Here is a 72,089-nt window from a genome sequence, read left to right on the forward strand (position 1 = left end):
CGAGAGAGGCTGCGGTGGAGTGACCTCGCCGGAGTTGAGCTCGTGGCGGCGGCCTGGGCTCGGCCAATGACGGGTTCGGCGCTACGTTGCAAGGCAGGACGATCTGGGGGTGGCTACGGTTGCGCGAAGACATGCTGAGCACGGTGGTGTGCTCGGTTGCGGCCCTAGGTAACGGTGGCCACGGTGGTGACATGGCTGGGCGGCGGTGAGCTTCGGGCACGGCAGCGCTAGCGCTAGGGAACGTGCGAGGCAACGGGGAGAAGGGCGAATGGAAGAGCAGCTCACTGAGGACTCGCAGAGAAGCCCAGCGGGGTCGGGGAAGAGTCGGAGGCGGTGAATCGAAGGGCGGCAATCGTCGGGGCAGAGGACGGCGATGGCGTCGATGACGGTGCTCCAGGGCGTCCGGCGTCATGCGGCTCGGCGAAGAGGACCGGGGTGTCATGGCGGAGCTCGGGGGCGCGTCGGAGAGGCTCGGAGGTGGCTCTGGCCGCGGCAACTGCAGGCGGCGGCAATGGTGGCGTTCGACCGTGCGCGTGAGAGAGAGATAGAGGAGGGGATGAGGGCGAGGGAGAGTGCGAGAGAGGTCCGGGGATACGTGGCGTCGCGAGGGAGGGCCAGAGCGACGAGGAGGCAACCAAGCAGGGTGGAGGTGGCGCGCGCGCGGCAAGCACACGCCCGGCGTCCTCCTGGCGGCAGCTGGAAGAAGACAAGGGAAGGATGTGGGCTAGGCCAACAGTGCTGGGCCACAGCTGGGCCGCCAGGTTTGCTTTCTCTCTCTCTGCTTTCTGTTTTAATTTTGTTTTCTATTATTCTGTAGTCTTTAGGGCTTTATTAAAAACACTTAGACACTTCCAAAAATCATGAAACTACTCATGATCACTGTTGGGAATATATCCTACAGTAAACATTTTAGTTTATGATTATTTGAGCATTTAAAATATTTAATAGCATTTAAATGCCTAAATGCAAATAGAGTATGATTTAATCCAGAGCCCAAATATGTCATGCAAAAATGTGCATCACCTCTGGTTACTGTTTCCAGCTTTTTCCAAGAATGATGAACATTTTTTTAAAACCATTTGGATTTACTGGAAATATTTTAGATGAACCTAGTGAATTCCTTTAATGCTAGGGTTTAGGCAATCCCCATTTCAAGTTTCTTTCAAAGTTTAAACATGATGCACACATGAAGTTACCCTAGTGCAATGCCAGAAGCTAGGGATGTGACATGGATGGTCTCCTCTGTCACGGATGGAGACATCAAGAAGCTGCACGGAGCCGGATACTTAGCCGCGAATATCGCGCATCGGCAGCCCGTTGCGGGGAAGATCGTCCCTACCCCGGAACCTCACGAGAGGGTAGTTTTCCTCCACCACTTCCTCCTCCGACTAGGGTTTCCCCTCCATCCATTCGTCAGTGGTCTCATCTTTTACTACGGGATGGACTTTCATGATCTGGCCCTGAACTTCGTCCTCAACATTTCGGCGTTCATCGTCGTGTGTGAGGCTTTCCTCCGCGTCCGGCCCCACTTCGGCCTCTGGTTAAAGACCTTCAATATGAAGCCGAAGGTGGTACGAGGCCAACAAGCAGAATGCAGCAGAGCCATGGTGGGCATGATGCCCAACGTTATATGGCTCAAAGGCTCCTTCGTGGAGACAATAAAGGGATGGCAATCGACATGGTTTTACATCACCGAGCCGCGCGACGCCAAACGGGCGGCAGCCCCCGAGTTTCGATCCGGATTCCCTACACGGCTCACTTCCTGGAAAGTGAAGGGCTTGTCGTGGGGTTCATCGGTGGAGCTGGATGGACTCCAGAAATGTATCCGGAGTATGGCGAGCAAGAAGCTCAAGCTTGTCAACATAGTCCAAGTTATGCTCATTCGCCGGATCCTCCTGTGTCAACAACGGGATTTTACCTTGTGGGAGTTCGACCTCGCCCGATACCAGACTCTGAGTGAGCTCTTTGATACGATGCACAAGGACGTCTAGAAGGTGTTGTTCAAGGGCGCCAAGGTACCTCCTTCTCTCGCCGAGGGCCGCGGACTAAGCACAAAGCGCCTAGCGCGTTCGGTGAGTTCAACACATCTCGTAGGACATTTATTTTCCCTAGCTTAATTATGTGCGGGGTCTAACCTCCATGCCTTTGATAGGACTGGGTGGAGATGTCGGGGCAGATTAACTGTCCGGCCCCTTTGCCCGAAGATACTGCGGGCGCTCTCATGACGGAGATGCTGACTCCTGCTCCTTACAAGGTGCCGAAGAAGACCAAGAAGGCCAAGGGAACCCGGAAGAGTTCCCAGCGCCAGGTGTTATCAGACTCATCATCCGATAATTCTGCGGCACACTCCTCCACCGAAGACGAGGAGGAAGAAGAAGATGCTCCCCCTCTAGGCGGGGGAGACAAGAAAAGGAAGGCCGCCCCAACTGGGGAGGTCGAAGGGTCCAAGAAGGGAAGTACTCTCCTTCCGGACAGTTCCACCGCCGCCGACGACGGCGAAGACGAGTGGTTTCCCAGGGCCAAGCCCTCGGGGAGATCGTAAGTATTCGGATACCAGAGTAACTCATAGAATTCCTTTGTCGCACTGTTTTCCCTTAACGCCGAAATATGATTATTCAGGCCGCCCCGAGCTAGTATCGATGTATCATCGAATGGCTCCCTGGGCTCGTCGGACATGGATAGCGATCCAGTCCCGACCGCCACCTCCCCTCATCCTGCCGATGATGCCGAGGTGCTGTCTCAAGAGGCATCGGACCGAGGGGAGACAGTCCTGGAGGTGCTTCAAGGCGACCTTCCGGACTCCAGGAGCCGAGGGGACGGGGCCCCTAAGGACTCTGAGTTCGGCCCTCGGCCTAACACCGCGTCGGAACCTCTAGCGGTTCCAGGCTCGGGCAGGCGGACTCCTTCTAAGAGGGGCAAGACACCTATGCTGGTGACCTCTATCCATCTAGAGGCGCCAGACAATCTGTTGGAAGCGCTTCGCAGCGCTTCCATCGACGAGGAGCACCGTACTATTATGAGTGCGGTGGTCCAGAAGGTTCAGTCCGCCAACAGCGGGTTGACTGAAGCCTATGCCAGCCTTCTAACAGGCTTTGAGGTAAGTGTTTTAAAATGTAGTAGAAATATTACCGCATAGATAGTAGCCCCTGATGCTTTGTTCGGTGTTCACAAAGAAAAGCCAAGCAGAGGATCAAATAATATAGCAGGAGTCTAATATAAGTATGTCAATATGCATATGCAGGCTTCGCTGATGGCGTCCGCCGCACTGACTATAGCGGTCGCCGTACTGAAGCAGGACCTCGAGGGGTCATGGAAAGAGCTCGGCCTTGTCAAGAGGCAGCTCAAGGAGAACAAGGGTAAGTAATACCCTATCTATAGATATGTATATATAAAAGAAGACATGGTTGCAAAATGACAGGATCATCGTATATTTGCCAGGGGCCACGACTGAGGTGGCGACCCTGAAGCAAGCGTTAACCGTGGCCGAAGATAAAGCGGCCAAGGAGCGGACCGAGCGAGAGAAGCACGAGGCTCAGGTGGGCGAGGTGCAGCAAGAGCTCCAGGCTCTCGTGGCGAAGCACGAGGCATTGGAGCTTGACTCAAAGACGCGGGAGTCTAAGCTTGTCGTGGCCCTCGAGAGTGCAAAAAGTGCCAAGGCCGAAGCCCAAAAGGCCCTCTAGGAGATCGACGCAATGAAGAAGATAGCGGCGGGTAAGGCTTTCTATATGCAAAGCAAGCATGTAAAAGTAAATTACCGATTACTTACCCGAATCCGGAGCTCTCCAGGAGCATTCACAGATTTGCCCCGCAGCGTGTCCAATGCCGCACAATTTTACCAGGCCAAGGATGGAAGCTCAACGGAGAAGCTATTCTGGTCTCAGTATGTTGAGGCCGAACACCCGGTGCCAATGAGCGACCAGCTGAAGCAGATGGTCGAGCTACATAAGGCGGCCGATCGGGCCATGAAGAGGTTTATAGTCTGGCTATGGCCTGGCGACGCCCTTTCGAACAACTTCATCGGCCTGGTGAGGCGGCTTGTGGGTGCCTGCCCATGGCTGGAGGTCGTCAAGCGATCTGTCTGCATTGAAGGTGCACGCCGGGCTTTCGCACGTGTGAAATTGCAGTGGGTCAAGCTAGACGCCGTGAAGTTGATCAAGGAGGGGCCGCCGGAGGGCAAGGAGCACCGCCACCCCGAGATGTACTACGAGGGTGTTCTGCCGGGTGCCCATCTCATAGCGGACGAGTGTTCAAAAGATGTAATATTTGAGTGAGACTTGCTCGTTTTATGAAAACTTCTTTCATATGCGCTATGCAACGCTTGTTTGAATTTAAAATATTACCTTCTGTTTGACTGTTTATCCAATCTGAAAGATGGCTAGTCCTCGGCTTCTGCCCCCATGCCACGAGTGCTTGGGTGTTCGGGATAAACCTGAGCACTCTTTTCCCCATGTTTGGGTCCTTTGAGGGAGGTGCTCAGCACAGCGACTAAGGCAACCGGACTAATAATGCTTTATCACTCTCACTTAGACATAGAATTCTATAATTTTAAATTTCGGCGAAGCCCCTAGTATTCGGAAGGCCGAATTTTGGGCGAGATACACGCCTTTAAGCCGGACAGGGCCGGCCCCTCGCTCTAAGCGGCATAAGTCTTTAGGGACTCAAAAACCTCGCCGAACAGCGACCAGTCTCTCGCCTTATCATGACAGTCAGTTTTAGCTTTCTCTACCGAGGTGCTGAACCCAACAGAAACGGGGCACAATCGCAGAAGTTCGCCTAGTGCTACCTTAGCCGATCGAGCGGAACGTAAGGTACCAAAACATAGGAGCCGGGCAAACCCAACATTTGACCAAAGACATGATTCGGAGCTGATGCATATAATACTATAAGTTCGGGGTGCCACACTTGTGAAAGTGTTCGGACTTTTCACACCGTATTGTGGGGTACGTAAGCCCCAGGTGTATTGGCCGTACCAAAGTGTACGGTTGCAAGGCGTCATTAATGAACACACACAGACACACACACAGACACACACACACACACACACACACACACACACACACATATATATATATATATATAACAAGGATGCAATAATAGTCGTAATGTCATGCATTGTTTATTCAAAAAATTGTGTTAAGGCAGAGTGATACAGATAGTGCGATAAGCAAAGAGTAGGACTATGTCCCTTCCAAGGGCAAGCTGAGGAATGATATTAAATCGAATATTTCACTCGTTACTGTAATCCACCTGGGAATTCTGTGGTATGACATAGCTGTCGGCCTCCTTGGTTGCTGCATCATGTGTTCGGCAATAGTGCTGCCGGACAGTATTTCCAAAGATTAAGGTCCTGAAAAAAATAAAAATGACCAAACGGGAAGCCCCTAGTGCGGTTTAAGCCGCGTCTTGGGGCGTGCCGCAGTTGTGCCCCCCTCCCCACCTGTGCCCATGGTATTTGTAATGCGTAATTATGTACGCGCGACACGAGTTTCGCCGTTGGGCTGGGATTCGGGTGGCCGCCATATTGCTACACGAGCTCAGATCGCGCTAGGTGGTCTATTTGCCGATTGCCATGAGCGCGCTTGAAGGTGTCCGGGCCTTGAAGAGCCTAACTGGTTGATTGCCTTGCGAGGCTGCTTTGCGCTTTTGCTGCGAGGGCCGCGGTGTGCTCCTCTATTTGGAGAGAGCGCTCTGTGTTTCCATTGACTGTAATAACTCCACGAGGTCCTGACATCTTGAGCTTGAGGTATGCATAATGCGGTACCACATTGAATCTAGCAAATGCAGTTCGCCCGAGCAGCGCGTGATAACCACTGCGGAGCGGGACTATATCGAAGATTAATTCTTCGCTCCGAAAGTTATCCGGGGATCCGAAGACCACTTCCAGTGTAATTGAGCATGTGCAATGGGCCTCTACACCTGGAATGACGCCTTTAAATGTCGTTTTTGTGGGTTTGATCCTAGAGGGGTCTATACCCATTTTGCGCACTGTGTCCTGATAAAGCAGGTTCAGGCTGCTGCCGCCATCCATAAGGACTCGAGTGAGGTGAAACCCGTCAATGATTGGGTCTAGGACCGGTGTGGCGAATCCGCCATGACGGATGCTAGTGGGGTGGTCCCTGCGATCGAAGGTGATCGGATAGGAGGACCAAGGGTTGAACTTTGGGGCGACTGGCTCCAACGCATATACGCCCCTGAGCGCACGCTTCCGCTCCCTCCTGGGGATGTGGGTCACGTATATCATGTTCACTTTCCGTACTTGCGGGGGAAACCTCTTTTGCCCTCCGGTGTGCGGCTGCCGGGGCTCCTCCTCATCATTGCTATGCGGCCCATTGTCCCCGTTTTCGGCAATTAACTTGCTGGCCTGCTTGAACACCCAACAATCCATGTTGGTGTGATTGGCTGGCTTGTCTGGGGTTCTGTGTATTTGACACGAGTGATCGAGTATATAGTCCAAGCTGGACGGACCCGTCGTACTTTTTTGAATGGCTTTTTCTGCTGACCGGGTTTAGGGCCTTTGAATCCGGCATTGACTGCCGTATCTTTGGTATTTTCGCTGTTAATACAGCGCTTATGTTTTTTGCGATGTGACCTACTATTGCCGTCCTTGGTATCCAGGGTACCATGGTTCTTTGATATATTATTATTGCGAGCTAGCCAGCTGTCTTCTCCCGCACAAAAGAGGGTCATGAGCCTCGTGAGAGCTGCCGTATATTTCTGCTTTTCTAGACCAAGGTGCCGGGCTAGCCACTCGTCTCAGATGTTGTGTTTGAAAGCTGCTAAGGCCTCTGCATCCGGACAATCGACAATTTGATTTTTCTTTGTAAGGAACCAAGTCCAGAATTGCCTGGCCGACTCTTCTGGCTGCTGAATTATGTGGCTCAAGTCATCGGTGTCTGGTGGTCGCACATGAGTGTCCTGAAAGTTGTCGAGGAATGCGGCTTCCAGATCTTCCCAACAGCTAATGGAGTCTGCTGGCAAGCTGTTAAGCTAATGCCGCGCTGGTCCATTGAGCTTTAGTGGGAGGTATTTGATGGCGTGTAAGTCATCACCGTGGGCCATGTGGATGTGGAGGAGAAAATCCTCGATCCATACCGCGGGATCTGTTGTGCCGTTGTATGATTCAATATTTACAGGTTTGAAACCTTCTGGGAATTGATGTTCCATTACTTCGTCTGTGAAGCATAAGGGGTGTGCGGTGCCTCTGTATTGGGCTATATCGCGACGCAGCTCGAATGGGTCTTGCCCGCTGTGTTTGGCCCAGCCAGATTTGCTTTTATTGTATCTGGCGTGACGTTTATCATCTCGCAGAGTAGTGCGCCCTCGTGATCCGTAGATCGATCTTGCATGCTTTGCTTTGTCCTTCAATATGTCTCGCATGTCTGGCGTATCTCCCCATGCCTTTTTATTTGAATGGCGTCAGGGTGGAGGCTGAGCTTTTGGCTGGAATGCCTCGCTATCGCGGCCACGAGGTGGCCGATCAGCCGTATCATACACTTCTTCCTCCAGTCGGGGTAGTAACCTACACTTTGGGTATTCTTGGAGGGGCGCTTGAGTTTATATTCCTCGGCCGCGAGGACTTCAGTCCATCTGTCAGCTAGCAGATCTTGATCAGCTTGAAGCTGCTGCTGCTTTTTCTTCAGGCTATTTGTCGTGGCCATAAGCCGACGCTTGAAGCGCTCTTCTTCGACGGGATCCTCTGGTACGACGAATTCATCATCGCCGAGGCTTGCCTCGTCTTCGGAGGGGGGCATGTAATTGTCATCCTCCTCCTCTTCGTCTGCCGCTCTATCAGGAGAGCTGGCTCCTCCATCCTCCTGCTCTAAATCTTGCTGGAGGGGATTGTTGTTGTCTTCAGCACTATTCGAAGTGTTATTATCTCATGTGCCGGTATCACCACTTTTGCTTTGGCGGGACTTAGAGCGGCACCGCTGACGTCGGCGCTTGGGTTGTTTCTTGGAGGGGTCATCCTCCGCTATCTCGTCGCCATTGCCTTCTTTGGGTGTATCCACCATGTATATGTCATATGATGAGGTGGCTTTCCAGTGCCCTATAGGTGCTGGTTCATGTTCGTCTCCTACATCGTCGTCCATACCGTCGATGTCTTCGGAGTCGAAGTCGAGCATGTCGGTTAAATCATCGACAGTGGCTACGAAGTGGGTGGTGGGTGCGCGTCCAATTTCGTCATCCGCATCCCAATCCTGTTGGCCATAGTCCGGCCAGGGCTCTCCTGACAAAGAGAGAGACCTTAATGAATTCAGAATGTCGCTGACGGGCGAGTGCTGAAAGATATCCACGGCGGTGAATTCCATGATCGGCGCCCAATCGAATTCGATTGGCAGGGGCGCGGATGGTTCGGAGTCCAGAAAAGAGTCTGACACCTTGGGGTCACGGGCTGCGCAGAGGATTAGGCTGGTGTTCGGCTCGATCGCCGTTGAAACTACAGCCCCTGAGGCGGTGTCTAGCCACCCGTCCTCGATTGGCGCAGTTGGCCCCGAGCTAAGGGTCGGAGCTGATGCGGGTGCGTCCTCTGGGTACTGTTCGGCGGAAGAGCTAGGTCATACCCATCGTGACAATGCGGCGCGCCCGGCTGTGGCTCAAATCCGTCGAAGATCAAGTCTCCGCGGATGTCGGCCTTGTAGTTCAAACTTCCAAATATGACCTGATGGCTAGGGGCGTAGCTTTCAATCTGCTCCAGATGGCCAAGCGAATTAGCCCGCAGTGCAAAGCCGCCGAATATGAAGATCTGTCCAGGGAGAAAAATCTCACCCTGGACCGCATCACTATCGATGATAGTAGGAGCCATCAAGCCTAACGGCGACGACACAGAGGAACTGTCAACAAAAGCACCAATGTCAATGTCAAAACCGGTGGATCTCGGGTAGGGGGTCCCGAACTGTGCGTCTAGGCCGGATGGTAACAGGACGCAAGGGACATGATGTTTTACCCAGGTTCGGGCCCTCTTGATGGAGGTAAAACCCTACGTCCTGCTTGATTAATAATGATGATATGGGTAGTACAAGAGTAGATCTACCACGAGATCAGAGAGGCTAAACCCTAGAAGCTAACCTATGGTACGATTGTATGTTGTGGTTGTTGTCCTACGGACTAAAACCATTCGGTTTATATAGACACCGAAGAGGGTTAGGGTTACACAAGGTCGGTTACAAAGGAGGAGATATCCATATCTGTATTGCCTAGCTTGCCTTCCACGCCAAGTAGAGTCCCATCCGGACACGAGACGAAGTCTTCAATCTTGTATCTTCATAGTCTAACAGTCCGACCAATGGAGATAGTCCGGCTGTCCGGAGACCCCCTAATCCAGGACTCCCTCAACAACTGTACGACGGTTTACTTGTTTGTCTGCCGTCGCCAGAGAATAACAGCAGGTGTGGGTGAGTAGGGGATGGCTAGGACAGCGATGGGAGTACGGTGGGGCAGTGAGGCCTGCGCGGCAGCAGAGCCGTCCGCGGGGAGGAGGGAGCAGGAAGTGCCGCCGGCGCTTGTTTGAGCGGCTGGTGCAGGAAGAGCAGAGATTGAAGAAGCACGACGGCCGTCGGATGGCCATCCAACAGACACTGCTTGTGCGTCAACCTTTTTTTAGGAAAGCCTCAAATCTATGAAAAACAGCATACAACCCATCTCCCAATATTTCCAATAATTTACAGCCCATTTGCTATTTATTAAGGTTTTTTTGGAGCCCATATTCCTTTTGTTAGCATTATAGCCCATATTGTGGCCACGGTTAAAAAATTATACGAAATTTTGCATATTTCGGTGCGGTCCGAACTGTTTTTGATCCCGAAATTTTGACTCACATTCAAACTGATTTAAAAAATAAATGTATATCAATATAGAATCCAAAAAATTCTCCACGCATAAAAATTAATGTAATTTAAAATCTCGAAATGAAAAAAAGATATTTGAAACTAATTGCCGGTTTGATGTGTTCTAAAAATGTACAACCCATTTCTCATTACTGATGGGCCATTTTCTTGGCCAGCCGAATGAAAGCTCTCCTCGTCTTGAAAGATTTGTAGCCCAACAGGCCTAACAAAGCGACTTACTTGGCAAATAAAAAAAAACTGGGCTGTGGCCGTGGACCCAGCTGTCAGCCTTGATACGTCTCCAACTTATCTATAATTCTTGATTGCTCCATGCTATATTATGTACTGTTTTGGACATTATTGGGCTTTATTACCCACTTTTATATTATTTTTGGGAATAACCTATTAACGAGAGGCCCAGCCCAGAATTGCTATTTTTTTGCCTGTTTTAGGGTTTTGAAGAAAAGGAATATCATATGGAGCCAAACGGAATGAAACCTTCGGGAACGTGATTTTCTCAATGAACAAGACCCGGGAGACTTGGACCCTACGTCAAGAAAGAAAAGAGGAGGCCACGAGGTAGGGGGGGCGCGCCCACCCCCACCAGGTGCGCCCTCCACCCTCATGGACCCCTTGTTGCTCCACCAACGTACTCCTTCCTCCTATATATATCCACGTACACCAAACGATCAGAACAGGAGCCAAAACCCTAATTCCACCGCCGTAACTTTCTGTATCCACGAGATCCCATCTTGGGGCCTGTTCCGGAGTTCCGCTGGAGGGGTCATCAATCACGGAGGGCCTCTACATCAACACCATAGCCCCTCCGATGAAGTGTGATTAGTTTACCTCAGACATACGGGTCCATGGTTAGTATCTAGATGGCTTCTTCTCTCTTTTTGGATCTCAATACAATGTTCTCCCCTCTCTTGTGGAGATCTATTCGACGTAATCTTCTTTTTGCGGTGTGTTTGTTGAGACCGATGAATTATGGGTTTATGATCAAGTCTATCTATGAATAATATTTGAATTTTCTCTGAATTCTTTTATGTATGATTGATAATATTTGCAAGTATCTTCGAATTATCAGTTTGGTTTGGCCTACTAGATTGATCTTTCTTGCAATGGGAGAAGTGCTTAGCTTTGGGTTCAATCTTGCGGTGTCCTTTCCCTGTGACAATAAGGGCAGCAAGGCATGTATTGTATTGTTGCCATTCAGGATAACAAGATGGGGTTTTCTTCATATTGCATGAGTCTATCCCTCTACATCATGTCATCTTGCTTAAGGCGTTACTCTGTTTTTAACATAATACTCCAGATGCATGCTAGATAGCGGTCGATGAGTGTAGTAATAGTAGTATATGCAGGCAGGAGTCGGTCTACTTGTCTCGGACGTGATGCCTATATACATGATCATACCTAGATGTTCACCCACCATAGAATACTTATGCTCTTGAGAGAAGCCACTAGTGAAACCTATGGCACCCAGGTCTATCTTTATCATATTGATCTCCTACTACTTAGTTGTTTCCTTTGCTATTTACTTTGCCTTTATTTTACTTTGCATCTTTATCATAAAAATACCAAAAATATTTTCTTATCATATCCATCAGATCTCACTCTCGTAAGTGGCCCTATAGGGATTGACAACCCCTATTTGTGTTGGTTGCGAGGATTTATTTGTTTCGTGCAAGTGCGAGGGATTCGCGCGTAGCCTCCTACTGGATTGATTCCTTGGTTCTCAAAAACTAAGGGAAATACTTATGCTACTTTCCTGCATCATCCCTTCCTCTTGGGGGAAAACCAACGCAGTGCTCAAGAGGTAGCAAGAAGGATTTCTGGCGCCGTTTCCGGGGTGGTCTACGCAAAAGTCAACATACCAAGTACCCATCACATACCCTTATCTCCCGCATTACATTATTTGCCATTTGCCTCTCATTTTCCTCTCCCCCACTTCACCCTTGCCATTTTATTCGCCATCTCTCTCTATCCTCCCTCTCCATTTGCCTCTCCTTGCCCGCTTGCTTTTTGTTTGCTTGTGTGTTAGTTTGCTTGCTTGTCATGACGGCTCTATCTAAATTTGGTGACCTTCACCTTAAAAGATTAGAAGAGATTGAAAGCAATGTCAGGAGTTTTATGGTCTTGCAATTTGAACATAATAGTTTCTTCAGAAACGAGCTTAAAGAACAAAAAAGTTTTATGAATTTTATGAATAAAGAGCTTGATGATATGTCTAAAGAATTCAATGGTTTAAGATCCCAAGTTGCTCATCTTGAGAAATTAACTGCTGAAATTTCGGATAGGCGGGCTACCTTAGTTAATAAGATGGCCGCTAAACTGGATTGCTATGAAAATGAAGATGAAGATCTAAAAGTTATTGATGTGTCCCCTATTAAATCTTTGTTTTGCAATATGAATCTTGATAATGATGGGACTGAATATGATCCACCTTTTCCTAGAAGGCGTTCCAAGAATTCGGAATTTGTTGATCTTGATGGTAAATTTGATAAAAGTGGGATTGAATAAATTAAAATAGTAGATGTTGCTAAACCCACTATTATGGATTTCAAGGAATTTAACTATGAAAATTGCTCTTTGATTGATTGTATTTCCTTGTTGCAATCTGTGCTAAATTGTCTGCATGCTTATAGTCAAAATAAAGCATTTACTAAACATATCGTTGATGCCTTGATGCAATCTTATGAAGAAAAAACTTAAATTGGAAGTTTCTATCCCTAGAAAACTTTATGATGAGTGGGAACCAACTATTAAAATTAAAATTAAAGATCATGAATGCTATGCTTTATGTGATTTGGGTGCTAGTGTTTCCACGATTCCAAAGACTTTGTGTGATTTGTTAGGTTTTCATGATTTTGATGATTGCTCTCTAAACTTGCACGTTGCGGATTCCACTATTAAGAAACCTATGGGAAGAATTAATGATGTTATTATTTTTGCAAATAGGAATTATGTGCCCGTAGATTTTATTGTTCTTTACATAGATTGCAATCCTTCATGTCCTATTATTCTTGGTAGACCTTTCTTAGAATGATTGGTGCAATTATTTATGTGAAGGAAGGAAATATTAGATTCCAATTTCCATTAAGGAAAGGCATGGAACAATTTCCTAGAAAGAAGATTAAATTACCTTATGAATCTATTATGAGAGACACTTATGGATTGCCTACCGAAGATGGCAATACCTAGATCTATTCTTGCTTGTTATGCCTAGCTAGGGGCATTAAACGATGGCCCTTGTTAGGAGGCAACGCAATTTTATTTTTATTCCTTGCTTTTTGCTCCTGTTTAGTAATAAATAATTTATTTAGCCTCTGTTTTGGTTGTGTTTTTTTTGTTTAATTAGTGTTTCTGCCAAGTAAAACCATTGGGGAAAGTCTTGTTGAACTTGCTATAAAAAACAGAAACTTTAGCGCTCACGAGAACTGTTGTCATGTTTATTTGGAGAGTGATATTTAGTTAATTCTTTTTGCAGATGATTAATAGGCAAATTCCTCACATCCAGATCTTGCGCTAGCTACAGATTACTACAGACTGTTCTGTTTTTGACAGTTTCTGTTTTTCATGTGTTGTTTTCTTATTTTGATGAATCTATGGCTAGTAAAATTGTATATAAACCATAGAGAAGTTGGAATACAGTAGGTATAACACCAATATAAATAAAGAATGAGTTCATTGCAGTACCTTGAAGTGATCTTTTATTTTCTTTCGCTAACGGAGCTCACGTTTTTTTCTACTTTAAGTTTTGTGTCATGAAGTTTTCAAGTTTTGGGTAAAGATTTGATGGATTATGGAACAAGGAGTGGCAAGAGCCTAAGATTTGGGATGCCCATGGCACCCCCAAGATAATATAAGGACACCTAAAATCCAAAACTTGAGGATGCCCCGGAAGGCATCCCCTCTTTCATCTACTTCCATCGGTAACTTTACTTGGAGCTATATTTTTATTTACCACATGATATGTGTTTTGCTTGGAGCGTCTTGTATTATTTGAGTCTTTGCTTGTTTGTTTACCACAATCATCCTTGTTGTACACACCTTTTTATAGAGCCATGCATGTTTTAGAATTCGCTTATATCTTTTGAGTTATATAGTTTTGCTCTAGTACTTCACTTATATCTTTTAGAGCACGGTGGTGGATTTGTTTTATAGAAACTATTGATCTCTCATGCTTCACTTAGATTATTTTTAGAGTCTTACTAGCATGGCAATTTGCTTAAAATCCTAATATGCTAGGTATTCAAGATTAGTAAAATTTTCTTAAGAGTGTTTTGAATACTAAGAGAAGTTTGATGCTTGATGATTGTTTTGAGATATGGAGGTAATAATATCAAAGTCGTGCTAGTTGAGTAGTTGTGAAATTGAGAAATGCTTGTGTTTAAGTTCGCAAGTCCCGTAGCATGCACATATGGTAAGCTTTATGCAACAAATTTGAAAGATGAGGTGTTATTTGATTGTCTTCCTTATGATTAGCGGTCAAGGATGAGCGTAGTACCGAGGTTTTTGATGACTTGTAGATTTTTGCAATAAGTATGTGAGTTCTTTATGACTAATGTTGAGTCCATGGATTATACGCACTCTCAACCCTCCATCCTTGCTAGCCTCTTCGGTACCGTGCATTGCCCTTTCTCACATTGAGAGTTGGCGCAAACTTCGCCGGTGCATCCAAACCCCATGATATGATACGTTCTTTAACACATAAACCCCCTTATATCTTCCTCAAAACAGCCACCATACCTACCTATTATGGCATTTCCATAGCCATTCCGAGATATATTGCCATGTAACTTTCCACCATTCCGTTCATCTTGACACATTCATCATTGTCATATTGCTTAGCATGATCATGTAGTTGACATAGTATTTGTGGCAAAGCCACCATTCATAATTCTTTCATACATGTCACTCTTGGTCCATTGCATATCCCGGTACACCACTGGAGGCATTCATATAGAGTCATACTTTGTTCTAGTATCGAGTTGTAATTATTGAGTTGTAAATAGATAGAAGTGTGATGATCATCATTTTCTAGAGCATTGTCCTAAGTGAGGAATAAGAAAAAAGAGAGAAAGGCCATAAAAAAAGAGAAGGCCCCCAAAAAAGGAGAAAGGCCATAAAAAGAGAAAGGCCATTAAAAAATGAGAGAAAAAGAGAGAAGGGACAATGTTACTATCCTTTGCCACACTTGTGCTTCAAAGTAGCACCATAATATTCATGTTAGAGAGTCTCTCCTTTTGTCACTTTCATATACTAGTGGGAATTTTCATTATAGAACTTGGCATGTATATTCCAACAATGGGCCTCCTCAAGTGCCCTAGGTCTTTGCGAGCAAGAAAGTTGGATGCACACCCACTAGTTTCTTTTGTTGAGCTTTCATACATTTATAGCTCTAGTGCATCTGTTGCATGGCAATCCCTACTCCTTGCATTAACATCAATCGGTGGGCATGTCCATAGCCCATTGATTAGCCTCGTTGATGTCAGACTTTCTCCTCTTTTGTCTTCTCCACATAACCCCCCTCATTATATTCTATTCAACCTATAGTGCTATGTCCATGGCTCGCGATCATATATTGCGTGATAGTTTATAGGTTTGAGATTACTAAAGTATGAAACAATTGCTTGGCTTGTCATCGCGGTTGTGCATGATGAGAGCATTCTTGTGTGACGAAAATGAAACATGACGAAACCATATGATTTTGTAGGGATGAACTTTCTTTCGCCATGTTATTTTGAGAAGACATAATTGCTTTGTTAGTATGCTTGAAGTATTATTATTTTTAGGTAAATACGAACTTTTGTCTTGAATCTTTCGGATCTGAATATTCATACCACAATTAAGAAGAATTACATTAAAATTATGCCAAGTAGCACTCCGCATCAAAAATTCTGTTTTTATCATTTACCTACTCGAGGACGAGCAGGAATTAAGCTTGGGGATGCTGTATACGTCTTCAACGTATCTATAATTTTTGATTGCTCCATGCTATATTATCTACTGTTTTGGACATTATTGGGCTTTATTATCCACTTTTATATTATTTTTTGGACTAACCTATTAACCGTAGGCCCAGCCCAGAATTGCTGTTTTTTGCTTGTTTTAGGGTTTTGAAGAAAAGGAATATCAAATGGAGTCCAAACGGAATGAAACCTTCGAGAACGTCATTTTCTCAACGAACAAGACCCCGGAGACTTGGACCCTATGTCAAGAAAGAAAAGAGGAGGCCACGAGGTAGGGGGGCGCGCCCACCCCCACCAGGCGCGCCCTCCACCCTCGTGGGCCCCTGTTGATCCACCAACGTACTCCTTCCTCCTATATATATCCACGTACCCCCAAACGATCAGAACAAGAGCCAAAACCCTAATTCCACCGCCGTAACTTTCTGTATCGACGATATCCCATCTTGGGGCCTGTTCCGGAGCTCCGCCGGAGGGTGCATCGATCACGGAGGGTTTCTACATCAACACCATAATCCCTCCAATGAAGTGTGAGTAGTTTACCTCAGACCTATGGGTCAATAGTTAGTAGCTAGATGGCTTCTTCTCTCTTTTTTGATCTCAATACAATGTTCTCCCCCTCTCTTGTGGAGATCTATTCGATGTAATCTTCTTTTTGCGGTATGCTTGTTGAGACCGATGAATTGTGGGTTTATGATCAAGTCTATCTATGAATAATATTTGAATCTTCTCTGAATTACTTTATGTATGATTGGTTATCTTTGCAAGTCTCTTCCAATTATCAGTTTGGTTTGGCCTACTAGATTGATCTTTCTTGCAATGGGAGAAGTGCTTAGCTTTGGGTTCAATCTTGCGGTGTCCTTTCCCGGTGACAGTAAGGGCAGCAAGGCACGTATTGTATGGTTGCCATCGAGGATAACAAGATGGGGTTTTCTTCATATTGCATGAGTCTATCCCTCTACATCATGTCAGCTTACTTAAGGCGTTACTCTATTTTTAACTTAATACTCTAGATGCATGCTGGATAGCGGTCGTTGAGTGGAGTAATAGTAGTAGCTGCAGATAGGAGTCGGTCTACTTGTCTAGGAAGTGATGCCTATATACATGATCATACTTAGATATTCTCATAACTATGCTCAATTCTGTCAATTGCTCAACAGTAATTTGTTCACCCATCGTAGAATACTTATGCTCTTGAGAGAAGCCACTAGTGAAACCTATGGCCCCCGGGTTTATCTTTATCATATTGATCTCCTACTACTTAGTTATTTCCTTTGCTATCTTACTCTGCCTTTATTTCACTTTGCATCTTTATGATAAAAATACCAAAAATATTATCTTATCATATCTATCAGATCTCACTCTCGTAAGTGGCCCTATAGGGATTGACAACCCCTATTTGCGTTGGTTGCGATGATTTATATGTTTTGTGCAGGTGCGAGGGACTCGCGTGTAGCCTCCTACTAGATTGATACCTTGGTTCTCAAAAACCGAGGGAAATACTTACACTACTTTGTTGCATCATCCCTTCCTCTTCAGGGAAAACCAACGCAGTGCTCAAGAGGTAGCAACCCTCTCCACATACAGTACTCTTCCGATGGAATGTCTTTGACCACGTTGACCACGCCGCGCTGAGAGCACCAAGGCGGTGGACGACGACGAGTCCTAGGAAGGGGACGACGCGGAGCCGGGGAAGACGCAGCAGTGGATGCCCACTCGAAGAGGATTACGAGGGTTCACTGGTTCGGATGCGGTGTGAGGCTACCGTCGCCGCAGGGCCTAGCTAGCGGTGGGAGTAGTAGGGGGCGATGAGGCCTCAATGGCAGCATAGCCGGCCACTGGAGCCAGGAGCAGGCGGTCTCCCCGGCCCTGGTTTGGGCGGCTAGTGCAAGAAGAGCAGCAATTGAAGAAGCAGCAGGACCGTTCAATTCATATCCAACGGTTACTGCTGCTAGAATCGTTTGTTGACTAAGTTGACAAGCCCTGCGTATGCGTCAACTTAGTAGGCCCATAGGTCAGCCTCCCAACTAGTGGAATCATTTTTTCACGTAATAAGGAGGCAATTGATTGCATGCGGCCGGGCCAGCGGAGGGGGTAGGGTGGGCCGGGGAAGCCTGCGCAACATCATAGTGGGCCACAAGAGGAGGGAGCAGGCAGTCCCGCTGGTGCTAGTTTAGGCGGCTAGAATAGGAAGATCAGAGATTGAAGAAGCACGTCGGCCGTTGGATGGACATCCAACAGTCATTACTGCTAGAATCATGTGTTCACTGACAAAGCCTTGCGTACACAAGTCAGCCTCGAAATCTGTGGCATGTAGAGCCCATTTGCTATTATTTTTATAATTTTTACTCATTTTCTAATTCATATGCAATTTATTGCAACCCGTTTCCCATTTTTAGAATTGCTGGCCATTTTCTGGTCAGTACCAGGGTCAAAAAATTAACTAAATATGTGGCAAATTTTGAAAAAATTCGCAATTTTTTGATGGGGAACGAAATATTCTTAATACAAAATTTAATAGCCATACTAAAACAAATTTAAAAATAAATTTGTACTATGTCATGTTAAATCCAATTTGCTATCAAAAAAGAAACTTATATCCCATTTGCTATAAATTTTTTGGAATTTTCAACCCCTTTTGATATTACTTTTAACAGACATTGACCATACTCTTAAGCCAGGCCAGAATGCATCCCTCCTCGTCTTGAAAGATTTGCAGCCCAGTAATTCGGAGAAAACAAATAGGTCTAGCTTGAGTATTCTTCAAAAAGAAATACTGGGCTACCTATTTTCCCAAAGAACTGGTGCATGAGCATTTAGCTTTATTTATTTATTTATTTATTTACTTATTTATGTTTAGGAGACCATGAGAATGTACCTGGGCCGGACTCATGTGAGAGCCTCCCTTCCAGTTAATTATGGGCTTCTCTATTGGGCCTTCATCAGTGGGCTGCATGTTATCAACAAGTGGAAAATGTGTTCCGTACGAAAAATAGTATGTGCTACGTACGGTACGGGGCACTAAAGGATCGAACCGTGCAACGACTTCCAAAACATTGTGTTTGTTGTTCTAACAACACATTTATTCAACCAATAGACGAAATGTACTACTGATTGTACATTGAAAACAGCAGCAACAACAACTAGGGTTGGGGGTGCAACAGAAGTAGTAAGCAGGCCAGAAGAGTGAAGACCTCCACGAGCATCCACGAGCATCCAGCTGCCGCGACCGTTGACGAGCACCATCCAAGACGTGTTCATGCCGACCCAGTACATACCGTTAATGTAGTTGAGGCTGACGGGGATCGGATCGCAGTCAAGGGGGTTGATGCTCGCCACCCTACGATTGTTATGCTGCATGACACGCCATTTCTGAAGATCAGGCAGCATCAGCAAGCAAGGAGCTAGCTTAAAAAGCTCCGGCCTGAGGGCTTTGAGTAAACGGTACAGCCGTGACTAGCACGCGACGAGCGACATGGTACTGAGATTGTCCACACGCGAAACAATGAGCTTGATTACCTCTATGGGGAGCGAATTCCAGCCACTCTTTCGGCGGACGCTGCTCGGTTCTACCATTGTTAGTGCCTGGGTTTCGGACGAGGGGGGATGCGGCTTAGCGGGGATGGAAGATTGGACGAGATTATGTGCGGACAAAGATGGAGAAGCGAATATGTGTTGTGGGAAGTGGGCAGGTGATGATGACTACAGCACGCCGCTTGACTTACGAGACACATACCAGCAACGTAGGGTCATGTCGATGCTAGACAACTTGCTTGAGTGATCACAGTACTGGTACGCCTACAGTGCTATGCCCTAACTTGCTTGAGTAGAGTAGTAGAGTAGGACTCTGCTCTACTACTAGCACCGGAGGAGTAGTATATTCTAATCTAAAATAGTTACAAACTTCAATGCCCGAGCGTGGAACGACTACGAACCGTGCTCAAAGACCGTGTCTACGTGGTGGACATGGGCGACAACCTCAACGCCAACGGGGCTGCTCCCGTTGCACCGTATGTGTTTCTGTCCTTCCTGTTCGAAATCGTGGCAGAATTCATGATTTATTTTGTGCTTATTCGGATTAAATCTCGTAGTAAACTTGCTCATATATTCAACTGGCGCAACGTCCCCTACAGCCACTCCCGTTTCATGGACAGCCTGGTCGATGCCTCCCAGGAGTCCTTCGTCCACTGCTATGAGTTCCCGATGCTGTTTTGTGCCTCGCCGGCGGACATGGTGCATCACCTCATAGATGCGTGCAGCGGTCACTGCTGTCCCTTGGCGGAGAACATCAAGTATGAGACGTGCTACCCGTTCACCATGCCGGAGTCGCTGGAGGATCACCGCTGCCTGCTAGTGTCGGAGGAGGACGGCAGAGTCTTCCTCTTGATCGTGGGCACCGGCGAGGCCCGCGCAGGCTGCCGCCCCGTCTCTGTAATGTGTGTCAGGGGTGACGCCGCTGACACTAACACTGACACGAGGCCGATGTACTGGTGCGTGGTAAGTGTTACTACCCCTCCGGGTTGTGTGGGCAGCGACACCGGCCTCATCAAACGGACTTGGACTCTAGGGAGCTGGGACTATCCTGCCAATGTGGACTTGGAAAACCCATGGCATCCTTTACCCGCCGACGCGGTGGACGGGGACTCCAAGGAGGTTCACCTGGACATATGCATTATCAAGTTAAATGTTGATCATTAGTCTTTGCTCAATGTAATCCGCTGTCTAAGCATGTGGAGACTTCCATGCAGGATCTTGCTCTATTGGAGTATCGCGCATGAATAAAAGTGTATCCATTTATGGTTTAGTCTAGAATCTGCCATGTAGGAATTTTTACTACAGTACTGGTTAAAGATTTACGATGAACCATTTCTTACATCTCCTCTGCCCGCTTGCAAGTCATCCTGATTTAATCCCTCCGTCTAGGTGTATAAGGGCATGGTTAATATTACTTAATAGTATAGCCAACTGTTGACTATAAGAAAGTGCCATGTCATCTGTAGCCAACATGTATATCAATCGATACTCAAAAACTAATTCTTAAAGATCATTTCTTGCAAAGCACAATAAGTGTTATTTCTTCCCAAGTTTTGGATGCAAGTTTTGGGCACCTTACTACTATAGATTAGTACGACCAAAAATTGAACTAACATTATATATAGTACGATAAATGCTAATGCATGTCACCTAAAATTATATCATTCAAAACTATGTTCAAATATGAATCCAACGATATAGTTTTTATTGACATGCACTAACATTTTGTCAGTTAAATCTTCATTCAAATTCAATGGGGGACTAATAAACCACGACCGATGTAGGGCTGCACTGCACGGGAGTCTCACCTCTCACCCCGCTTGTGGCGCGGTAGTAAAGCCATCATATCACAAAACCCAACCACTCCCAGTAATAAGTGGCCTGGTAAAATAAACGGACAAGCAACCATCATATCCCTCCGTCTTTTTTGCATTTCATTTCTCTGCATTTACTTTCTCCGGTTCATCTCGCACACTCGATCTCTAGCTACTACTCCTAGGGCTAGTTCTTTTGGCGGCTTACCCAGATTTTCCCACAAGACTAGTCACAGTGGAGAGTAACAATAAGGCGCCTCACTCATTTATTTGGGCTTCTAAACTACTACTGTGTCCTGGTTTATTCCTTATCATTGTAATTTGTGCTTAATTTTGACCAAAGATTTAACTGGTTTATTCCTCACCATTGTAATCCCTCTGTCTAGGTGTGTAAGTCATCTTACGAAAACCAAATAATCACAAAACACTTAGACTAGCCAAAGTGGGAGTAACTTCAGCAGTAACATTGAGTCCAACTCAGCAAATTTGCTTATGTGGCTATGAGTTAATGAGGAGAGAGATAGTTGTAGTTACTTAGCTAGTCAGTGTCACATCACATGTCCGAATGCAATATGAGTCTATAACCTAATAAATGAATCTTTGCATGTTACCACCCTTAAGTTACTACCCACTATGAAGGTAGTAACATAGTCTAGGGATATGTGTATGTTACTAGTGTATGTTATTATCCATTGTGACCAGTCTTAGGCGTGGTGCACAAACTTCTACCTCGTTTCTTGTTTCTTGACATATCAACCAATAAGAGATAAAGAGTGTGCATGCTTTTAATGACTTGAGATATCAAACACGACATGAAGTAGTTAGTTCAATGCATGCAATACTATTAATTAGCAAATAAACATTAACGTTTCTCGTTTTCTCCTCCTCCTTGGTCACGGTGCACAGCCTAAGATGACTTACTCACCTAGACAGATGGAGTAGTGCATGTGACATGCACTAACATTTCATTAGTTAAATTTATGATCAAAATTTGACACTGATTACAATGGGGACCAATAAACCACGGCAGAGGTAGTAGTTATGGGATTACTAATCTAGAAGCCTAAAAGAACTGGCCCCTGGTACTCCTACTAGTAGTACTACTCAGGTTGGAACTCCAATTGCACGGCACAACTTGTTAGGCAAAAAATTCGATACAGGGTGTAGGAAGCGGTTTGGGAATTTGCGTGCCTTTCCAACCAGTGAGATACTCCATACAAAGTACGACAGAGAAATAACCACAGAGAAGGAAGCTAAAAGTAAACAATTAAATGAGCATTTTTGCATTTGTTTTGCATTGAATCGTTTCACAAGCTTGACTAGTGCTGCTTTTCTACTTTTACAAAAACCGCATCGTAATGTTAAAATGTGCATTTGCACGTACTCCCTCCGTCCGGTTTTATTAGGCCTAAAGGCAACATCTCTTGGACCAAGACACATAGTAATTTGCTCACATTAATTCTTCCATTCCACTCCCAATGCACTCTCTCACATGCATGCAACCAATGAAAAAGCACACATGAAGTGTATTAACTTTTCAGCCATGGCACCGACAATAATAGCTTTGAATACAACCAATGAAATGGTTGCATGCATGCACCTTTCCAATGTGGGGCCTTATAAAAGGGGACATGCTTGTCATGCTGAGAGGCCTAATAAACCCGGACGGAGGGAGTACATAAGTAATAGTAGTAATCCCTCCGTCTAGGTGTATAAGTCTTCCCTCCTTGGTCACGGTGCACAACCAAAGATGACTTATTGACCTGGACGGAGGGAGTAGCACAGTCTGCAAGCATATATCAAGAGAGACGTGTAGTGCAATAGTATATAGTAAAGTTTGTGAAATATGCATGTACTTCCAAAATGCATACGAATACACAAGGTTTCCAAACTTTACCTTTTACATACTTAATTAAGGACGCTAAAAATTCCTGAACGCTCGGGATTTATCATTTGCGTCCCAAAAATAATGAGATCACCTTACGAAACAAAAATTATACTCCTCCTAAAAGCCACGGCGCTCGCAGGAGCGCTAGCAGCGTGCCATGAGTGCCCTGGTGCGCGGCCGTTTCCCAGCGCGCCGACACAACACCTCTTCCTTAGCCTTGCTACTCGCGAGGTGCTGATTGGCGGCTTGCTGGCGGGCGAGCGCGAACTCACCGGTGTGGTGATCCGGTGCCAACAGGTACTCCTCCTCGCTGGAAGCGTGCACCCGGTCCACGTACTGCCAAGCGTAGATGAGGCGCTTGGGCCCAACTGCACTCAGGGCGTCGGCACGGTCGTCCTCCGCCACCCTCACGGCCCTCGCACGAGCCTTCTGCCAAAGAGCCAATCGCCTGACTCTCTTGGATGCGACATAGGCCCCCCAGGCAGCTTGTTTCGCGGTGTGCTTCTCTTCCTTAGCCTTCTTCTCCGCCTCTATTTTGGCGTGCTCTGCTGGAGGCAAAGCCTCCCACAAGGCGATATCCATTTCTTTCCAAAGCTCCTCAAGGCTGGAGGGCTCGGCGGGCGGCACGACGTTCTCCTCGTAGCGGGGAGCCGACGCTCCTCTGGCGCGTGTGCTGGCAAGATTGGAAACACCGACGCGTCCACCTCGACGCGTTGCAACGAGGAGCGGAACACCGACACTTCCTCCTCGACTAGTGGCAGCGAGGAATGGAACGGCGACGCGTCGCGTCGCGGCGAGGACCGGAACACCGGCGCGTCCTCCTCGACTAGTGGCGGCGAGGAACGGAACGGGGATGCGTGACCGTCCGCCCGGCGCAGCGAGGGGCTCCTAGGGCTTGGGAGGGGCGATGCCATGGTGGTCGACGTGAGAAGGAGGGGGAGGAGATAGCGATGAACGCGAACGTGAGGGGGAGGAGATAGCGATGTCGTGGGAGGTGCAGTATTTATAGCGAGCAATGGCACACCTACGTAAGATATGGACTGAGCTGCACTGACTTAACTGCAAGTCCAGTTGCGTCACTTTCATGTGGGCCAGACCCCTATTGGGCCCATATGTTAGTGACCCAATGAACCTGCAGTTAAGTAACATCTACGTGGGAATATTTGTTGGAGTAAAATACAGGGGAGCGAAGGGGTGGAAATATTGCTGGTCACAATGGATTGAACGAGCATGGGGGGAGGAGAGTCATTCATGCAGATTAAATTAACCCCGCTAAAAATGATATTTTAAACGTGGCTACTCGATCTGTGGCAACTAGCGAGCCACCGCGCTCCAAGTCATTCACCTGTGGTCCCAACCATCAACTCATACAGATCAAATTATCACGCGAGCTCAGTATTCATACAAAGGTGCTCCACCACATCCCCGGTACCTGCGAATGCAGCAATCGTGCACCTAGGGTTTTAGGGTTTATTTGTTAACTTCGCCTTTACGTAACACTCATGTGTGCAAGACAGCGAGAGGCCGACTGCGTGCGTGCGCCTCTTCTCTTCGTATATGTACTCCACCGTTTGTCTGGTGTCCAAAAAATTATAATAACATCTAGGAATGTGCCAATGCGTTGCCACACGATCAAAGTAGATTAATACATATTCACCGATTTGACAGAAAAAAAGTCTAGTTTTAAAATACGTATATCACTAAAAATAGGTTATGTTTCACTCAAAATATATTCCTTTGGCGGTTTTGATGAGATAAGGGAGGAATGTTGTTGGTTTCAAGATTCGAGAAGTGGTATATGTCTAATTTCTACTCTTAGTAGCAAGATGCCCGTGCGTTGCATGGAACATCAAGATCTTGTTGGAGAAAAGGATGAACGAGGGAAGGCCTTATCTGCAAATGTGGTGAAGAGTGCGGGTAAATTGCATTATTTTCCTTCCTATCCGTCAGATATATCGGACGACATACATTGCAGGATGGCAGGCCCACCATCATCACCAACTCTATTTTTTATCCCTACTCTTATAAAAACATTGTCGGTGATGATCGTGTGCCTGCCCTCCTGCAATATAGGCCGTCCGATCTATATCTGATGGATAGGAAGGAAACTATGGCAATTTTGCAAAAAGATACCCACACCCCTCTCGACATTTGCAAATAAGGCCTTCCCTCGTTCATCCTTTTCCCCCACAAGATAAACTACTCATACAAATGCATCTTGATGTTCCGTGCAACACATGGGCATCTTGCTAGTTGTTGCAAAAAGCCCATGTGTGTGTGAGTGTGAGGAAGAGTGGAGGAGGATGGAGTGCATGTGTGACAAAGACACAAGGATTGTGTGTGCGATAGGTATCAGCTTAAAATGAGGCGATAGTGTGTGTGTGCACGATCGAGAGGGCGTGTCTCAAGAAGGGAAGAAAAATCTACATAGATACAAGGAGCGGGAGAGAGACATGTATGCGATGGTGGAAGCACGAGTGTGCGGGTGTATAAACCTATCTAGAGGCTAGCTAGTCGATAAATGTTTGTGAGAGACATACGAGTCGGTGTGCGAAAGCGAGAGTTTTGTGTGTGAGAGAGAGACGGTACTCAGGAAGGGGAGTGGAAGCAGGAGTTGTGTGTGTGTGTGTGTCTGTGTGAGAGAGAGAGGAGACGGTAGTCGGGGTTGTCTGATCGGTAAACAAATGAATAATGTCAGTCTGGGATCGAGACGAAAAGGAGACCGCAACAAATGTTGTGTCTACAGGAGAGAGAGAGAGAGAGTAATTTTAGTGGTATGAGTCATATGTAGAGACATATAGGGTGTGTGAGAGAATCCCATAGAGAGAAAGACAAAGTGAAAGACGAGTGGAGACTGTGTGTGTGGCGGTGCAAAAGAAAGCTTAGGTACCGAGTGATACCAGAGAACAGTAGAGACGTGAGAGATAAGGAAAACCGTGTAATGTATAATGATAGGGAGACTGTGACACTTCTCAAGGGAGACGTCGAGAGACCATGTTTGCGAGGATAGGAGAAACATGAAGTGAGCGTGCGGGTGAGCTGGACAAAAGAGAGTGATAGCTACCTGAAGGAGCATGCATGCGAGAGAGATGGGCGTGAAAGGAGTGAACAAAAAAGGGATTCAAATATTTGAATTCGAGATGATGATACATGTAATCTATACTCGAACCGAAATTGATCTATCAAACATGCATACTCATATGAATTCACGCACATCTATGTTATTTAATATGTAGATATTACTGATCCATACATTTTAGTAGAACATAATTTGGTTAAATTTTTTCGAATTCAACCTTAAGATTTCGAGATCGTTGTATTTGTAAATCATATTATACACATAATGGAGCAGAATTCTTTGTTGTGCTTTTGAAAGTATATATAAAAATGATGTATATAGAATGTAATTCCAATTGAAAATGGATCTCGTCCGAAAAAAATAGAATACAAATGGGATTCGAATTGAGTTGGCACAGTAAACGTGCACTCTACAAAATTTGAATGAAGCGAGGAAAGTCGTAGTAACCACCCAAAACCAAAATCTGTGAGATGGAAATCACTACTGTCTATCCCTGCCACGCAAAGCCTATCTGCTGGATTTCTATAGGTTTCGATATGGGTAGGTTTGTAATTTCTCCCAAACGTGACGTAACCGCCTCTCACCCGGATTCATACACGGTGGGCGCCAAAACATAGTGTGTCCTCGGCCGAAATCGACTCCCTCCCCGATTCATATTCATACACGGTGGGCGCCAAAAACAAACTCTTGTCGGCAAATATTAGTTGTATGCAAGATTACCGTCCTATCCCCAACCGACTAATGTTGCTGTGATGTAGTAGAAATTTGAAACGGGGGCTAAGTTTGGAACTTTCCTCAACACTATACTCCCAATGCTTATGGTTTTCCCCTTTTATATTCCACACTAGTTAAATCACAGTAGACTAAATTTCAAAATTGGGTCAGTCGATTTTTCAGAGCTCGCCGGAGTTCGCTGGTGCGATCGAAGGGGCTTGGGTGGTTGTGGGGCCTCGCCGAACGAAGAAAACTCGACGCGGGTGGGGGTTGGAGCAGGGGTGGGGGTGGCGGAGGAACACATGCGGTGGGGGCCAGTGGTCCGGTCGGCAGCCCGTGCGGTGTTCTATATGGGAAGAATCTAAGACAAGGAATAAGTAGGGTTCGGAGACGTAGGATCTTCATCCAACCGCCTAAAATGGTCGAGAGACAGCTGGGAGTTGCATTCTTAATGCGCTCTGGTTCATCATGTGTGGGCACTGCGCAACCAACATTTTATTATCAAAATCTGCTTGCTCTTCTTTACCATGTTCCTCTTCCGTTCTTCTTTAATATGTAATCTCTCCGTTCCTACATACAAGTCTTTGTATAGATTCCACCATGGACTACATATGGAGAAAAATGAGTGAATCTACACTCTAAAATGTATCTGGATACATCTGTATGTGATCCATAGTGGAAATCTCTACCAAGACTTATATTTTGGAACAGAGGCAGTATGATAGTAGTACAGTATGTTTCTTGTACTGAAGATGAGCAGGGACATTTGCAGTGTAGAGGTCTATACGTTCGGTTGTGATGGACACTTTTAGCATCTTTGATTCCTAGGATCTTGTAAACATAGGAATAGGATTTGTAGTGGCCTGCCCACTTGAATCCTATAAGAATAGCATGGAAATGCGGGGAGCTGTGTCGCCTTTGAGAGTTACACTGGTATTAACAGTACCGCACCTTCACTTGAAGAGAGCTGGTATCTGAAGCCTTTCTAGCCGTACCGGCAATACTAGCACATATATTCCAGCAAGTTCCACTTTGCTGATTTTACTCTGATGCTTAAGGTTTTCCCGTTATATCTACACTATGATCTGTGTAGCTGCTTTGTGTCGCACTTACAAAATTGGCACCAAGGCATTGAGTGCCATTCTGGATGTAATGAAACTCATACGCTCCCCACCTGTTGATTCTTGTTCAGAATATGATCCTAATGACTATTCTAACCTCGAGGAGTCAAAGGCGGATGGCCTATCCTGTTCACCCATCAAGGTGCCTGTTCTAATTTGGCAATGTTTTATTGATTGCGGGTATCTTGCATATGTTGTCTTGCATTTCTTCTACTTAGTTGCACCGCCATCTACTTAGTTTACTCATCATATATGTCGAGATGCCATGCCCATCCATTATCAATACATATTCCATCTGTCATCATACCATGTTTTCCACTCAAATGTTGTTCCTGTGCATCAGACATCAAAAAGGAAGAGGGTGATTGCCGAACCTGAAGGAGCACCAGCAAACTCCTTGAAAACATGGTGGTGCCGGAGAAATCAGACAACACCCCACTTATATTGGTTGTACAACCAGTGACACAAAACGTAGGACCGACTCCAATAGACTATACCCATACATCACTGGCCACACCACTAGCCCCACCACACAGGACATGCACTCCAGCAAAAGGTATACCGATTTCATTTGCCATAGCACCAGATGTACCATAGAAAAATCCCACTCCAGCAAAAAGTACAGCAAGTCCACCGGCCGAAGACCTATCCCAACTGCAGAGACGGCCAATTCCTACAGATTGGAACCCCATTCCATTTATTCCCAGTTTAAAAGACAATGCTTTCAATGTTGTTAGGGACTATGTGCATATAATCCCATCATGGGAAGATTATTGTGAAGAAAAACACCATTTTCACATCTTCATGTCCAACTTACGTGTAAGTGCTATTATTCATGGTTATTATTTTCCTGTTTTTCTGCTGATTGAACACATCAATGACTTACATTACATTGCTGTAACTAGGCGAGGGTCAATCTGGATAGTCATGACGAGCAAAGCTTGCTTGTGCTTTTCAAGGAAGCATTGCAGCAGTATCGGTGTTACCTGAGGAAATCACACTTTGATGGCAAGTCTATAAATGAATTTCTGGTGAAGTCTCATGTGCTAAATTTAGAAGACATTGAATGGAAAAACCTTGTTTTGCACTGGTCTCGTTCCCAGGATGAGGTACTGTCTATGTAATCACATGACAATTTGAACTTCTACTTTTCTGCATGTGCCTTACGGATCTTTTGTGCAGGAAATCTGCTCGAAGAATAATTCCAGATTGACAAGAACGACAGGATATTGCAAATATGATGCCCGTTGCTTTGCTCTTCTTAGTACCTGTTGTCCTGTATCACTGTACTTGCATACATACCTAGTTCATTATGTGACAGCAGTATGCATGATAGCTTGCTTATCAATTGTTCGCTCCAAATTACCTGATCTGTATGAATGGTTACATTAGTGTAGAATATATCCAATGCCAATGTTTTTTAGCTCTGCATTGTTCTTGTAAGTACATGCTATCCTTTATCAGTGTACTTATAATGACAGGTAGTTGTTCATGTACGATCACTCTGCATCTTATTTTCCTTTGCCCTCCATTTTCTACACATCAGATCTATATTTACTCTTAGCATAATGTTGGTACTGAAGAAGTTTAGCTGTGCATTGCTCTTAGCTGTACCTTTTGCCTGTATTGCTGCACTTACATTTATAGCTACTTGGTTATGTAGCATCACTCTTCATTTTATCTTAAATATTCTCCATTTTTTTGTATATTATCACATCTATATTTACTCTTAACGAAATGTAGAATAAAGGCAATGCTTTTGAAGAAGATTCTGTGGTAAACTTCTTGAATTGCCCCCCCATCAGCATGGACATGGCCTTTACAGAGCCTGTCTTCACCAATAATGTAAGTTTGTCCATCTCAAGCCTTCAAACTTTGTTGTATATATTTGGTTAGGCATGAATGCAACAACTGTTTATTTTTGGTGTTTGCATCAAATTGCTTGTTTAAAGTTTATTATGTAGTTCATAAACAAAAGTTTGTCCTTTCTCAATTTAAGTTTTCAGTTGTACAACCAAGTTCCTTCTTCATACCATGTAAATTAAACTATACAGAGCAAGTGATCTTCTTTTGCACTTTATGTATGCTTCTGTTCTTCATCCGTAATCCAGTGGTGTGGTGAACCTACCCACTACAGCACAATGTCATATTCTGCAATGTCTTAACTATGAACAATGTCATATCATTTTAGTATTATTTAAACCGTCTCTTTATTTGGCAATCTGAAATGGTATAAATTGACAGCACACTAACCATTGATACTTATGAGTTCTTGATCTGTAATCCAGTGGTGTCGTGAAGCTGCCAACTCCTTCACAATGTGAGTTCCTGCCATGTCTTGACCTGAACAATACCATATTGTGTTAATGCTATTTTAAATTGTGTCACTTTATTCGTCAGTAAGAAATGTGATGAATTGTCAGCACTGATACTTTTATGTGCAAAACCTGTCATCTGTCTGCTTGTTTATCTTTCAGAGTGAGGAAGATATAAGTGTTGAACAAGCGCAGTCTCATCATCTTGCTCAGCTGCTTGCGCTGCAGCTCCCCAGCAGGGCTAACCTTTCTTGAACTCTATTAAGTGTTGTCGGTTTTGTATATTATTTTGTCGGCGTGTTTATTTGCACTGGTGGCGATCTTTGATGCCCAGTGTATGTAATCTGCTGTCTGCTTGTGCTTTATTATCATAGTGGCGAACTTTGATGCCCAGTGGGTGTAATATGCCGTAATTCCTTTATTGTATAGTCTAGGTTTTTTATTATTCACGATGCTGCAGTTATTTTACTGTATATATCATGTCTTCGCAGTAAACCGGCCAAACCGTAAAATTACGGTACATAATCGGGCTGTCATGCAATCACGATGTAGGTTGGGCCTGAAACGTGCCAAACAGCTCATGGGCCGGCAGCAGCCCGAAATGAACACCGGCCCATGATTGTGCGAATCAAATCACAGGCTTTTAACATGCCAAAATTGGCTCGGTCCTTGTTTGGCCCAATCAGATATCGGCTGCGAGCAGGCCGGATGCAAACCGGGCCGTAGTTAGGCCCAACTATATGACGGGCTTTTAATAGGCCGAAATTAAAATAGGGCCGAAATGTTAAACGGGCCCTTAACATGCCAAAACTAATATCAGGCTGAATTACTAAGTGGGCCTTTAGCAAGTGGGCTAAAAAGCATAGTGTCCAGTTGACGGGCCGAATCTGATATGGGCCATAGTTGAGCCCAAAGCCTCTTAAAGGGCCGGACCTGATCTGGGCCGTAATTTGGCCCAGAATGTGGTAGGCTTTTAACGAGTCGGATCTCATATGGGACACTATTAGGACCGGAGCATGGCAGGCCATTAATGGACCGAATCAAATATGGGCCGACATTTGGCCCAAAACATGGCAGCCAGTTAATGGGCCGGCCTACTAGGGTCCTCAAAATCTTGTGGGCCTACAGCTGGGCCGACCCATTAATGTCGGCGAAATCTAGTGGGCCTTTAGCTGGGCAAGCCCATTATGATCCGCAAGAATCTATTGGGCCTTTACCTGGTCTGGCCCATTATGGCACACAAAAATCTTGTGGGCCTTTACCTAGGCCAGCCCATTATGGCCTGCAAAATCTTGTGGGCCTTTAGGTGGGTCGGCCCATTATGGTCTGCAAAATCTCGTGGGCCTTTAGCTGGGCCGACCCATTATGGCCGCAAAATCTTTTGGGCCTTCAGTTGGGTCGGCCCATTTAAACTTGATGGGCCGGTCCACGTGTCAACATATCATAGGCGCGTCTTGCCCATTGGATGAGTGACACCTATGCCAACGCGGACCTGACATGTGTCTCCTCCAGCCAATGATGATTTTACATGTGGAAAATCCCCATTGGTCGGGGCTGTTAACTGGTTATCGGATCCAAAACCAGACCCGATAGCTTAACGGCGTTCCGTTATGGTGGATGTCACATGTCGGTCATCCTTGACAAAAGCACTTCTGTGACGCGCGATTTATAGTCGTGGAAGTGGACACTTCCGTGATGATAATTTTGGTAATGTCATGGAACACTTCTACGACAGCAGAGGTATGACTATCTTGATCCTGTCATAGAATCATCATGGATGTACATGCATGACAGAAAACGCGACCTACTATGACAAACACGTATCATCACGGAAGTGTATTTTTTTGTAGTGCAGGTGGTAGGTATCGTGGCATAGCAATAGAGCGAGCAACTAGCAAGCAAAGATAGAATTGATTTCGAGGGTATGGTCATCTTGCATGAGATCCCTCAAGGAAGAACAACGAGTCCATGAAGAAGACAAACAGACGAAGTCGAACAAATCCTCACTAACGCGACGTTATCGGAACCAACCCGAAGAAGCAACACCGGAAAGAAGCAAACAATCATGGTAAACAACCATCGCATAATCATGGCATGTTGCACAACCAAGTATGATGCATGTCCGATTTAATGAAGCATGGCATGGAAAAGTGCACAAACAAAACAATAAGTTAAGTGGAGCTCAATATGCAACGAGTTGCATATTGACGGAACACTACATTCAAGTTATTTAGTTCGATCTCATTTATGTACCCAACAATATTAAATGTTGATTAACATGGCAAGAAGTGAAGCATAATTAAACTAACTATCTAGTCAAGTTTAAATAAGGCCGAAAACAACAAACAACAATTCCAGTAAATCCTCATGAGCATATATTAGATTTGGTACTGTTCTGTCCTAAAGTATATTTTAGAGTTGTTAAACATGCAAATAAAGTACACCATGTTAAACTAGGCATTTTTCTACCCCATTTACATATAAAATTTATATAAAACCGAGCCATGGTTAATTAGTTATGAAATAAATCATTTTAACATGGCATATGAGCAAAATTACACAAACAGCCTTTTAAACATTTTTAACATGCATGAAAGTTGGATATTGTGAAACTAGATGAAAATCTAAGCATTTTACATATATAACTTATTTTAATCCAATGCACGGTTGAGGAGTTATAATATGCATGAAGTTAAGGGCCTAGTGTGTAAACATGCAGTTTTCTACAAAATAGAGAAATTCATCAGCTAGAAAAAATAGCAGTTGGGCCGAAACTGGTTGGCCCAACAGAGAAAAAAAAGGAGGGCGCTCGGGGGGGGGGGGGGGCAGCCTCACCATGGGCTTGGCTCATGACTTGGAGGGGAGGCCGCTCGGCCTGATCCATGCTGCGGTTGCGGCCCAGGCCTTGGTGGGGCAAGAGGAGGCCCACGCACGGTGTGGTTAACGAGCGGGCGAGCGGGCGCACTCGATCCTGAACCGCTGCTCGAAGCAGGGGAAGGAGAGGCCGGGCGTTGGCCTGGCACAGGTGGGACAGGAAGCAGGGCGAGGCGGCGCTGCTTGATCGGAGGTTCGATGAGATGGGGCCTGCAGGCAGCGTACGACGGCGGGAATCCACCGGATCTGACGAGGGAAGCCGGTTCCTGATGGTGGGAGTCGTACAAGACGACGACGGCTCGGTTCCTGCGAAGAAATACAGAGAGCAAATGAGTTCAGAGAGGAGAGACAGGGAGAAGAAACAGGGAAGAATGGGTGTGGCTTGGCTGACCAGAGCTTCGCTAGAGGCGTGCGGGCACGGCGGAGCTGCCGGAGTAGATGCAGACAACGGGTGAGGGTTCATGGCGACGGCAGCGATGGCGATGCAGCACAAGGACGGCGACATCGAAGTCCTATCCATGGCGGCAGAGAGGGATCAGAGAGATTAGGGAGGTGGAAGAAGGACAAAGGAAAAGGAGAAGGCGGCAAGGGCTGGCCTTGTCGCGGTGGTCTCCATGGCTGACGGCTCACCGACGAGTCGAGCGGGGTCAAGGGCGACGAGGGCTGCTGGTCGAGAAGGGCCATGGGGGCTCTGATTGGTGGGGATCGAGAGGAGTGGTGGCGCAGGAGGTGGCAGGAGGAAGCGGATCCCGGCGGTGAGGTCCTCAGGGACCATAGGAGCTCTTGGCGCGAATCCATGGTGTTCGACGGCTGTGACCGGTTCCTGTGGCAAGAAGAAGAGGAGGGGAGTTGAGAGATGGAGGAGGATACACGAGGACAAGGAGCAAACATGAGGAAGAGGAGGGCCGTGATGCTCATCTGCTGCTACTTGGGTAGCTGGCGACCATCGCGCTAGGTGGGGCCTGGAGGAGCTCCTCTCCTCCGGATCAAACAGGGGAGAGAAAGCAGCGGGGCGCTGGTTGCTCGAGTAGGAGGTGGCCATGGATCAAGAGGAGAAGGTGGGTGACCCGGTGGATCGAGTGCTAGGGGTCGTGGAGAAAGAGCTCGGGCTGCTGTTGGAGGGTGGAGGAACACGAGGAGAAGGGGATCCTGAGGAAGATGCAGTGGACTGGTGGCAGCGGAGGGATTTGGTGGATGGGACAAGTGGGCTAGATTTTAGGGTTAGACTAGATTAGGTTAAGGGATGCTATATATATAAGGAAAGGAGGGAGTTTGGATCATCCGATCAAAATCGGACCGTCAAGATAAAATGCTATGGGAGTCCAAAAAAAGAAGAAGGAGATGTTTTACACACGATTGGGGATGATCCGGATCCAATGGTGACGACTGTCCGGGTCGGGTCCGGGACAGCTTTCGGACACGCGCACGAGGAGGGCCGCGAGCTGACGAGAGAGGTTAAGTTGGGCATGGCGGTAGGTAGTGGACTGTGTAGAGGGGCTTGGGCTGAGAGGAGAGGAAAGAAGGCAGCCCTGCAACCATTTTCGGAGACCGAAAACGTCTGACGTTTGACCGGCTATACTGTCGCTATAGTTAATTGTTGGGGCGTCAAACGAACTCCGAATGCGATGAAACTTGGTAGTCGGCCTACTAACAACATAACAACACCGCATGCCAACTTTTAACCCATTCCGAGAACATTTTCCGGCCACTAATAAAATAATATTCGGACGTGCCGCGGGCGCGTGCAAGTGTGACTGGGCTCAGAACGGACAACAGAGAGAACGAGGAGACTGGGACAGATGCAAGTTTTGAAAAACATGATGATGCAATGCGGATGATGACATGGCAAGATGCAAGACGCAAGCGAATTACATGGCAACAACAGCGAATAACTGGAAGACACCTGGCGCAACAGTCTCGGGGCATCACATAGGAGGTTCATTAGTCACGTGTCCACCTTGATACAAGTCAAAGGGTCAACGTAAACATTTACAACTAAGAAAAATCTCAAAAAAGCAAGAAAAGCCGGTCCCACCCTCCCTTCATGGGCTTCCAATGACTCATTAGCACCCGGCGCAATTGACACGCTGGCATGCGAGGGCCTGCCATGGATTGCCTGCCGGGGTTGCCAATCGACGGATTCGCTCTAACATTCAGCTCAGGATTTGTCCATAGATGGACAAATGCAAAACCGAGCCTCCTGTGAGCTTATCGATGCCGATGGAATCACCAATGTGCATCCAGACCACTGGCGAGGGAGGAGGGAAGGGAGGCCAAATACGCACCATGCTTTGGCCTGCTAGACCAAGCGGTACATTTGGGATCAAGTGTACTTGATCGAGGAATGCGATAAAGGTGGCGTACTCGCCTGGCCCGCTCTGCCTTCGGAATGCGGGTGGAACGGCTGCTATGTCACTCATGCCTACCCATGCCAACCATAGCATTGGCGTCCCTCATCTCCGCCTCCGCCGCCGTCGCTGTTGGCGAAATGTATGACATGGTTTCGAAAGGAGGCGGACGAGAAACATCGCCTCTCCTCTTCTTTGTTTGCGATGAATATGGCGATGATTGAGATCGACGTGTTGTACACAACCCTGGGTTTGCATGAGCTATTGCCCCGTACCTGGCATGCCAAAGATGTCGTGGGAGAACATGATCACCTATGCGTCCATCGGCCCCTTTGTGGTTCGGCGAGGGCGAGGTCATGTTGCACAAAGAGCGGAGGCCATGATGCAATGCGGAAATGATGACTCTGGTGATTTTACCCAGGTTCGGGTTACTGGGAAGCGTAAAACCCTACTCCTGCTTTGGTGGATTATGTGGGGAACACCAAGAACACGCAGCGCTCGAGCCCGGCAAGGTGGCCTCGGGAGAGCCTCTACGCGCGTACAAGTGTGTGTAAGGGTCCGAATAATTTGCTAGTTTGCCTTGGACCTCCTTTTATAGCTCAAGGGGTAGCTACAATGGCAAACAGTATTTATCTAGTGATTATATAGCTAACAGTGCTATCATACCTAACACTGGCAGTTAGGACAATGTGCATTAAATGCACTACTAGGTTTCATGCTGAGGGCGATGTTGGGGAACGCAGTAATTTCAAAAAAATTCCTACGCACACGCAAGATCATGGTCATGCATAGCAACGAGAGGGGAGAGTGTTGTCTACGTACGCACGTAGACCGACTGCGGAAGCGTTGACGCAACGTAGAGGAAGTAGTCGTACGTCTTCCCGATCCGACCGATCCAAGCACCGTTACTCCCGCACCTCCGAGTTCTTAGCACACGTACAACTCGATGACGATCCCCGGGCTCCGATCCAGCAATGCGTCGGGGAGGAGTTCTGTCAGCACGATGGCGTGGTGACGATCTTGATGTTCTACTGTCGTAGGGCTTCTCCTAAGCACCGCTACAATATGATCGAGGTGGAATATGGTGGCAGGGGGCACCGCACACGGCTAAGGAACGATCTCAAGGATCAACTTGTGTGTTTAGAGGTGCCCCCCTGCCCCTGTATATAAAGGATCCAAGGGGGAGGGGGCGGCCGGCCAGGAGGAGGGCGCAGGAGGAGTCCTACTCCTACCGGGAGTAGGACTCCCCCCCCCCCAATCCTAGTTGGAATAGGATTCCCTGAGGGGGAAAGAGAGAGAGGGGGGCCGGCCACCTCTCCTTGTCCTAATAGGACTAGGGGAGGGGGGAGGCGCGCGGCCTACCTTGGGCTGCCCCTTTCTCCTTTCCACTAAAGCCCACTAAGGCCCGTACAGCTTCGGGGGGGTTCCGGTAACCTCCCGGTACTCCGGTAAAATCTCGATTTCACCCGGAACACTTCCGATATCCAAACATAGGCTTCCAATATATCAATCTTTATGTCTCGACCATTTCGAGACTCGTCGTCATGTCCATGATCACATCCGGGACTCCGAACTAACTTCGGTACATCAAAAATGCATAAACTCATAATAACTGTCATCGTAATGTTAAGCGTGCGGACCCTACGGTTCGATAACAATGCAGACATGACTTTGACACATCTCCGGTCAATAACCAATAGTGGGACCTGGATGCCCATATTGGCTCCTACATATTCTACGAAGATCTTTATCGGTCAGACCGCATAACAACATACGTTGTTCCCTTTGTCATCGGTATATTACTTGCCCGAGATTCGATCGTCGGTATCCAATACCTAGTTCAATATCGTTACCGGCAAGTCTCTTTACTCGTTCCGTAATACATCATCTCAGAACTAACACATTAGTTGTAATGCTTGCAAGGCTTATGTGATGTGCATTACCGAGAGGGCCCAGAGATACCTCTACGACAATCGGAGTGACAAATCCTAATCTCGATATATGCCAACCCAACATGTACCTTTGGAGACACCTGTAATGATCCTTTATAATCACCCAGTTACGTTGTGACGTTTGGTAGCACCCAAAGTGTTCCTCTGGCAAATTGGAGTTGCATAATCTCATAGTCATAGGAACATGTATAAGTCATGAAGAAAGCAATAGCAACATACTAAACGATTGGGTGCTAAACTAATGGAATGGGTCATGTCAATCAGATCATTCAACTAATGATGTGACCTCGTTAATCAAATAACAACACATTGTTTATGGTTAGGAAACATAACCATCTTTGATTAACGAGCTAGTCAAGTAGAGGCATACTAGTGACACTCTGTTTGTCTATGTATTCACACATGTATTATGTTTCCGGTTAATACAATTCTAGCATGAATAATAAACATTTATCATGATATAAGGAAATAAATAATAACTTTATTATTGCCTCTAGGGCATATTTCCTTCAGTCTCCCACTTGCACTAGAGTCAATAATCTAGATTACACAGTAATGATTCTAACACCCATGGAGCCTTGGTGCTGATCATGTTTTGCTCGTGGAAGAGGCTTAGTCAACGGATCTGCAACATTCACATCCGTATGTATCTTGCAAATCTCTATGTCTCCCACCTGGACTAGATCCCGGATGGAATTGAAGCGTCTCTTGATGTGCTTGGTTCTCTTGTGAAATCTGGATTCCTTTGCCAAGGCAATTGCACCAGTATTGTCACAGAAGATTTTCATTGGACCCGATGCACTAGGTATGACACCTAGATCGGATATGAACTCCTTCATCCAGACTCCTTCGTTCGCTGCTTCCGAAGCAGCTATGTACTCCGCTTCACATGTAGATCCCGCTACGACGCTTTGTTTAGAACTGCACCAACTGACAGCTCCACCGTTTAATGTAAACACGTATCCGGTTTGCGATTTAGAATCGTCCGGATCAGTGTCAAAGCTCGCATCAACGTAACCCTTTACGATGAGCTCTTTGTCACCTCCATATACGAGAAACATATCCTTAGTCCTTTTCAGGTATTTCAGGATGTTCTTGACCACTGTCTAGTGATCCACTCCTGGATTACTTTGGTACCTCCCTGATAAACTTATAGCAAGGCACACATCAGGTATGGTACATAGCATTTCATACATGATAGAGCCTATGACTGAAGCATAGGGAACATCTTTCATTTTCTCTCTATCTTCTGCAGTGGTCGGGCATTGAGTCTGACTCAACTTCACACCTTGTAACACAGGCAAGAACCCTTTCTTTGCTTGATCCATTTTGAACTTCTTCAAAATCTTGTCAAGGTATGTGCTTTGTGAAAGTCCAATTAAGCATCTTGATCTATCTCTATAGATCTTTATGCCTAATATGTAAGCAGCTTCACCGAGGTCTTTCATTGAAAAACTCTTATTCAAGTATCCCTTTATGCTATCAAGAAATTCTATATCATTTCCAATTAGTAATATGTCATCCACATATAATATCAGAAATGCTACAGAGCTCCCACTCACTTTCTTGTAAATACAGGCTTCTCCGAAAGTCTGTATAAAACCAAATGCTTTGATCACACTATCAAAGCGTTTATTCCAACTCTGAGAGGCTTGCACCAGTTCATAAATGGATCGCTGGAGCTTGCACACTTTGTTAGCTCCCTTTGGATCGACAAAACCTTCTGGTTGCATCATATACAACTCTTCTTCCAGAAATCCATTCAGGAATGCAGTTTTGACATCCATTTGCCAAATTTCATAATCATAAAATGCGGCAATTGCTAACATGATTCGGACAGACTTAAGCATCGCTACGGGTGAGAAGGTCTCATCGTAGTCAACCCCTTGAACTTGTCAAAAACCTTTTGCGACAAGTCAAGCTTTGTAGACAGTAATATTACCGTCAGCGTCAGTCTTCTTCTTGAAGATCCATTTATTCTCAATCGCTTGCCGATCATCGGGCAAGTCAACCAAAGTCCATACTTTGTTCTCATACATGGATCCCATCTCAGATTTCATGGCTTCAAGCCATTTTGCGGAATCTGGGCTCACCATCGCTTCTTCATAGTTTGTAGGTTCATCATGATCTAGTAGCATGACTTCCAGAACAGGATTACCATACCACTCTGGCGCGGATCTCACTCTGGTTGATCTACGAGGTTCAGTAGTATCTTGATCTGAAGTTTCATGATCATTATCATTAGCTTCCTCACTAACTGGTGTAGGTGTCACTGAAATAGTTTTCTGTGATGTACTACTTTCCAGTAAGGGAGCAGGTACAGTTACCTCGTCAAGTTCTACTTTCCTCCCACTCACTTCTTTCGAGAGAAACTCCTTCTCTAGAAAGTTTACGAATTTAGCAACAAAAATCTTGCCTTCGGATCTGTGATAGAAGGTGTATCCAATAGTTTCCTTTGGATCTCCTATGAAGACACATTTCTCTGATTTGGGTTCGAGCTTATCAGGTTGAAGCTTTTTCACATAAGCATCGCAGCCCCAAACTTTCAGAAACGACAACTTTGGTTTCTTGCCAAACCACAGTTCATAAGGCGTCGTCTCAACGGATTTTGATGGTGCCCTATTTAACGTGAATGCGGCCGTCTCTAGAGCGTATCCCCAAAACGATAGCGGTAAATCAGTAAGAGACATCATAGATCGCACCATATCTAGTAAAGTACGATTACAATGTTCGGACACACCATTACGCTGTGGTGTTCCGGGTGGCGCGAGTTGCGAAACTATTCCACAATTTTTCAAATGTACACCAAACTCGTAACTCAAATATTCTCCTCCATGATCAGATCATAGAAACTTTATTTTCTTACGATGATTTTCAACTTCACTCTAAAATTCTTTGAACTTTTCAAATGTTTCAGACTTGTGTTTCATTAAGTAGATATACCCATATCTGCTTAAGTCATCTATGAAGGTGAGAAAATAACGATATCCGCCACGAGCCTCAATATTCATCGGACCACATACATCTGTATGTACGATTTCCAACAAATCTGTTGCTCTCTCCATAGTACCGGAGAACGGTGTTTTAGTCATCTTGCCAATGAGGCACGGTTCGCAAGTACCAAGTGATTCATAATCAAGTGGTTCTAAAAGTCCATCAGTATGAAGTTTCTTCATGCGCTTTACACCGATATGACCTAAACGGCAGTGCCACAAATAAGTTGCACTATCATTATCAACTCTGCATCTTTTGGCTTCAACATTATGAATATGTGTATTACTACTATCGAGATTCAATAAGAATAGACCACTCTTCAAGGGTGCATGCCATAAAAGATATTACTCATATAAATAGAACAACCATTATTCTCTGATTTAAATGAATAACCGTCTCGCATTAAACAAGATCCACATATAATGTTCATGCTCAACGCTGGCACCAAATAACAATTATTTAGATCTAATACTAATCCCGAAGGTAGATGTAGAGGTAGCGTGCCGACCGCGATCACATCGACTTTGGAACCGTTTCCCACGCGCATCGTCACCTCGTCCTTAGCCAATCTTTGCTTAATCCGTAGTCTCTGTTTCGAGTTGCAAATATTAGCAACGGAACCAGTATCAAATACCCAGGTGCTACTACGAGCATTGGTAAGGTACACATCAATAACATGTATATCACATATACCTTTGTTCACCTTGCCATCCTTCTTATCCGCCAAATACTTGGGGCAGTTCCGCTTCCAGTGACCAGTCTGCTTGCAGTAGAAGCACTCAGTTTCAGGCTTAGGTCCAGACTTGGGTTTCTTCTCTTGAGCAGCAACTTGCTTGCCGTTCTTCTTGAAGTTCCCCTTCTTCTTCCCTTTGCCCTTTTTCTTGAAACTAGTGGTCTTATTGACCATCAACACTTGATGCTCCTTCTTGATTTCTACCTCCGCAGCTTTCAGCATTGCGAAGAGCTCGGGAATAGTCTTGTTCATCCCTTGCATGTTATAGTTCATCACGAAGCTCTTGTAGCTTGGTGGCAGTGATTGAAGAATTCTATCAATGACGCAATCAACTGGAAGATTAACTCCCAATTGAATCAAGTGATTATTATACCCCAGACATTTTGAGTATATGCTCACTGACAGAACTGTTCTCCTCCATCTTGCAGTTATAGAACTTATTGGAGACTTCATATCTCTCAATCTGGGCATTTGCTTGAAATATTAACTTCAACTCCTGGAACATCTCATATGCTCCATGACGTTCAAAACGTCGTTGAAGTCCAGATTCTAAGCCGTAAAGCATGGCACACTAAACTATCGAGTAGTCATCAGCTTTGCTCTGCCAGACGTTCATAACATCTGGTGTTGCTCCAGCAGCAGGCCTGGCACCCAGCGGTGCTTCCAGGACGTAATTCTTCTGTGCAGCAATGAGGATAATCCTCAAGTTACGGACCCAGTCCGTGTAATTGCTACCATCATCTTTCAACTTTGCTTTCTCAAGGAACGCATTAAAATTCAACGGAACAATAGCACGAGCCATCTATCTACAATCAATAGAAACAAGCAAGATACTATCAGGGACTAAGTTCATGATAAATTTAAGTTCAATTAATCATATTACTTAAGAACTCCCACTTAGATAGACATCCCTCTAATCCTCTAAGTGATCACGTGATCCAAATCAACTAAACCATGTCCGATCATCACGTGAGATGGAGTAGTTTCATTGGTGAACATCACTATGTTGATCATATCTACTATATGATTCACGCTCGACCTTTCGGTCTCCGTGTTCCGAGGCCATATCTGTATATGCTTGGCTCGTCAAGTATAACCTGAGTATTCCGCGTGTGCAACTGTTTTGCACCCGTTGTATTTGAACGTAGAGCATATCACACCCGATCATCACGTGGTGTCTCAGCACGAAGAACTTTCGCAACGGTGCATACTCAGGGAGAACACTTCTTGATAATTTAGTGAGAGATCATCTTATAATGCTACCGTCAATCAAAGCAAGATAAGATGCATAAAAGATAAACATCACATGCAATCAATATAAGTGATATGATATGGCCATCATCATCTTGTGCCTGTGATCTCCATCTCCGAAGCACCGTCATGATCACCATCATGATCACCATCGTCATCGGCGCGACACCTTGATCTCCATCGTAGCATCGTTGTCGTCTCGCCAATCTTATGCTTCTACGACTATCACTACCGCTTAATAATAAAGTAAAGCATTACATCGTGATTGCATTGCATACAATAAAGCGACAACCATATGGCTCCTGCCAGTTGCCGATAACTCGGTTACAAAACATGATCATCTCATAGAATAAAATTTAGCATCATGTCTTGGCCATATCACATCACAACATGCCCTGCAAAAACAAGTTAGACGTCCTCTACTTTGTTGTTGCATGTTTTACGTGGCTGCTACGGGCTTAAGTAAGAACCAATCTCACCTACGCATCAAAACCACAACGATAGTTTGTCAATTAGACTCCGTTTTAACCTTCGCAAGGACTGGGCCTAGCCACACTCGGTTCAACTAAAGTTGGAGAGACAGTCGCCCGCAAGCTACCTATGTGCAAAGCACGTCGGGAGAACCGGTCTCGCGTAAGCGTACGCGTAATGTTGCTCCGGGTCGTCTCGTCCAACAATACCGCTGAACCAAAGTATGACATGCTGCTAGGAAGTATGACTTATATCGCCCACAACTCACTTGTGTTCTACTCGTGGATATAACATCAAACCATAAAACCTAGGATCGGATGCCACTGTTGGGAAACGCAGTAATTTCAAAAAATTTCCTACGCACACGCAAGATCATGGTGATGCATAGCAACGAGAGGGGAGAGTGTTGTCTATGTACCCACGCAGACCGACTGCGGAAGCGTTGACGCAACATAGAGGAAGTAGTCGTACGTCTTCCCGATCCGACCGATCCAAGCACCGTTACTCCAGCACCTCCGAGTTCTTAGCACACGTACAGCTCGATGACGATCCCCGGGCTCCGATCCAGCAAAGCGTCGGGGAGGAGTTCCGTCAGCACGACGGCGTGGTGATGATCTTGATGTTCTACTGTCGCAGGGCTTCGCCTAAGCACCGCTACAATATGATCGAGGTGGAATATGGTGGCAGGGGGCACCGCACACGGCTAAGGAACGATCTCAAGGATCAACTTGTGTGTTTAGAGGTGCCCCTTGCCCCCGTATATAAAGGATCCAAGGGGGAGAGGGCGGCCGGCCAGGAGGAGGGCGTAGGAGGAGTCCTACTCCTACCGGGAGTAGGACTCCCCCTAAATCCTAGTTGGAATAGGATTCCCCGAGGGGGAAAGAGAGAGAGGGGGGCCGGCCACCTCTCCTCGTCCTAATAAGACTAGGGGAGGGGGAGGCGCGCGGCCTACCTTGGGGTGCCCCTTTCTCCTTTCCACTAAAGCCCACTAAGGCCCATAGAGCTCCCGGGGGGTTCCGGTAACCTCCCGGTACTCCGGTAAAATCTCGATTTCACCCGGAACACTTCCGATATCCGAATATAGGCTTCCAATATATCAATCTTTATGTATCGACCATTTCGAGACTCCTCGTCTTGTCCGTGATCACATTCGGGACTCCGAACTAACTTCGGTACATCAAAAATGCATAAACTCATAATAACTGTCATCGTAACGTTAAGCGTGCGGACCCTACGGTTCGAGAACAATGCAGACATGACTGAGACACATCTCCGGTCAATAACCAATAGCGGGACCTGGATGCCCATACTGGCTCCTACATATTCTACGAAGATCTTTATCGGTCAGACCGCATAACAACATACGTTGTTCCCTTTGTCATCAGTATATTACTTGCCCGAGATTCGATCGTCGGTATCCAATACCTAGTTCAATCTCGTTACCAGCAAGTCTCTTTACTCGTTCTGTAATACATCATCTCACAACTAACACATTAGTTGTAATGCTTGCAAGGCTTATGTGATGTGCATTACCGTGAGGGCCCAGAGATACCTCTCTGACAATCGGAGTGACAAATCCTAATCTCGAAATATGCCAACCCAACATGTACCTTTGGAGACACCTGTAATGCTCCTTTATAATCACCCAGTTACGTTGTGACGTTTGGTAGCACCCAAAGTGTTCCTCCGGCAAACGGGAGTTGCATAATCTCATAGTCATAGGAACATGTATAAGTCATGAAGAAAGCAATAGCAACATACTAAACGATCGGGTGCTAAGCTAATGGAATGGGTCATGTCAATCAGATCATTCAACTAATGATGTGACCTCGTTAATCAAATAACAACACTTTGTTTATGGTTAGGAAACATAACCATCTTTGATTAACAAGCTAGTCAAGTAGAGGCATACTAGTGACACTCTGTTTGTCTATGTATTCACACATGTATTATGTTTCCGGTTAATACAATTCTAGCATGAATAATAAACATTTATCATGATATAAGGAAATAAATAATAACTTTATTATTGCCTCTAGGGCATATTTCCTTTAGGTGAACCCCGACAAGCCTGCCGTGCCGGTTAATCATCTTATGCTTGTCACCTTGACACGCCTCTAGACAGGTGGCAAGAGGGTGTAATCTGTCTTCCAACAAGCTGCCACGTATTTAGTGGAAGCCACTTAATCCCTTCGGGGCTCGACACCACACCACAACGAGCTACTCGGTACCTTTAGTGGGGTTTTTGGTCTTGGCGGACCCGGCATTCCTGCCAGGGATATCTTGAACTTGTCCTTGGGGTGGCCTCGACCCGGCCAGGATCTCCTGCCCGGCAAGGGAGGATCTCCCAAGGTAATGCTCTGCCATCTTGCTTGACTTGGTCTTCTTGATCTGCTCCTTGATCTCACGAAGAGCAGCTTCTCTGGGTTGTCCTTGCTTTGGATGTTTGACATACGATCGTCGGCACGCCTGTGTATAAGTCTGGTCAAGGAACACCGATGTTCGTTGCACCAACATGGATCCACGAACTCATCAGGCAGGAGGAGAAGCTTGCTACCACCAGAGAAGTGGCGGCAACCCATGACAGCTAGTTTATGGAGCGCGAGGTGCTGCTTAACGCCAGAGATAAGGATATTGTCGCACGTGAACCAGACCTTGCTTCCATGCTTTGCGGCAAGGATGATGAAATATAAGCACTCCTTGGGCAACGAACCCAAGCATTGGAAGACAAACACAAAGAATACATTGTTTCCCAAGCCTCCGAGAGTGCTGCTAAGCTTAAGGAAGTTGCAGATGAAGTTGCTGCAGCTGTCGCCGCCAACGCAAACCTTGAATTCCAGGTCAGCAAATTGAAGGAAGTGCGCATTGACAGCGGCAAGGAGATTGAAGTCCTGAAAGACGAGGCAAGGAAAATGGCCTTCGTTGTAGACGACCTGAAGTTGCAGCTCACGACCAATGATCGGGATTTCAATGCCGCGAACAACGCAACTAAGAATTTGAAAGCCAAGATTGCCGGTATGGAGAGAAATCTTGAATCCACCAAGGAATGGGAGAGCTTCTTGTCAGAGAAGGTTGAGACTTCCCGCAAGGATGTTGAAGATAACCTCTAAAAACAGAGTGAGTTGTACTCCCTTTGGACTAGGAGGCTTGTTGGCATAGTAGAACGCCTTTCCTCGCAACTTGCTAACATGGAAATGAAGAGTTGGAGCTTTACATTCTTTGATGGCCTCATTGAAGTGCTGAAAACATATGAATACGACAGGGCTGCCTCGTTCATCGACGAGTCACAAAAGTGTGCACACATTGTTCTTTACAAGGCACTGCTCAACTTGGCTCTCCGCTACCCCGATCATGATCTCTCCAGGATCTTCAAGAGGCTGCCGGAGGATACTGATATCACTGCTACCAACAAGACTGTTGCCCCTCTCGCTGACAAGGTGCTCAAGGTCCCCAGGATCCAAGGCGATTGTCGGGATTAAGCCCGTCGTCATTTTCGTCGTGGTGCTGTTATGTAAAATACACATTTTATCTTGTGTTAGACCTGCACCGCGTTTGTGTTGTAACATAACTTTGCGTTTATGAACAAATGCATGCTATCCCCCTAGCTCTGTTTTTTTCTTTGTATGACTTGATTGTGCACCCTACGCATGACGGAGGCTTGCCAACGTACTCACTTACCGCGAGCACTTGGGGAATGGGTCTGAAAGTGCAACTATCCCTAGGTGGTTTTGGTAATTCATAACAACATATAGCTCATTGAGCTAATGCTATTCCAAGATGATTATTTCAGGAAAGCTCAATGATTGGCATGGCATGGATGTGAAAGTGGAACCCTCAAAATGCTAAGGACAAAGGATTGGCTCAAGCTCAAAAGCTCAAGACCCTTCATTTTATATTTTAGTGATCCAAGATCACATTGAGTCTTTAGGAAAAGCCAATACTATCAAGGAGGGATGAGGTGTTGCTTAATGAGCCTCTTGCTTCATGTGCTTAGTGATATGCTCCAAAACCCTCAACTACTTTCCCATATCCACATATGACCTAAACCCTAAGCCAAACTCGGTCCTACCGATTCTTCCTATCCGGCGCCACCGAGTTTAACTTGTCATAAGCCACTGCCAAACCCTAGCAATTTGGTTCTACCGATAGGGATCTTGGTCTCACCGAGATGGGATTGCAAACTCTCTGTTTCCCTTTCGTAACTTTTCGGTCTCACCGAAAGAGCGAATTGGTCCCACCGAGATTGCAACGTAAATTCAGTGTTTCCCCTTTGTAACTTTTCGATCTCACCGAAAGAGCAAATCGGTCCCACCGAGTTTGCCTGACCAACTCTCTCGTTAGCTAATCACCAAATTCGGTCTCACCGAGTTTGTGTAATCGGTCTCACCGAGATTATGTTATGCCCAAACCCTAACCATTTTGGTCCTACCGAGTTGCATGTCAGTCCCACCGAAAATCTCTAACGGTCACTAGGTTTACATTTTCGGTCCGACCGAGTTTGTTGATTCGGTCCCACCGAGATTGGAAAAATGTGTGTAACGGTTGGATTTTGTGTGGAGGCTATATATACCCCTCCACCTCCTCTTCATTCGAAGAGAGAGCCATCAGAACACATACACCATTCCAACTCATATGTTCTGAGAGAGAACCACCTACTCATGTGTTGAGACCAAGATATTCCATTCCTACCATATGAATCTTGATCTCTAGCCTCTCCAAGTTGCTTTCCACTCAAATCTTCTTTCCACAAAATCCAAATCCTATGAGAGAGAGTTGAGTGTTGGGGAGACTATCATTTGAAGCAAAAGAGCAAGGAGTTCATTACCTACACACCATTTGTTACTTCTTGGAGAGTGGTGTCTCCTAGATTGGCTAGGTGTCACTTGGGAGCCTCCGACAAGATTGTGGAATTGAACCAAGGAGTTTGTAAGGGCAAGGAGATCGCCTACTTCGTGAAGATCTACCGCTAGTGAGGCAAGTCCTGTGTGGGCGATGGCCATGGTGGGATAGACAAGGTTGCTTCTTCGTGGACCCTTTGTGGGTGGTTGCTTCTTCGTGGACCCTTCGTGGGTGGAGCCCTGTGTGGACTCGCGCAACCGTTACCCTTTGTGGGTGGAGCCCTGTGTGGACTCTCGCAACCGTTACCCTTTGTGGGTTGAAGTCTCCATCAACGTGGATGTAGGATAGCACCACCTATCCGAACCACGGGAAAAACATCCGTGTCTCCAATTGCGCTTGAATTCTCCAAACCCTTCCCTTTACATTCTTGCAAGTTGCATGCTTTACTTTTCGCTGCCAATATACTCTTTGCATGCTTGCTTGAATTGTGTGATGATTGCTTGACTTGTCCTAAAATAGAAAAAATCTGTCAAGAACTAAAATTGGGAAAAGGTTAAGTTTTTATTTGGTCAAGTAGTCTAATCACCCCCCTCTAGACATACTTTCGATCCTACAGGGTCCCTAGTAGCCTGTTGGTAGTGCTACCACCGACAAGTTTCCCTTTAACATTCTCATCACGACTGCTAAATCGTTGAGCGGACTAGAAACAACATAAGAGCGCAAATGATCATGGTTAAGGTTCCTTTGCGTGCAGGTTTCTCATACAAATTTAGAACTGTCAAAGGGGAGTTGCAAAATATGACCAGAAAAAGATCCATAATTTTTCAACTAAGCTTTTCCTTGTCCTTCCCTTCTTGTCGTATAAAAAGGACCATTCGAACACCATCTAAATAGTCCTCCTGCCATTCTTCCTCCCCTGAGAAACTTGCATGCAAGGGGTCCTTTTACTTTTACAGATAAGAAACAGGAGAGCAGGGAATGGTTCAAGAACTTTGGCGGTTCATTGGCCATCTCATACGAGTTAGAGTATAATCACAACCAAATACACTTTATACATAAATAGAATGTAAAGATAGTTGGGAAAACACACTGGATAGAAACCATGGCGGCCTTAGCATGGCAATTTGGTTTGTAGAGCAGCCTCAAAACAAAATGATGGCGCAGCTAGTTGTGACTGGGCTCCAACTGGGCGGGGCGGAGGTGGCGCCTGGAGATCTTGGATCTGATCGGGAGCCGTCTTGTCGTGCTGGCACTACTGGTCTTGATCGACGGTGCCACTCGGAGTTGCGTCACATCTGTTCTGGGAAGGATGCGACGGGTGGCTTGTAGCTATACCCCCGGCCGCTGCCACCGAAGGATCCCGGTTCACGCCAGAGCGGGTGTTGTGGCTCTAGTGAATGCGCTCGGCAGTGGGCCGAGGAGCGGGAGTTGTGCACCTGCACCGCCCGCGCCATCGTGGCTATTCTTGCTAGAATGTCGAGGAAGCTGGCTATGTCCAGCACCTCTGATTCCTACTCCGACCATGATGGGCTCAGTGGCCGCATTATCTGTGTGGGCCGTGCCACCCTGGTGTTCGCACCGCTCGCATTGGTCGCCTCGCATGCGGTTCCATGCGACAAAGCTTTGGAGGTCGAGTGATTCGCTGTTGTGCCGCCTTTCTTCTTGGGAACCATTGAAGATGAAAAAGGTGATGATGTTGATGAAATTGACGTGCGTTCCACATATTTAGGTTCACGCCAGTGATTCCCCTACCTGGCGCGCCAAATATGTCGGTGTGCAACGACCATCTATGGGGCCAACGAGACCCTTTGCTGGTTCGGCAAGGGGATGCACTCAACGCAAAGAGCATAATCAATGGTGGATGCGAGGAGATTTATGTAACACCCTGGATTTTCCCCTTTTCTTTTTCTGATGATTTTCTATGGAACTTTTCTTTTTTTGATTTGTTTTTCTATGGCTATGTGGCTCTGAAACTTGGGAAGATCATGTCTTCCTAGGTTTTATAGTGGATTGTCATCCCCAAAACCATCCCTAGATCATGTCATTTTCATCCAATCCCAAATCCCAAAATTCTTTTATTGGGAATATTCCTTTTCTATTAAAGGAATTATCCTTTTTGCCCTAGGTTGTGAAGCAATCTATACTTCTGTCATTCTAAAATTTCCCAAATAATTCTCATAAATTGTTTGGGTCATATCTTGCTCAATTATGGGAAAAAATTCATTGCCATGTTAAAAAATAATCCTTCAATAATTCTTTACCTATTATGCCCTAAATGGCACTGTGTGAAGCAGGTGTTATTTATCTTTGCTCATTTGACCTCGAACTTTTTGGACATCTTTTCCTGTTCAAATAATTTCCATGTTCCAAATTTTAACTTAATTTGCCTAGTAAATCTTCCTTAGTGATTTTTCAAAGTTCCTGTCTGACGGAAGCCATTGTGAAGGAAGTCTAGCTTAGGTAATCCAAATGAGTTGAAATTTCGCAAGCTCCTTCATATGATCAAATCACGACTCTCCTAAAAATTTGAACTCATTTCATCCTTCCATGTGGTCCCAGCTCCATATCTTGGTTTCTGGTCAGAATTTCAGATTGTGAAGCAATTATATTTTATATTACTTCAATTAAGCTGAAAATTTTCCAAAGCATTCTACTATCTATATAAACTCCCTCCACCAAGTTTTGGCTCATTTCTCTAGCCATTTTCCCTGTGCAATTTTTCCAAGTTTCTGGTCAGAATGAAGCTCTGTGAAGCAAGTACCATTTTGGTATTTCCAAATGGCATGAAACATTTGCAGCAGCTTCAGATGATCAAATCACACACCTCATCCAAATTTCATCTCATGACAATCATGTATATGAGTGCACCTTCATAATTCCCAAATCTGACCAGTAGGGCCCTTCTATAGCAACTACCCTCTAAACTCCTCTTAAGCTGATTTTTGGTGATCAACATCATCTTAGTATGTGATAATCACCAGAGAAATCCTTTCCTTCGTTCCCAAGCTGGTGCCCCTACTACACAACACAAATACTTGGCTGTTGGTATGCTTTGGGGCCATCTGCAAATCTCTTCTTTGCCGCTGGACCAAATTCTTTCTTTAGTTGGACTAAGGGCACTAAAGTCTATCTACTGGACATGGTCGGTCCGACCAAAGCGAGCCATTTGCACCAGTGCGTGCGGTGATCACGCTTGCGTCATGCAAATTGCGAGCTCTGGCTCATTCCGAACATTGTTTCCATCGTCTCCCTCCTTGTCTCGACCTCACACCTTGTTCTGGGGTAGCCTGTGATCGACTGCATCACCCTGCAATGCTACCTCGTCGTGGTTCGCCATAAATGCGTCATTGCTGCCGTGCTCGTGCCGCGTCCAGCCACTGTCCGCCATTAAAGCCACTACCCAGCTCGCCCGGGAGCCTAGAGGCATCTCTCGTGCCTATATAAGTCGTGCCCAGGTCCTTCCGCACCTCCCAAGCTTCTCCCCGACTTTCCTCGCACACCGGAATCGTCTCATCTCGTCGTTTTCTTCTTCGGTCCGCCACGACCATCGCCGGAGTTGGTCCAGGTCGAGCAGATGAGCCCCTTTGAGCCCCACTGACCTCGCCACCACCTCCTCCTCACCCCGTCGCACCTCCCCACCATCTCCTCTCGTCGCTAGAGTCCCTTGAGCCCGTCCTCCCCGAGCTCTGCCACGACCCGTTCCTCTCGGCCACCACTCCCTCCGACCGCCCTAGTCACTCCCTCGCTTCCCCGACTTCCCACCGTCCTCCCCGTAATCTGCGGAGTCACCCCACCCCTAGCCCTCACCAGAGTCGGCCCGCATCGTGATACGTCTCCAATGTATCAACAATTTTTGATTGTTCCATGTTGTAATATTATCATTCTTCGATGTTTTACAATCATTTTATAGTCATTTTATATCATTTTTTGGTACTAACCTATTGACATAGTGCCCAGTGCCAGTTGCTGTTTTCTGCTTGTTTTTTACATTGCAGGAAATCAATACCAAACGGAGTCTTTTTGGACTAGAAGACATCCAGTGGGCCAAGAAAGTACCTGAGGGGATCTCTAAGGGGAGCACAACCCGCACCACCTCTTTGCTCTATAAGTACCCCCAATATTCCAGAAACCCTAGGGGAGTCGACGAAAATCAATTCCAGCCGCCGCAAGTTCCAGAAACACAGATCCAATCTAGACACCATCTCGGAGGGGTTCTTCATGTCCATTGGTGTGTCTACGATGATGCGTGGATAGTTCTTTGTAGACCTATGGGTCCGTAGTTAGTAGCTAGATGGCTTCCTCTCTCTCTCTCTCTCTTGATTATCAATAGAATGGTCTCTTGGAGATTGATACGCCTCCGTCGTATCTACTTTTCCAAACACTTTTGCCCTTGATTTGGACTCTAACTTGCATGATTTGAATGGAACTAACCCGGACTGACGTTGTTTTCAACAGAATTGCCATGGTGTTATTTATGTGCAGAAACAAAAGTTCTCGGAATGACCTGAAGCTTCACGGAACGTCTATTTGGAAATAATAAAAAATCCTTGCAAAAGATGAAGACTAGGGGGCCCAAACCCTAGCCATGAGGGTGGGGGCGCGCCTGCCCCCCTAGGGCGTGCCCCCTACCTCGTGGCCCCCCTGGAGCTCCTACGACCTCGACTCGAACTCTATATATTTGCTTTCGGGGAGAAAAAAATCAGGGGCCTTTTACGATATGGAGCCGATGCCAAGACCAAAAACCTCTCGGGAGGGCTGATCTGGAGTCCGTTCGGGGCTTCGGAGAGGGCAATCTGTCGCCATCGTCATCATCAACCTTCCTCCATCACCCATTTCATGATGCTCACCGCCGTGCGTGAGTAATTCCATCGTAGGCTTGCTGGACGGTGATGGTCTGGATGGGATTTATCATGTAATCGAGTTAGTTTTGTTAGGGTTTGATCCCTAGTATCCACTATGTTCTGAGATTGATGTTGCTATGACTTTGCTATGCTTAATGCTTGTCACTAGGGCCCGAGTGCCATGATTACAGATCTGAACCTATTATGTTTTCATCAATATATGAGAGTTCTTGATCCTATCTTGCAAGTCTATAGTCACCTATTATGTGTTATGATCCGTTAACCCAGAAGTGACAATGATTGGGATACTTACCGGTGATGACCGTAGTTTGAGGAGTTCATGTATTCACTATGTGTTAATGCTTTGGTCCGGTACTCTATTAAAAGGAGGCCTTAATATCCCTTAGTTTCCACTAGGACCCCGCTTCCACGGGACGGTAGGACAAAAGATGTCATGCGAGTTCTTTTCCATAAGCATGTATGACTATATTCGGAATACATGCCTACATTACATTGATGAATTAGAGCTAGTTCTGTGTCACCGTTGGTTATGACTGTTACATGATGAACTGCATCCGGCATAATTCTCTACAACCGACCCATTGCCTACGAGCTTTCCATATATTGTTCTTCGCATATTTACTTTTCCGTTGCTATTGCTATCATCACTACAAAATACCAAAAACATTACTTTTGCTATCATTACCTTTTGCTACCATTACCATTACTATCATATTACTTTGCTACTAAATACTTTGCTGCAGATACTAAGTTATCCAGGTGTGGTTGAGTTGACAACTCAGCTGCTAATACTTGAGAATATTCTTTGGCTCCCCTTGAGTCGAATCAATAAACTTGGGTTGAATACTCTACCCTCGAAAACTTTTGTGATCCCCTATACTTGTGGGTTATCAAGACTATTTTCTGGCGCCGTTGCCAGGGAGCATATCTCTATTCTTTGAGTCACTTGGGATTTATATCTTCTTATTATTATGAAGAACTTGAGAGATCCAAAGACCAAGATTTATCCCTCAACTACGAGGGGAGGTAAGGAACTGCCATCTAGCTCTGCACTTGATTCACCTTTTGTTTTGAGTAAGCTTGCGACACCTGAACCTGCTTCTGCTATTCGTTCTGATATGTCGGATGTTATTGATGATGCCACTTCTGCTATGCATGATACTTATGATGAAACTACTTCTATGCTTGATACTACTATGCCACTTGGTGATTTCTTGATGAACAACTTGCTAGGGTTAGAGAGTGTGAAAATATTGAATCTGATAATATTGATGAAAGTGATGATGAAGACTCTTCCCCTAATAAATATGAATCGCCTTTTATTCCCGAGGGTTACGTTTTTGAAAAAGAAGCTGCTCTAGCTATTTTAGCTTGCAAAGATAGATACGAGCTCAAGAGGTTATTAGCTAAATGGAAGCAGCAATCTCTTAATGCTAGAATGAAACCTGACCCTTCTTTTGCTACTTCACCTATCTGTGTTACTCATAAGGATTATGAATTCTCTGTCGATCCTGATATAATTACTTTGGTTGAATCTGATCCTTTTCATGGCTATGAATCTGAAACTGTTGTGGCACATCTTACTAAATTAAATGATATAGCCACCCTGTTCACAAATGAGGAGAGAACTCGTTACTTTTATATCCTGAGAATATTTTCGTTTCATTAAAGGGTGATGCTAAGATATGGTTTAATTCTCTTGATCCTGGTTGTGTGCGTAGTCCCCAGGATATGATTTATTACTTCTCTACTAAATATTTCCCTGCTCATAAGAAACAAGCTGCCTTAAGGGATATACATAATTTTGTGCAAATTGAAGAAGAGACTCTCCCACAAGCTTGTGGGAGGCTTCTCAAGTTACTTAATGCTTTGCCTGATTATCCTCTTAAGAAAAATGAAATACTTGATATCTTTTATAGTTGACTAACCGATGCTTCCAGAGATTACCTGGATAGTTGTGTTGGTTCTGTTTTCAGGGAAAGAACACTGGATGAAGCTGAAATTCTATTGAATAATATCTTGGCAAATGAAAATAATTGGACACTTCCTAAGCCAACTCCTGAGCCTATTCCTAAACCAACTCCGAAGAAGAGAGGTGTTCTATTTCTCAGTCCTGAAGATATGCAAGAGGCAAAGAAATCTATGAAAGAAAAAGGTATTAAAGTTGAAGATGTTAAGAATTTACCTCCTATTGAAGAAATACACGGTCTTAATTTACCGCCCGTTGAAGAAACATATGATCTTAATCCATTACCTATTGAAGAAGTACATAGTCTTGATAACCCAACTCAGGTAGTAATGGTAAATTCTCTCTATAGATATGATAAAGCTGAAATACCATTTACTAAGTTTGCTAGCCCATGTTTAGATGAGTTTGACAAATTTATGTCTAAGCAAGAAGACTTTAATGCTTATTTTGGTAGACAATTGAAATACAATTCAAGTATGCTTGAACACTTGGGTGATTATATGGCTAATGTCAAAGGTGAACTTAAACTTATTAGTAAACATGATTCTATGGTTACAACTCAAGTAGAACAAGTACTTAAGGCTCAAAATGATTTGCTCAATGAATTGAATAGTATAGAATAATGATAATGTTGTTAGAGTTATGACTAGAGGTGGTAAAATGACTCAGGAACCTCTGTATCCTGAAGGCCACCCTAAGAGAATTGAGCAAGATTCTCAGAGAAATAATATAGATGCACCTAGTCCTTCTAAAAGGAAGAAAAACAAAATGATAGGACTTTGCATGCTTCTAGTGAACCTGTTATTGATACACCTGAGAATCCAAATGATATTTCTATTTTTGATGCTGACCCTGAATCTGGTAATGAACCTAAAACTAGTGATAATGTTAATGATAATATTCATGATGATGCTCAACCTAGCGATGATAATGATATAGAAATTGCACCTGCTATTTATCTTGATAACCCACAATCAAAGAATCAATGTTATGATAAGAAAGACTTTGTTGCTAAGAAATATGGTAAAGTAAGAGAACCATGTGTTCAGAAACCCATGCCTTTTCCTCCCAAACCATCCAAGAAAAAGGATGATGAGGATTTTGAGCGCTTTGCTGAAATGATTAGACCTATATTTTTGCGTATGCGATTAACTGATATGCTTAAAATGCATCCTTATGCTAAGTACATGAAAGATATTGTTACAAATAAAATAAAGATACCGGAAGCTGAAATTTCCACCATGCTTGCAAATTATACTTTTAAAGGTGGAATACCAAAGAAACTTGGAGATCCAGGAGTACCCACTATACCATGCTCCATTAAAAGAAACTATGTTAAAACTGCTTTATGTGATCTTGGAGTCGGTGTTAGTGTTATGCCTCTCTCTTTATATTGTAGACTTCATTTGAATAAGTTGACACCTACTGAAATATCTTTGCAAATGGCTGATAAATCAACTGCTATACCTGTCGGTATTTGTGAGGATGTGCCTGTTGTAGTTGCAAACGTTACTATTTTAACGGACTTTGTTATTCTTGTTATTCCCGAGGTCGATAGTATGTCTATTATTCTTGGAAGACCCTTTTTGAATACTGCAGGGGCTGTTATTGATTGCACCAAAGGAAATGTCACTTTTCATGTTAATGGTAATGAGCATATGGTACACTTGCGAGGAAGCGACCTCAAGTTCATATTATCAACTCTATTGGAAAAATTCCATCGATTATATTTGGAGGTTTTGAATTTCCTCTTCCTACTGTCAAGTAGAAATATGATATTCTTATTATTGGGGATGTGCATATCCCCGTTGAGGTAACATAGTGTTATTCGAAATTTCTCCAGTTCCATGTTATTTGGAATGAGTTCGTTAACAAGACTTGAACAACCTTGTTAGTGGATTCCTTTTGATGAGCATGAGATGGATGAAACTAGAAGGCACAACTCTCTGTACCCTCTTGTTACTTTATGTTATTTATATTAAATAAACTAAAAATAGTATTTTTCTGTCTGTTGTCTGAAGTATCCATGCAATATAAAAATACCCCGAAAATAAAAGTTCTCCAATGCCCTGAAATTTAAATATGATTTTTTCCGGAATATTTAAGAATATTTGGCACTAAGAACACAATAGGGGGGCATCCACCTGGCCACGAGGGTGGAGGGCGCGCCCTACCCCCCTGGGCGCACCCCCTGCCTCGTGGGCCCATGGTGGCCCTCCTCCACTTATTCCTGTACCCACACACTTCTTCTTCCTTCCACAAAAACGAATATCCAGCTCAAGCACGAGTTCTAGTTCATTTTGCTGCGATTTTCGATCTCCTTGCTCAAAGCACCTCTCACAAAACTGCTTCGGGGGATTGTTCCTTGGAATGTGACTCCTCCATAGGTCCAATTAGTTTTTGTTCAAGTGATTTATTCATTGCAAAATTTTGTTGCATAGGTGACCCTGTTCTTGAGCTTGCATGTCAAATTTATATGGTCAAAAGTAATTTTGATGCATGATATAGGCTCTAGGCACTTGTAGTAGTAGTTGCTATCAATATTGTTGAGTTTGACTCACTTTTATTCGAAGTTACTAAAAATTTCAGAATTTTTCAGAAAATAATGAAGGGATTTTGAGGGGCTCATCAAGCCGAAGCTCGAAGGAAAAGCAAAATGAAAAAGCAGAGAGGCCCAAATATAATCTGCCTCGCACCGCGGAGGTTCGGCCGTGTGAATGGCCTTCCAATGATTTCTTGAGAGCAGCCAGGATTTATGATGATTTTTATGAATTGGCGGAGAATGCAGGCCTCACCGCCTTCCTCCATGACCAACACAAACAATATGTCTTACTCACCAATATCTTTGTGCAAAACATTCATTTCCATGCTAGGAGCTCACCACCTACGGTGGAGTTTTATTTATATGATGAGCATAAGGAGATGTCGCTTTATGATTTTTGCCGGGTTTGTTTGATCCCTTTCGATGGCACGTTAGAGGAACCACATCACGGCGATGTGGATGGGTTTATTGATACCAGCACTGTAGGGGAAACGAGGAAGGTTTCCGATGCACGAATCACTAGCATACATTTTCCAGTTTTACGCTACTTTGCAATATTTGCTAGTCGTTGCTTAATTGGTCACGGAAACTGTGGAAACCTTAGTGTTCCTGATATTATTATTTTGTTCCACGGTTTATTCAGTTATAACTCTATTAGTATGGGCGGTATTATTGCTAAACGGTTAAGTCTGAACCGTACAAAGGGCCCCATCTTTGGAGGCATCTATGCTTCACGCATAGCTGCACATTTTAACATACCTATTAGGCATTATGAGATGGAAGAAAAATTGTTGCCCACTGTTTATTTAGATTATAAGAGTATGGTGGCACACGATTTTATTGTGAAGAATAGGGAAGGGGATCTTAAATACAAATTGTTCTTTCATAAACATCATCCTGAGACTATTACCCTGCCTGCTCCTTCCTTGTTTCATTTATCTACAGGCCAGTACCTTGTTCCGTTAGAGGCTATTCATGCCTACCGAAACCCTACATCAACCACAGAGCCAGAGTCGGAACCACAAGTTGATCCTCCATGACAGTCTAATTACCATTGGGATCCGGACATGATTGCCAACCAGTGGCAATCAGAGTCTTCGTCTTCGCAGTATGACCCCAACTATTATTATGGATATCCGCCAGGCCAACCGTGGCCATAGACCAACTTAGGCCAAAAGCCTAAGCTTGGGGGAGTACGTATTTCTCACCGACATTATATTCATGTTCACACACTCATTGCTAGATGTCGGTGCTTATACTTTTTCATTGTATCATCCATGCTAGTTTATTTTCCTTTTTATGCTTTCTTCTTGTATGCTCAATAAAACCTTAAGAAAAACAAAAAAAATTAGTTGTAGCTTTCAATTAGTTCACTTTCCATGCATGTAGTAGTAATTAAAAAGAAAACCCAAAAAGATTTCCTGTTCTTCTTTTTGCTTGTTTGGAACTTTCCTGTGTAAATAGTTTTATTTCTTTTCTCTTCTTTGGGGATCGATAGGAGAAGACCATGATTAAATTGTTGAAGTGGCTCTTATATACATTATTGTTGATCTGACAAAAGAGCCCATATTGCCTTGTCTTCTCCTGTTTATTGAATGCTTGTAGATTCCAGCTTAGTCCAATGCACGTGCACTCTTATTATTATTCACATCGTTCGGTCGTGCAAGTGAAAGGCAATGATGCCGATATATGATGGACTGATTGAGATGAGAAAAGCTGGTATGAACTCGACCTCTCTTGTTGTTGTAAATATGATTAGTACATCGTTCCTGATTCAACCTATTATGAATAAACATGTTTGCAATGACAACTAGAGATCATATTTTCTTGTACCATGCTTGATTAGCTAGGAGCTTATAATGGTTTACCTTGCATGCCAACATGCTATTAAAATGGTTGTGATGTGGTATGATAGGGTGGTATACTCCTCTGAATGATTTAAGTGACTTGACTTGGCACATGTTCACGCATGTAGTTGAAACAAAATCAACATAGCCTTCACGATATTTATGTTCATGGTGGATTATATCCTACTCATGCTTGCATTCGGTGTTGATTAATTTTAATGCATGTTCATGACTCTTGTCGCTCTCTAGCTAGTCACTCCATATTCTTTTACTAGCCTTCACCTGTACTAAGTAGGAATACTGCTTGTGCATCCAGCTCCATAAACCCCAAAGTTATTCCATATGAGTCCACCATACCTACCTATATACGGTATCTACCTGCCGTTCCAAGTAAATTTATATGTGCCAAACTCTAAACCTTCAAATAAATATCCTATTTTGTATGCTCGAATAGCTCATGTATCAACTAGGGTTGTCCGTATCTTCCATGTTAGGCGGGTTATTCTCAAGAGGAGGGGACTCCACTCCTCACTCACTAGAAAATGGCTGGTCACCAGGATGCCCAGTCCCATGCTTTATGCAAATCAAATCAAAATAATTGCAAATAGAACTCCCCCTGGGTCTCTTGTTAGTTGAAGGCACTCGTTGTTTCGAGCAAGCCATGGATTGATGTTTGTTGGTGGAGGGGGAGTATAAACTTTACCATTCTGTTTGGGAACCGCCTATAATGTGTGTAGCATGGAAGATATCGCCATCTCTTGGTTGTTATGTTGACAATGAAAGTATACCACTCAAAATATCATTCATCTCTATTTCAAAACCGAGCTCTGGCACCTCTACAAATCCCTGCTTCCCTCTACGAAGGGCCTATCTATTTACTTTCATGTTGAGTCATCATCCTCTTATTAAAAAGCACCAGTTGGAGAGCACCACTGTCATTTGCATTCATTATTGTTAGTTTACATTGAGTATGACTTGACTGGATCTCTTTTACCATGAATTACAATGTCTAGTCAGTCCTTGATCTTTAAAGGTGCTCTGCATTTATGTTTTGCGGTCTCAGAAAGGGCTAGCAAGATACCATCTTGTTATATCATATTATGATTGTTTTGAGAAAGTGTTGTCATCCGAGATTTATTATTATTGCTCGCTAGTTGATTACGCCATTGATATGAGTAAACATGAGACCTATGCGTTATTGTGAATATGGTTAGTTTATAATCTTTGCTGAAAACTTGAATGCTGACTTTACATATTTACAACAACAAGAGCAAACAGAGTTTGTAAAAGTTTTTCTTTATCACTTTCAGTTTATCAACTGAATTGCTTGAGGACAAGCAAAGGTTTAAGCTTGGGGGAGTTGATACATCTCCGTCGTATCTAGTTTTCCAAACACTTTTTCCCTTGTTTTGGACTCTAACTTGCATGATTTGAATGGAACTAACCCGGACTGACGCTATTTTCAGCAGAATTGTCATGGTGTTATTTATGTCCAGAAACAAAAGTTCTCGGAATGAACTGAAACTTCATTGAACGTCTATTTGGGAATAATAAAAAATCCTTGCAAAACATGAAGACCAGGGGGCCCACACCCTAGCCACGAGTGTGGGGGGCGCGCCTGCCCCCCTAGGGCGCGCCCCCTACCTCATGGCCCCCCTGGAGCTCCTAGGACCTCGACTCCAACTCTATATATTTGCTTTCGGGGAGAAAAAATCAGGGAGAATGATTCATCACGTTTTACAATACAGAGCCGTCGCCAAGCCCTAAAACCTCTCGGGAGGGCTGATCTGGAGTCCGTTCGGGCCTCCGAAGAGGGGAATCCGTCGCCATCGTCATCATCAACCTTCCTCCATCACCAATTTCATGATGCTCACCACCGTGCGTGAGTAATTCCATCGTGGGCTTGCTGGACGTTGATGGGTTGGATGGGATTTATCATGTAATCAAGTTAGTTTTGTTAGGGGTTTGATCCCTAGTATCCACTATGTTCTGAGAATGATGTTGCTATGACTTTGCTATGCTTAATGCTTGTCACTAGGGCCCGAGTGCCATGATTTCAGACCTGAACCTATTATGTTTTCATCAATATATGAGAGTTCTTGATCCTATCTTGCAAGTCCATAGTCACCTATTATGTGTTATGATCTGTTAACCCCGAAGTGACAATAATCGGGATACTTACCAGTGATGACCGTAGTTTGAGGAGTTCATGTATTCACTATGTGTTAATGCTTTAGTACGGTACTCTATTAAAAGGAGGCCTTAATATCCCTTAGTTTCCACTAGGACCCCGCTGCCACGGGAGGGTAGGACAAAAGATGTCATGCAAGTTCTTTTCCATAAGCACGTATGAATATATTCGAAATACATGCCTACATTACATTGATGAATTGGAGCTAGTTCTATCTCACCCTAGGTTATGACTATTACATGATGAACCGTATCTGGCATAATTCTCTATCACCAATCCATTGCCTACGAGCTTTCCATATAATGTTCTTCGCTTATTTACTTTTCCGTTGCTATTGCTATCGTCACTACAAAATACCAAAAACATTACTTTTTCTATCATTACCTTTTGCTACCGTTACCATTACTATCATATTACTTTGCTCCTAAATACTTTGCTGTAGATACTAGGTTATCCAGGTGTGGTTGAATTGACAACTCAGCTACTAATACTTGAGAATATTCTTTGGCTCCCCTTGTGTCGAATTAATAAATTTGGGTTGAATACTCTACCCTTGAAAACTATTGCGATCCCCTATACTTGTGGGTTATCAGAGATCCATATGATGTAAGCCTTTTTGCGGTGTGTTTGTTGGGATCCAATGAACTTTGAGTTTATGATCAGATCTATGTTTTTATCCATGAAAGTTATTTGAGTCTTCTTTGATCTCTTATATACATGATTGATTATAGCCTTGTATTTCTTCTCTGATATTTGGGTTTTTGTTTGGCCAACTTGATCTATTTATCTTGCAATAGGAAGAGGTGCTTTGTGATGGGTTCGATCATACAGTGCTTGATCCTAGTGAGATAAGGGGAAACGACACGTATGTATTTTTGCTATTAAGGATAACAAGATGGGGTATATTTCTACATAAATAGATCTTGTCTACATCATGTCATCGTTCTTATTGCATTAATCCATTTTTCCGAACTTAATACACTAGATGCATGCTGGATAGCGGTCGATGTGTGGAGTAATAGTAGTAGGTGCACATAGGACTCGGTCTACTAATCTTGGATATGATGCCTATATAATGATCATTGCCTGGATATCGTCATAATTATTTGGAGTTGTATCAATTGCCCACCAGTACTTGTTTTCCCACTGTTTGCTATTTTTCTCGAGAGAGGCCACTAGTGAAACCTAGGGCCCCAGGGTCTCTTTTCATCATATTTGCCTTTGCGATTTTATTTTCCCTTGATTTTATTTTCCGATCTACTAAACCAAAAATACAAAAATACCTTGCAGCACTTCATTTACTTTGCGATCTATTTACCCTATCTATCACAACTTTATCATGCCTTCTCGCCAATTCGAGGCATCGTTACCCGAAATGTATTGACAACCACTTTAACACGTCGGGTTGCGAGTATTTGTTATTTGTGTGCAAGGGTTGTTTACATTGTGTTGCTTGGTTCTCCTACTGCTTCGATAACCTTGGTCTCATCACTAACGAAAATACCTATCGTCGATGTGCTGCATCATCCTTTCCTCTTTGGGGAAATGCCCATGTAGTTCAAGCAGGCATCAAAAGGAATTTCTGGTGCCGTTGCCACGGAGGATCATCAACATCAACCAGGTTCCTAATCACAAATATCATCTCCTCTTGTTTTCCTCTCCCCACTTCACAAAAATTTGTCGTTTTATTCGCCCTCTTTTTTGCTCGCCGTTTTCTCGTCAGATCTATTCGTGTTCTTGTCCTCTCATCAAAATGGCTAGTTTGAACACTCCTCCTTTGTTACCAGATTTTGAAGTTTTATACTCCAAACAAAGACAAGGAGAAAATTTGAAAGATGCTTGGTATAGGCTAATGGAGTCCTTTCGTGTTTGCAATTTAAAGAGAGATGCAAAAAAATTCCTTAGAAATTTTTATGTGGGATTGGCTTTGCATCATAGACAATTTTTAGATTTTGCCGCAAAAGGGAATTTTATTGAGCTTGATGTCAATGCTGCTTATGAAATCTTAGAAGCAATTTCGGGGGTTCCACCACAAAAGAATGGGTTTTCTTTCAACCCAGAGGGAGCTCAAAGTTTAGACAAACTTGGTGATTTGCATAAGCATATGGTCGAGTTGAAAAAATATAATGAACCTCTTAAACATCTCAACGGTAGCATCAACTGGATGAACACTTTGATTAACCTTTGCTATAAATGGTTGGATATTTTAGATCTGAAGATGGTTTCTTTCCCGGAAAATTTAGGGAAGTGCAAAGAGCCTCCTGGATTTGAAAAGACGCTTACTAAAGTGGCAAAGATTACAGAGACAACACTTAGATCCTACATGTATTGCCTAGCTAGGGGCGTAAAACGAGCGCTCGTTGGGAGGCAACCCAACTTGTATCTTTTTGATTTTGGGTTTTCTTGTTGTTTTCAAGAAATACCACAATTATGCCACTATTTAGATGTGTTTTGTGGTTTAAATTAGTGTTTGTGCCAAGCAAGGCCTTTGGGATGATTTGGGTGAGAGTTGATTTGATCTTGCTGAAAAATAGAAACTTTTGTGCTCACGAATTTTCTTTTCATTTTTATCAGAAGAGTGCTGTTGAGTTGATTATTTTCGCAGAAGATTAATAAACAAATTATTCACGCCGTCCTAATGTTTCAGAATTTTTGGAGTTACAGAAGTATTGGAAGTAGTCAGATTGCTATAGACTGTTCTATTTTTGACAAATTCTATTTTCTTTATGTTGTGTGCTTGTTTTGATGATTCCATGGTTTTCTTTGAAGAGTTTTTGCCATAGAAAAGTTGGAATACATTAGATATAATGCAAAAATAAAATATGAATGGGTTTGCAATAGTACTTATAGTAGTGGTTTGATTTGTTATACTAACAGATCTAATGAAGGTTTTGTTGAGTTTTGTGTGATTGAAGTTTTCAAGTTTTGGGTGATCTTACGATGGATGAAGGGATAAGGTTTAGCAAAGGCTAAGCTTAGGGATTCCCTATGCACCCCAAGATAATATTCAATAAGTAGAAAGCAACTAAGCTTGGGCATGCCGCCGAGTGCCATCCCTCTTTCTTCTAACAACCATTGGTATTTTACTTGAAGCTATATTTTTATTCGTCACATATTATGAATTTTGCTTGTAGCGTCTTATATTATATGAGACTTTGCTTGTTTTGATTTGTCTTTTAAGTCTTGAATCCTTGCTGGACACACCTTTTTGAGAAAGCCAAAATTATGCTATGCTTGCTCCTATGCTTCACTTAATTTTTTAGAGCCTTGGAATTGCTCTAGTGCTTCACCTATATCTATTTGACCACTGTGTGCTTTGTTACTTTTGAAGAAATGCTCTCATGCTTCACTTAGATTTATTTGGGATTTAGTAAAAAAAAATTAAGAAATTCTCTCTTCCTTCACATAGATTATTTTGAGAGAAAGAAAAATTATGCTCATGTTCTTCACTTAAACTTGTTTGAGTCTATTAAAAGCAACCTATGAAAATAGTCCCAAAGTGATGGATATCCAAGGAGGATATAATAAAAACTTTCATGAAGATCATTGGACAAAATAAACTTGATTCTTGGTAATTGTGCTTTAGTAAGAATATTGATGTTAAGGTTAGTGATTCCCTATGCGAGCACGAAAGTCAATAGTTATGCAATGAAATTTATATCCTACTTGTGGTGCATTGTTCGGTGTTACTTATGCTTATTGCTTGGGTATGAGATTTTTCGTTTCTTGGTTGGTTGCTTCTCAATCTTTTTGCCAGCCTTGATTTTGCACTAAGTATGATCACTACTTGGGCATCCAAAACCCTTTAAACTAGTTTTGCTATATGAGTCCACTATGCCTACCTATATGCGGTATTTCCATGTCATTCTAAGAAAATTTGCATGTGCCATCTCTAATTTTCAAAATAAATTTCTCTTTCGTGCTCTCGTACCGCTCGCGAGGCGGTGAGGGGTGGCCAATATGTTCCATGCTAGATGTGTTATTCGCATGATGAGTGTTTATTCACTTGTCATTACACGAGAGTACGGCAAAGGTACTAGGGATGCCCAGTCCCGAAATGAAAAATGAATTTACTTTATGTTGTCAAATAATAATTCTTTGGAAAGTGTTGGTATGGAGGGAACCCGTGGATACGGTTAGCCATGGAAGGTGAAAGTAATGGTGGAAAAAGGAATGAACTTTATTTTCTCTTTGGGAACCGCCTATGATCTATCTAGCATGGAAAATGTTGGGAGCTCTAAGTCATTTTCGTTGGTGGGAAAAGTATGCATCCCAAATGTTTTTATCTCTCAAATTTTCACTTTGAGCTTTGGCACCTCTACAAATCCCTACTTCCCTCTCCGAAGGGCCTTTCTTTTACTTTATGCATTTGTTCTTTTGAATTTGAGTCTCCATCTTATATTATAAAGCACCAACTAAGGGGCACTATGATCGTATTTCAGCATTGGGTGTAGCTAATATTAAAGTGTGTTTCATGAATGGATCAACGATTGAGCATAATAGGCTAGGGATAACTTGCTTTAGTGTTGATATTTTGAAAGACATGGTTGCTTGTTGGTATGCTTGAGTATTAAAATCTTCATGTCAAAACTAGACTATAGCTTTTAACCATATAAAAGTCCAAATTCCCATGCTAGAAAGAAAAGAAAATGTGATGAACATGTTAGGCAGCATTCCACATAAAAAATCTGTGTTTATCATTTACCTACTCAACTTGGGGATCCTGATACTTCTCCAACGTATCTACAATTTTGTTTGTTCCACGCTCTTATATTATCATTGAGGGGTCCTGGATTAGGGGGTGTTCGGATAGCCGGACTATACCTTCAGCCGGACTCCTGGACTATGAAGATACAAGATTGAAGACTTCGTCCCGTGTCCGGAAGGGACTTTCCTTGGCGTGGAGGGCAAGCTTGGCGATATGGATATATAGATCTCCTACCATTGTAACCGATTTTGTGTAACCCTAATCCTCTCTGGTGTCTATATAAACCGGAGGGTTTTAGTCTGTAGGATGTAGCCTCTCTGATCTCGTGGTAGATCTACTCTTGTACTACCCATATCATCAATATTAATCAAGCAGGACGTAGGGTCTTACCTCCATCAAGAGGGCCCGAACCTGGGTAAAACTTCGTGTCCCCTGCCTCCTGTTACCATCTGGCCTAGACGCACAGTTCGGGACCCCCTACCCGAGATCCGCCGGTTTTGACACCGACATTGGTGCTTTCATTGAGAGTTCCTCTGTGTCGTCGCCGTCAGGCTGGATGGCTCCTCCGATCATCAACAGCGATGCAGTCTGGGGTGAGACCTTCCTCCCCGGACAGATCTTCGTCTTCGGCGGCTTCGCACTACGGGCCAACTCACTTGGCCATCTGGAGCAGATCGAAAGCTATGCCCCTGGCCATCAGGTCAGGTTTAGAAGTTTAAAATACACGGCTGACATCCGCGGGGACTTGATCTTCGGCGGATTCGAGCCACTACTGAGCGCGTCGCACTGTCACGACGAGCATGATTTAATTAGCCCTGCCGCCGAACAGTGCCCTGGAGGCCGCACCCGCACCGGCTTCGACCCTTAATTCGGAACCAGCTGCGCTGATCGAGGATGGGTGGTTGGACACCGCCTCGGGGGCTGCGATCCCAATGGTGATTGAGCCGAACACCAGCCCCGCACTCTGCGAGACTCGTGACTCCAAGGAGCCGGACTCCTCTCCGGACTCCAAACCCTCCGTGCCCCTGCCGATCGAACCCGATCAGGCGCCGATCATGGAGTTTACTGCCGCGGACATCTTTCAGCACTCGCCTTTCGGCGATATTCTGAAGACACTAAAGTCTCTCTCTTTATCAAGAGAGGCCTGGCCGGACTATGGTTAGCAGGGTTGGGATACGGACGATGAAGAAATTCAAAGCCCGCCCACCACCCACTTTGTAGCCACTGTCAACGATCTAACCGACATGCTCGACTTCGACTCCGAAGACATCGACGGTATGGACGCCGAAGAAGGAGACAATGAAGAACTAGCGCCTATTGGGCCCCGGAGCGCCACCTCGTCATATGATGTATACATGGTGGACGCACCAAAAGATGATGACAAGGAGCGGAAGGACGCACCGAAGGCTTGTTCCCTCGAAAAGCAGTCAATGCGGCGACGCAAGCGCCGCCCCAAATCCCGCCTCGACAAAAATAGCGATCACACAGACCCAGCGCTGGAGCAGGGTGAACCGCTGCCGGACAATGGCAATTCGGATAATCAAACCAAACAAACAAATTCTATCAAGGATAATGGTCCGGACGACATAACGCCGGACAGGCACCCGGAGCAGCAGTATGCCCGTAAAAGGCTTGTTGCCACTGCGAGGAGTCTGAAAAAGCAGAAGCAAAGGCTCAAGGCTGCACAAGACACACTTCAAATTAGATGGAGTAAAATACTCAACACAGCAGCGATGTACGGCGACAATCGCCCCTCTAAGAGCTATCCACAGCGGAAGCTGCTACCTGAATTCAATGAGGAGGCCTCAGACCCCCCACAACCAAATATCAAAGCAGACACCTGGTCGGATAGACGACCCCTCTATCAACACAGAACGGCATACAACGCCACTCACAATACAACGTGCGACCCATGCGAGGGCTCGCACCCAAAGGACGGCGCAACAAGATCCATCTATGGACCACACAAGCGCGCCCCAGCATACTATGCAACACCACAAACATCCGAACAGCGCAGTACACCCAGATACAGGGGTGCCACACACTCCCTATGATTCACCGATGAGGTGCTGGACCATGAATTTCCAGAGGGATTCAAACCCGTAAACATAGAGACATGCGACGGAACAACAGACCCTGGGGTCTGGATTGAGGACCACATCATTCATATCCATATGGCTCGAGGCGATGATCTCCACGCCATCAAGTACTTACCCCTCAAGCTCAAAGGGCCAGGCCGTCACTGGCTTAAAGGCCTCCCCGAAAGCTCCATTGGAAGTTAGGAAGAGCTCGAAGACGCCTTTCGGGCAAATTTTCAAGGGACTTATGTCCGACCTCCGGATGCGGACGATTTGAGTCATATAACTCAACAGCCCGGAGAGTCACCGCGAAAGCTTTGGAACAGGTTTCTTACTAAAAAGAACCAGATTGTCGACTGTCCGGACGACGAAGCCTTGGCATCTTTCAAGCATAGCGTCCGTGACGAACAGCTCGCCAGACACCTAAGCCAAAATAAGCCGAGAATGATGGCCACATTAACAAGCCTCATGACCCGCTTTTGCGCGGGTGAGGACAGCTGGCTAGCCAGATGCAGCACCAGCGACCCCGGTACATCTGAAGTTAGAGATGGAAATGGGAAATCATGGCGCAACAGCAATAACAAACGTCAGAATAAAGAAGACAACACGAAGGGCACGACAGTAAATGCCGGATTCAAAAGCTCTCGGCCAGGTCAAAAGCAGCCCACTAAAGGCACCAGGGATGAACTGTCTAGCCTCAATAAAATTCTGGACCATGTATGTCAGATCCATAGTACCCCTGGTAAACCTGCTAATCATACCCACAGAGAATGTTGGGTCTTCAAGCAGTCTGTCAAGCTCAACACCGTACACAAGGGGGAGGATACACCAAGTGAAGACGAGGACAAGCCTCCCAAGCAAGACACGGGGGAACAAAAAAATTTCCACCAGAAGTCAAAATAGTAAACGTGTTACACGTGATCAAGGGAAAAAGCAATGCGGCACTCCCAGGAAAATATACCCAAGTTCCTGACACCACGAAGTCCTGCCACTGGTCGTCTCAACCGATCACTTTCGACCATCGCGATTACTCAGCAAGTATCCAACACGCAAGATGGACTGCCCTGGTATTAGACCCAGTAATTGGCGGATATCACTTCACACGAGTCTTGATGGACGGCGGCAGCAGCCTAAACCTAATATATCAGGATACAGTCCGCGGGATGGGGTTAGACCCAACACAAATTTGCTATAGCAGTACTACCTTTAAAGGAGTAACGCCAGGCCCAGGGGCTCGTTGTATGTGCTCCCTCCTACTACAAGTTATATTCGGCTCCCCCGATAACTTCCGTCGGGAGCATTTAACCTTCCACTTCGCTCCATTTCGAAGTGGCTATCAAGCACTGCTCGGACGTGAAGCTTTCGCTCGCTTTAATGCAATACCACACTATGCCTCCCTCACACTCAAGATGACCGGTCCACGTGGCATCATTTCAGTGCACGGAAATATCAAGCGATCTATGCGCACCGAAGAGTGAGGCTGCCTTGGCAGCCGCACACTAAAGACGCCCGGACCAGCGAAAGCATCCAATAGGTCGTCAACACCTCAGACACAACTAATCGAATCCGGCGCTGCTACTTATACCAAATAAATGGTCACACCCCTATTTGTCAATACAAGGGGCTCAACGCGCGTAGACAAGTGGCAATTTCTTCTCATCTTGAATTATACATGGTTTCTTTAAAAAACTATCTTTTTGCACGACAACCTTTTTCACCTAAATTCCTCTCTTTTACAGATGATCATCGTGCTACACCCATCCAGGATATGGCACAACGGAGACACAGGCGCAGACGTCCAGCAGGGACCCGCTCCAAGGATTCTTTTTAGATTAAGACCCTGCGTAAACCTTTTTTACTGTCTCTTGTAGATACATATCCACCGTTGAGAAGGATGCTGACATCTTGGCATGTGGCCACGCCAGAACAATGCACATACCTGGACACAAGGGGCTTCTTACAAAGGCCATTACTTAGGCCCGGTTTATACCAGAAAGACCGAATACCTTAGGGAGTGTTCGACGTTGCGAGTTTGGCCCTATATGCATCAGCTCCGAATCTTTGTCTTTGGTCAAATGTTGGGTTTCCCCGGCTCCTGTGTTTTGGTGCCTTATGTTCTGCTTTACCGGCTAAGGTAGCACTAGGTGAACTACTGCGATTGTGCCCTGGTTCATCCGGACGACCACCTGAGTAGAGAAAGCCGAAAACTGACTGTCATGATGTAGCGTGAGACTGTTCAACCACTCGATGACCTGTTGGAATGTTAGAATTCCTCCGCCTTAACGAAGGGACATTTTCCGGCCAGACATGTCCGCACCCCGGGATCGGTAGAGTGCGGAGCCACCAGGGGCTATCTAGTAGCCCCACTATCAAACTCCTATGGCTAAGTGAAAGTGCTAAAGCATTATAATCCGGTTGCCTCGGTCGCTCCGCTATCACCTCCTTAATAGGACCAAGACGTTGGGTTAAGTGTGAACGCGTGTTTTTGCAAGCACCTCCGCATTATATGCGTGGGGATTGAAGCCGATGACTGCAATCTTTCAGGTTATACACATGTGTACATAAATGGCCGCCCAGGAGGCATCATATTACTTTCAGGAAAAAGTATAAAAATAGCCTTATAAAAATCTATAAAAGCATTTCCCTTACAATGAGATTACATATCACTCAAACATAATATTTTTTGAGCACTGGGTCTCTATCAAACGAGCACCCTCAAGAACTTCTTCAAAGTAGTGCTCAGCAGCCCTTCGACCTATGGCCGAATCCCGCGCTGCAACAGTGGTGGCATCCATCTCCGCCCAGCATGCTTTAACACGGGAAAAGGCCATCCGTGTGCCCTCTATGCATGCTGACCTCTTCATCGCATTAATGCACGGCACCACATCAAGGAACTGCTGCACCAAGCTGAAATAGTTGTTCGGTTTCGACCTTTCCAGCCATAGCTGATCCACAACAGACCTCATGGAGAGTCCGGACAACCTATTTAGTTCGGCCCATTCGGCTAATTGGTCAGACAATGAAAGCGGACGCTCGAGAGAATGGAATTTTCTCCAAAACAGCTGGTCTACTTCACGGTCCGTCTGACCCTGGAAGTACTTGGCCGCATCAGCAACGCTCGCTGCCAAATCCATATACACATCCTCCCAACTCCACAGCCGATCCAGAGGGGCATACCGTGGATCTCCGAACTTCCTCCGCAACATAAAGGATTTCCCAGCTACAATATCCCTGGGTACAATCAATGACAATTGGATTGGTCGAGAACCAATTCCAGTTAAAAGAATGGCAGCTTAGCCGGAGAAGTAATTTATAAGGATCAATGATGATTGCGTGCATTCGCAAACATATTGAGTCAACAGACTCAAAATGATAATGACAAGGAATGTCATTAAGACTACGAGACTTATGGGATTAACCATAATGCGAGCAAACAAGAATCTCAAGAGCCAAAGGCTCTAGAGGATTTTCAGAAGATCGAATAGTATTTTGATGACTTTTGTGAAACACATGAACGACTGGGGATGAGCGGATACTCGACAAGTGCGAGAAATTATTCTTAGGGGTATTCAAGTGACAAGAACAGCAAGGCAGTAAGCTCAAGGGATTATCGAAATCACGACGAGTTTTTTTCAGGGTATCTTGTAATAACAAGACCACTGGGGATGAATGTAAGAATAACAAATGCAAGTAGTTATCCATAAGGGTTTGCGATAGAAGGTGAATTGCAAACGCGATGAACACAAGTTCTCGGGTTAACAGCGGAGGGTAACTTCAGGGTCTTCTGGTGCAGCAGACGATCATCGGTAATAAGGGGCTCTCCGGGTGAAAATGATAACGAGATCCTAATGTTAGATTTAGTAAGATTCAGTTAACCCGAATAGTAGAGGGATCAGAGTCCCAGAGTATAGGTCGAGGAGTAAAAGATCCTTCTACCACCCGATGGTGACGTGGGCCCGTAAGGCACACAGCCAAGTTAGTAAAAGTTTTTGTAATGTCTAGACTCGACTTCGGCCAAAGAGTTGGAAAGGGGATTCCTACAGGCAGTCGGCTCTGATACCAACTTGTGACGCCCCCGATTCAATCGTACACTAATCATGCACGCAAATGTGTACGATCAAGATCAGGGACTCATGGGAAGATATCACAACACAACTCTACAAATA

This window comes from Triticum aestivum, chromosome 2A (genome assembly GCF_018294505.1).
Source record: "Triticum aestivum cultivar Chinese Spring chromosome 2A, IWGSC CS RefSeq v2.1, whole genome shotgun sequence".
Taxonomy (NCBI): Eukaryota; Viridiplantae; Streptophyta; class Magnoliopsida; order Poales; family Poaceae; genus Triticum; species Triticum aestivum.